This window comes from Seriola dumerili, unplaced genomic scaffold, assembly GCF_002260705.1.
Source record: "Seriola dumerili isolate Sdu_G_001 unplaced genomic scaffold, Sdu_1.0 BDQW01004927.1, whole genome shotgun sequence".
Lineage (NCBI taxonomy): Eukaryota > Metazoa > Chordata > Actinopteri > Carangiformes > Carangidae > Seriola > Seriola dumerili.
In genome coordinates this window covers 172191-244279 of record NW_019179182.1, presented here as the reverse complement: position 1 = coordinate 244279, position 72089 = coordinate 172191, and the positions used below count along the sequence as shown (strand labels likewise).

The 72089-nt window shown below is 39.8% G+C and overlaps 1 protein-coding gene across 1 annotated transcript; it reads left to right on the top strand.

Moving 5' to 3' along the window:
* The first annotated feature begins 35976 nt into the window (after nucleotides 1–35976).
* LOC111239836 (teratocarcinoma-derived growth factor 1-like) lies at nucleotides 35977–39450 on the top strand. Its single transcript, XM_022769754.1, has 5 exons — nucleotides 35977–35983; nucleotides 36047–36244; nucleotides 37666–37780; nucleotides 38287–38396; nucleotides 39350–39450. Exons 1-5 carry the CDS (start codon nucleotides 35977–35979, stop codon nucleotides 39448–39450), a joined length of 531 nt encoding a protein of 176 aa, XP_022625475.1.
* Nucleotides 39451–72089: the final 32639 nt, after the last annotated feature.

Below are 72089 nucleotides of genomic sequence, written 5' to 3'. Positions count from 1 at the left end.
TTGAACGTCTGACAGAAATTAAACCTGTTCTTGCTCATTAGTGTTTCGCAGATGTACACTACTGTCTCATTTTCACCAGTGTCAACCTGGAACATCTGGAAGTATTTTCACACTGTGTGTCAAGGATAGTCATTTTCAGTCGAGTCCATTGGTTCAGCTGTTACGGCTTTGTCATAGTTGAATGTTCAATGTAACTAGGCTGACTGTCAGGCTGGTCAAAGTACCAGGGGGACCGGTCTGTAGTACATGTCAAGCCTAAAAGGTTGTTTGTTTCACTTTCTTTGCTCAATGGGAAACCTCCTGGAACCTAACTGAGCTATGCTCTGAAAAGTTTGGGACCGTGACACTTGAGAATCCCTGAACCAATAGATGGGAATTGATCTCATCATTCTCTTCGTCCGAAGGGAAATTGTTTCATTCTGTGGAAGGATTTGCACGAAGTGGACGGCCTTCGTCTGCCAGCCGGTGAGACAAGTGGTTTGTCTCTGTTGGGTAAGTATCCGCACGGAAGTAAGTAAGTTCCCGATGTAAGGTTCTCGAAGGACCGGCCCGGTTCTCGGGTTTGACTGTATACACTGGGAGTGTTCAGCTCTACTTGCCAACACATGGACCGTAGGCTTCCATTTTATCTAGAAAATTTTATGTTTTCCGCGTAAGCGAACATTTCTGAAAAGAGAACTCGATCTCCTACATCCAAGTCCTGACGCTGTTACACGCCTGTCGTACCTTGTTTTGTTTTCGACTTGCTGTTTCGCAGCATTTGTTGTTTGCATCTTATAGCTTTCCTGAAGACGGACTTAAGAGACTGAACATACTGAGAATGCGATATTGGCTGACCACGCACACCTGCAACTTGGCCAAGCGAAAGCGAGATCGGACTGGTAAGACGAGGCTGGACGGCCGAACATGAGTTCGTATGGGCGTGAATTCCCGTCGTCTCGGTTCCTTTGTACAGTTTGTACGCGTGAACTAAAGGTTTTACAAACTCACGCCACCGAGGCTTTGTCTTGGATTCTCCAATGTACCTAGCCCCCATGCTTCAATAAGGTGAGGACAAAACTCCGTACCAACCCCCGTGGTAACCCTGTCGAGCGATTTCAATCGCACCTTATTGAAGCGCATGCTAGGTACATTGGGAGAATCAGAACAAAGCCTCGGTGGCGTGAGTTTGTAAACCTTTAGTTTCACGCGTACAACTTGTAGCAAGGACTGAGACGACGGGAATTCAACGCCATACCGAACTCATGTTCGGGCCGTCAAGCCTCGCTTTACCAGTGATCTCGCTTTCGGTTTTGCCAGTGCAGGGGTGGTCAGCACATAATCGCATTCTCAGTAATGTTCAGTCTCTTAAGTCTCGTCTTCAAGGAAGCTTATAAGATGGCACAGACAAATGCTGCGAAAAACAGGCAATTTAGTCGAAACAAACAAGGTACGACAGGCGTGTAACAGCGTCTAGACCTTGGATGTAGGAGATCGAGTTCTCGTCAGAAAATGTTTCGCTTTACGCGAAAACATAAAATTTCTGATAAATGGGAATGCTACGGTCCATGTTGTGGCAAGTAGAGCGGAACACTCCCAGGTGTATACAGTCAAAACCGAGAACCGGGAGGGGTCCTTTGAGAACCTTTACATTTCGGACTTTACTACTTCCGTGCTGGATACTTACCAACAGAGGACAACCCATCCTTGTCTTCAGCGCGGCTGGGAGACGAAGGGCCGTCCATCGTGCAAATCCTTCCACCAGATGAAAACAATTCCCTCGGACGAAGAGGAAGATGAGCATCATTCCCAATCTATTGGTTCAGGGATTCTTTCAGTGCTCAGGTCCCAACTTTCAGGCATAGCTCAGTTGGTTTTCCTAGGGGTTTCCCTTGAAGCCAAGAAAGTGACAAACAACCTTTTAGCTTGAACTTTTGTACTACAGACGTCCCTGGGTACTTGACCAGCCTGACAGTCAAGCCTAGTTACATTGAACATTAACTACTGACCAAAGCCGTAAAGCTGAAGTCCAATGGACTCGACTGAAAAGACATTCTGACACACGTGTGAAAAACTTCCAGATTGTTCAGGTGACACTGGTGAAATGAGACAGTAGTACATCTGAAACACATGAGCAAGAAACAGGTTAATTCTGTCAGACGCTCAAACACGGACTAAGGACCAACCTTAACCGATCACATACACAGACTAAGGTAGTCCATTGCTAGCTATGAGCAGTCATTCTTCGTGGCTTATCCACAGTGGTTGACACTGGCTTTGTATGAAAATACTGTAGGCTCTTCTTCCTTTAACTTCCCAGGTAGTAATACACCTTTGCCATGTCCCAGGGACGTACCATGAGCTCTAGGGGGGAGAGTGTAGCCCACGCCTTCAATAAGCCTGTGATAAAAAACTAACAGGAAAGGGAGTAAATAAGTCAGTGTTATGTTAGTTGTAAATGAGTGAGAGAGAGATAGCTTGGCATTTATAGGTTAACTCGCCGTACAGAGAGAGCAGTGCGCAGGAAACGTCACGATCAATTGGCGTTGCAGTTGCGCACAGCGCTCTGGGAGATAGTTAGATACGGAACGAGAAGCTGCAACCGCCCGCTGCATGAGAACGGCTACCTTGCGAGGAAAAATATCCAGAAGTTGGTTAAAACAGAGTGAAATAGACGGAATCCCGCGAGTCGAACCCACGAGAGTTCACGTTGATGATACAAGTTCGGTCGGTCAGTTTTTTGTGGAGATTTGATTCGGCTGAAACATTGATGTTGAAAGAGAAGACATCAGCGACACCAAGTAGTCGATATAGCGAGAGAGGATACCAATTACCAGCCACTGATAAGCCATCAGGCGTTCAGACACCGTCGGATCATCGGATCCGAAGAACCAGATGGCGAAGCCAAACGAGAATTGCGGAGCACAACTGAACTTACTCCAAAACCTGCGGTGTGGTAAGGACAGGTGAACACAAAGATTAAAGGGCCCCAACGAAATAAAAAACAGTGAGCTCATAAAAAAAAAGAAAAGACAATAAACTGAACACAACACTAATTTTATTTTCTTATTTTGCGCGCTGTTGTTATTTCATATTGCATTAAAAAAATTGTTGTCATAGGTTTTTGTGTTGAATGACTAACAATATAAATTGAAACTAATAGACGTGTGAGGGTGGTTCATGTTGTGTTCCACACTGGGCTCCAGTGAGGAAGCGTGTAACTTTTAGACTTCTGAAACTGGTCCAAACAGAACTGAAACTGAAACTAAACATTAATACTTGTGACCTCTTTAGGCAAAGAGGGGTTACATACAGGAACCATACACACAATCAGGAGACACAGTAAGAGGGATGAAGGTACAGGGGGGCCATCTGCTCACAATAGCCAGTAAAAAGCATTTGACAGGGTGGAGCAACAAATTTTTGTTCAAGGTGTTTAGGTTGGGAAATATGGCGATTAACGGTGTAAGCAGGGTTTATTGAATGGGTGAAATTTATATGTATATCAGTATGTCATCGTGAGTGTAATTAAATGTAAAGGGGTTTTTTTAACAGATAGTTTTTAGGATATGGAAGACTCAAGTAAAGGCAAGGGCTGCCTCTGTCAGCCCTGCTTTATCAGTATCGTAAACAGACCACTAGCACAAGCAATATTACAAGATCAAACAAATTTTAGGAATAAACAACCAGCACAACAGTAACAAGTAGCATAACCAGTATGCGAAATGATATAACCATCACAGTGAAATCAGGGAAATGTATTGACAGAATATTAGATCACTTCAAAACATAACAGTGCAAGCATCAGGGAAGCCAAAATCAATCATTCACAAATCAGAATTAGGAACATTAGGACATGACCAAAACAATTGTAAAATAATGGGGTTTTTGTGTAAACAACATTGTAAGAGACCCCATCGACAATGAAGATGGGACATCACTCAAGGGGCTATCCTTGTAAATAAAGAATAAAGAATAAAGAATGTGATGCAGGAAGATACTGGGAGTGTATATAGGGGGGCACGAAGGGTGAGGATAGGGACAGAGGGTGGAGGGAAGGTTATTAAGGGAAAATCCAGAACATCTTAAGATTTATGGAAGAGTAGGGGTTTTGACATTGAAAGGAAAAAGGTAATTGTAGTTAATGCTGTCTGATACTGTCAAAAATCTAATCACATTTTGCGAACGCTGTGAGCTGCCGCAATGGGCCCTAAAATTCACTGAATAGCAGCAATCTCCTCCTTTCTATGGAGGGGAAAATGGGAATATTCGAATTGCTCACAGAGTGCTAATTCTAAAAAAAAAAAAAGGAGGAGGGGGTTTTAAGGAACTAGAATTGTACATCAGTAGCAAATAAAAAGACACACTCAGTGGTCAAAATTGATTAAGATTATTCTATCTTGACTTGTGAGAAGCGCTGTCCAGTAACTCGTCCTGGAGGAGCTGGATGGCGAGCTACCTGGTCGATTATGGGAGAGAGACGCATACAATCTGTGGCGCCTTCCTCCCCGGGGATGGCCAGGAAAGCTGCATACCCGGCTTCTACAGAGGTACTTGAGGCAATGGGGCAAAATTCTGCCCACTCCATCTCTGGCCTAAGTGCAGTAATAAAAAAGCCATGTGCTGCAGTTACCTCTCCTTGACTGTCCTTTTTTTCATGTGTGGGTGAAGGGTTCTAAATCAGCGGCCCTATGAGAGCCGCTGGTTTGACCAGGGTGGTTGACGTAGTGGATGGGAGCGGGTTTTTTAACGTAATTTAGTGTGTGGAAACTGAAAACAAGAATGTTAATTATAGAAAAGAAAATGTAAGAAAACTAAAGGGAAAATTTGAACAAGCCCTTGACCCTACATGGCGTGGCCTGTTTAAAACAAAAAGAGAAGGGAAAACGGAGCCGCCCTTTCCCAAGTTTCCAGCACAAAATAAAGGACAAGGTAAATGACTTAAAGGAAACAAAAACAAGGACCTGGTACCGTGTGCTCATTCAACGTATCCAAAGGCCCCCCACAGCAGAAAAACACTGGAAAACATCATGCCGGACATGGACATCTTATACAATATTGGACATATTTTGGACACACCACTAATGGGACAAGCAAGAACAAATAAGACATGGACTACAACATAAGACACAGAAGAATATTACACCGGAATCATACTACACCAGATCAACAAGGATAAGTATTCACGGACATGTGCAGTTTGTAATCACGAACGCCAGAAGATTTGGATCACTTACTTTTTTCATGTACACAACACCCTAACCTTTTACAAAACTTAGTCAAACAATACTGCAACAACACTGTAATTACACCCACACAGGATGAACTGGAAATGGAACTGGACATTCGGGCTCACAAAAAAACGACCAAAACAGAAACATAACACCTCATAATACAATCCTCACAATAGCCAGGAAAGCCTTAATGGATGAGGAGGAACATTGCACTTTACGAACAAGAAAACCATCAAATGTCATACATTTCTTCAAAAACACAGTTCTAAACCATCTCAAAACAATATTTACAGCAGACCCAGAACAACATTCGATAAACATTTCAGTAGACATACACAGCTTGATCAGAATCACAGAAACAATACAGTCACTATTAATATATAAGGTTTTTTTTTGTAAGTCAGGACTGGTTTTTTAATGCTTTGTGTATTTTGTGTTATTTTTTGTTTATTAAGCAGAATCATAGCTTCGCGCTGGTTGTTTTATGTTTGTTTTATTTTGTTTACTTAGGCAGAACCATAGCTTCGTGCTGGTTGTTTTATATTTGTTTCATTTTATTAAGCAGAACCATAGCTCGCGCTGGTTGTCGTATTGTTCGTTTAATTTTGTTATACCAGGTAGAACCATAGCTTCGCGCTGGTTGTTTTATTCATTCATTCATTCATTTTCTACGCTTTACTATCCGCTTACAGGTCCCTCCGGTGCAGGGTTACATTGGGAACATTGGTGGTTTTTTTGCACTCAGTGTTTATTGTGGCTGTGTGTCTTTTTGTTTTGATAGGGGGAGGTGGTTTTGTACACGGAGGTCATATTTTGTTTACAACATAGGTTATGTATGTGTATGTATGTATGTGTATGTATGTTATATAATGTATGTCTGCCCTTTAAATGTTTCTGTAAATAAGAATCGTGCTATAATTTTTGATTAATAAAGATTAAAAAAAAAAAAACATGCCCGATCTCGTCGATTCGGAGCCAAGCAGGGTCGGGCCTGGTTAGTTTGGACGGGAGACCGCTGGAATACCAGGTGCTGTAAGCTTTTTCACACTCCTTGCAATCAGCAGAGGACGTGGCTGCTCCTTGCTTCAATAACCTGTTACTCTGCACCAACACTTTTGTAATTAAAATGTTAACAAGTTGACATGTTGAGAGCCAAAAAACAAGCAAACAGTGAAAAGGAAAGGCTCCTGCGCTAGACATAAAGCACATAAGCTTTCGTGCATGAAGGAATGATCATCATGTTTAAAGAGGGTATTTGTCACGTTCAACTGTTGCTCTGGCACCTCTCTGCACTTTTGGGGACAGGCAACAGATCACAAGTAAAACACACTTTTGGGTAACATTTCCACACTTTCTTCATCTATAGTGCATTATGAGCACATTCATAGTAAATTATAATGCTCATCATAATCAATCATAATGCATTACAACTACACTCATAGACACACATAAGGCTTTATGATGCACTATATCAACAGTTTATAAATCTATCTATAAATGACTTATAAATCCAAGGGCCTTATGAGTGCTCGACTGGTTATAACAACAGGCTGACTCATGGCGTACGGCGTGGAGAAAGAAAGAAGTTCGTTACGAGGGGAAGGATTTATTTTTGATCAAGATTACCCCCCCCCCCCCCACCCGAAATACTGAAAGAAAAGAAAGGCATATGTGAGGATTACGGAGAGAGCTTAAAGCCAAAGGAATCCGCTTCCAAACGTCACATCCAGCTAAGATGAAGGTGTTTTTTGAACAGTGGGCATGAAGGTGTTTTTTGACAGCGGCATACAGATCTACGAGAGCGCGGCAGAGGCGGCTAAAGACCTGAAGAAGAGAGGATTCCCTGTGGAGAATGTTAAGGAGCCTGACTCTGCAGCGCTGAAGCAGCGGAGATTGGCAACGTGGGAGAAGGCAGGTGCAGATCGCCGCAGACAGGTAGTGGACCAAGGGCGGATAAGAGAGAGACTACGGAGCTTTCAGCGTGCTCCACCTGGAGCATCTGCTGCTGGCGAGTGAAACGCCTGAGGGTAAATATCTCCACACATAGCGGCAGCCATGTGCCTCAATAGAAGTTGAACCCAGTGACTGATAATTGAAATATCATCCGGTGATGATTTGGGTCTAATTTTTTAGCCTAACCTTAACCCTTTTAACACTGGGCTTCAAAAGAAAAGTGTTATTAACCCCCATGTAAAGTGGATGACTTATCATTAGTCAGTTTACCAGGAGAATTAATACTATAATTACCCAGATTTGTTTAAGTTGAACCTTATATTTAAGAGTTAAATACAATAGTTTGCCGTTTCTACTTAAATTTACCTAAATTTGAACTATATAGCCTACCTAAGATGATAACACTTGGGCTTCTGAGCCTTTAACTTTTGTTTACTTACAAGGAGAACTTAAGAAATTCCCCAAACTCACCTATGTTGAATTTTTCTACACAGAAAGAAAATGCATTTACAAATTAATTTTCAGTCTACTAAGGAATTAGATCCTTCTTTGCTAAAAGTTTTCAGTATATCCTTTTACCTGGGAAGATAATTCCTGTGTTTTTCAACTCTCTGCCAACTTATAAAGAGAATAAATGTTATTTACTGTACTTGACAAGATGGACCTTTATACCGGTTATGGAGAAACTGACTCAAAAGAATGTCACCGGTGCACAGTATCTCCTCTGATACTGACGAGAGGCCCTTGACGGACGCGAGGATCTCCTCTCAACTTGAGGTTTTATTTGAACTTCGGACTTGGGAGTCTTTGGTTTTTGTTTTTCTGTTTTTTTGTTCACTGTTCTTGTTCGGGATATCATGGGTGATGTTACACAGGTGTACACCGGTTGAAAAGAGTATATGCATCATCAGGAATATAAGATAGTCACACTAAATGTCAATGGGCTGCATAATCCGATCAAAAGGAGTAAAATTATAGCTAAAATTAAACGAGAAAAGCTGCAGGTAGTTTTTTGGCAAGAGACTCATCTGTCTTCTTTAGAACATGAAAAATTTAAAAAACTTGGATTTCAAAATACCTATTACTCATCTCATAAATCAGGCAGTAGGAGGGGAGTGGCTATACTGATCCCCAATGCAGTAAATTTTGAATTTATTTCAGAAGTGAAAGACAAGGAAGGGAGATTTGTTTTAGTAAAGGGTAAATTAGACAATGAAGAAGTAACGTTACTTAATGTGTACGCCCCCCCCAGGGCGCAAAAAAATGTTTTTCAAGAAATTATTTGAATTGATAGTTTTGGAAACACAAGGAATTCTAATTTGTGGTGGTGATCTTAATGTCCAACTTCAACCAAAATTAGATACATCTAATCAGCGCCAAAAGAAAAGTCCAAATGCCATCTTAGTCCAGCGGATGCTTGCAGAGCTGGGTCTGATTGACGTGTGGAGAGAGTCTCAGCAAAAATACACTTTGGAGACTTAATACGAGCATTTTAAATGACAAAAACAGTGCAGAAACAGATTCATCAAGAATTTAAACATATTTACAAAAATAATGATAATGGAGAGGTGTCTCCAAATACTTTAATGGGACGCAGCAAAGGCAGTTGTTCGGGGCAAAATTATTGCCCTCACGGTTTCTCGTAAAAAGGAAAACAGAGAAGACTTGTTGAACTACAAGAGGAAACTAAGTCATTAGAAACTAGACACATGGAACAAAAGATCCTCAGATATTAACTAAAAATAAACAAAATTAAACAGGTTATAAATGGCATATATTGATGAAGAAATTGAAAAACAACTTAAATTTACCAAACAAAGGTGTTATGAGACGGGGCATAGGGCGATGAAACTACTTTCCTGGAGGATTCGAAAACAACGTGGGAAAAAATATGATTTTATAAGATTAGAAACCCAAGACACAAAAGGCAGTGAATCAGAGGACATTTAACATGCCTTTGAACTATATTATTAAAGAACTATATACCCAACCGGCCATGGCAGATATTACAACAATAGAGTCTTTTCTAAGTTCACTAGATTCACCATCTATAGAGAAAACAACAAAATAAAGAAATTATGGCTGAGATAACAGCAGAAGAACTGAATAAAGCCATTTCAAGATTGAAAGCTAATGAAGGCTCCAGGTTCAGACGGGTATCCGTCCGAGTGGTATAAAACATTCAAACCACAGATAACACCTGTCCTACTTAACTGTTTCAACATACACTGAGAAACAGAGAAAGCCCCCCAATCATGGAAGGAAGCAGTTATGCTCTATCATCCTGAAAGAAGGAAAAGATAAAAAGAATGCAGCTCATACAGACCAATATCAGTCTTGAATGTAGACTATAAATTATTTGCTTCAATCCTATCTAAGAGACTGGAATCCATTGTTCTGGAGCTGGTAGACTTAGACCAAACAGGCTTTGTATTAAACAGACAGACACAGGATAATTTAAGGAGAACACTACAGGTGGTGAGTCATATTACATCAGAAAACATCAGTGCAATGTTAGTCAGTCTAGATGCCGAAAAGGCATTTGACTCGGTGGGTTGGGAATATCTATACAGGGTACTTGCAAGATTCGGCTTCAAAGATGGTTTTATTAAATGTATTAGAGCGTTATACTTCGCTCCAACAGCCAGGATCAGGGTTAATGGGGACCTGTTGCAAACTATTCATTTGGAAAGAGGGACACGCCAAGGCTGTCCCCTGAGTCCGACCCTATTTGCATTATTTATTGAACCCCTCGCTCAAGCAATTAGAGAGGACTCTGAGATAAAGGGGACTATGATTAGAGGAGAAGAACATAAGACTTGTATGTCTGCGGATGATGTTCTGCTTTTTATTACAAGCCCAGACTCAAGCATCCCTAAATTGATGTCCCTGCTAAAAAAATATAATTTATACTCTGGATATAAGCTTAATATCCAAAAAACCCAAACCCTTACATTTAACTATATTCCCCACCCAGATATTAAAGGGAAATATAATTTTAAATGGGATTCGCCCAAAATAAAATATTTAGGAATAAACCTTACTAAAGATATGTCAAAACTTTTTGAAAATAACTACGGCCCCATTAATAAAGAGATCAAATCTGATATTTCTAGATGGACCCTCCTCCCACTGGATATGAGTAATAGAATAGAAATCATTCAAATGAATGTGTTGCCACGGCTTCTTTATCTCTTCCAGTGTCTGCCTCTAGAGGTACCCCAAAAACAATTTGATGAGTGGAATGCCTGGATCTCAAGGTTCATTTGGAACAGTAGAAGACCTAGGGTTCAGTTCAAGACTCTGCAGCTGAAAAAAGAGAAGGGAGGAAGAGCTTTACCATGTTTACAGGATTATTATTATGCTGCACAATTGAAACCCTTAGTATACTGGTGCTCTCCAAATTATGAATCTAAATGGAAATGCTTGGAAACTACACAGTTGAAAATTCCAATACAATCTATAATAGGAAATAAAAACCAAGCTGAAAGACATTATAATAGCTTGAATCAATGGACTGTATTCACTCTTAAACTATGGTTTAAAGTTTTGAGGAAGTTACAAATAGAGAAACAGGCTAGAGTCTTGAATTGGATAGCATATGATCCAGAATTTGAACCTGCTAGATTGGACGGGGGCTTTAAACAGTGGGTTAGGAGAGGTATCACGTCTTTTTGTTCCCTCATCTCAAACAGTACATTTCAGACTTATGAGTCAATTTCGGGACTGGAGAAGCAGGACTTCCATAGATACCTGCAAGTCAGAGACTATTATAATAAAAAATTACAAATCAAGGAGGAGAAGGAATACAATTTTATTTATATATTTCATGAGACATATAAAAAGACAGATAATAAAAAGTTGGTCTCAGGAATATATGGAAGTATACAAGCCTCTAAAAATCACTCTACGTTATCCATTAAACAAAAATGGGAGAAGGAGTCAGAAACACAAATTTCAGAAGAGACCTGGATAGAAATATGTGAGACACAAGCGACCACTGCAAATTCAAGATCATTAAGAGAGTTCGGCTGGAAGAATGTAGTGAGATTTTTCATAACTCCTAAATTAACAGCACTACAAAAGGGCACACAGAGCCGAGGCTTCTGCTGGAGACAATGTGGAACCTCTATGGCTAACCATTTTCATGTTTTTTGGGCCTGTCTGAAAATCGAGTTATTTTGGAGGGAGGTGTCAACCGAGATAAATAAAATAATAGGGGTGGATTTAGTTTTTTCTTTTGTTAGTTTATATCTCGGTAAAATTCCGGAAACAGTCCTATATAAGGACAGGTACTTGTTGAAGATTCTTTTGGCAAGTGGTAGGAAAGCCATAACCAGAAGGTGGTTGCAACTAGATCCCCCAACATTGGTCCAGTGGCATGGGATCATTCAAGAAATTTACTGTATGGAAAGACTTACATTTGTTTTAAGACTTCAGTTGGAGAAATGTACGGAACGCTGGGAAAAATGGATCGTGTATGCACCTTGAATAGTGTGACATTAGGCTATGATGTATGTGTATGTGTGTATGTGTAAAAGAATATTTTGATTTTAACTGTATCACCCATGATGATCTCATGTTCTTTGTATATGTAAATAAATAAAAAGTATTAAAAAAAAAAAGACTGCACTGCATTATCATCCAAAATGTAACTCACTGAGGTTCACTGTGATTGATCAGTTAAAGATGTCTAACATACAGGCTGGTTCTTATGTTGTAGAAAAAGGAAATTAAACCACTGACTCACCTGTAGAGAGTCATTGCATGTTGGAATAATTTACATCACTGTTGACCACCTTTGTTGTTATTGTGAGCTCATTACAGAAGTAAATAGATGAGAAAGCACAAAACACATTTTGAGCGCTGCTCAGTTTGCATGTTAAAATTTGAGAGGGCACAGGCACAGATTTGGAGAAGCAGAAACAGATTTGAGCGCACTCATAATCTCGGTCTTTTGGCTTCTCAGCACAAGGTCATTTGTCACCATTTCTGTTCATCTTTCACCATGCCCATTCTGAAAATGCTGTCATAATAATAACATTAATTATCATCATTATTTGTTTGAGCCATTCGTTTGTTGAATCCTACATGGCGTCAGATCAGATCACAGTAAATGCAACACCCATCAGACTCATTGGATGTCTATTTAGTAGTGACAATGACCCTCATTCATAGATGTTTTTCTAATAATAATTCTAACTTCTGTGTTTGCTTATTATTTGTTTACCTAGTTTTGAAATTCTAACAGCATAGCTTGTGAACACAACGCTGACACTCAAGTATCTGATGCCTGGAGATTCTTCACCAGCACCTTAACATGCCAGCCACACAGAAATATAAGTTACACTGGAGAAATGCAGAAAGTGACATGTTTGTTTCTGTTTTCGTTGTTCATCGCTTATGTGTGTCTCTTAGGCAACAGGATGATGTCCAAAAAAGAGGAGCAGAGGTCGTTCAGCAATGGGAGGCTGAGAGACCAATGGGAGAAGAGAGCTCAGAGCATTGCGGACCAGTGCAAACAAGAGGCTGAATGGAAAGAAAAGAGCTCCGTCAAAGTGTGAGAGTAAATTATTTTATAACCATAAGGCAACAGTTCACACAGTGAGGAAAACTTCAGCATCATACGAATTAATCTTAAAATGCAGTACGGACCTTGAAAATGTAACTGTGGCTACAGGCACCTCAAAAACTGGAGCAGAACTGGCTGGAAGACTTCAGGGTTTTGCTGTCACTCAGTCATCCAATGGCCATGATACAATGAATTATCATAACAAGAAAGATTATTTGATGGCAAGAAAACCTTCCTGGCTAGCTAACTCCACAGACTAGCTACCAATTGTTGGGGTTGGGGTTAGCAGTAGCATGACATGCACACGACTTTTCTTCATAGTGAGAATTTTTGAGGGCATTAATGCATTTATTTCAGATTCAGAATTTAGACTGTCACATACTATTTGTTTTTATTAGTGCCACGGGTGCTCAGCTCTGAGGCACTCCTCTACAGCTACAGCTATAGTGATTTTCTTTTGTTTGTTTTTTTGTTTTTGTATCTGCAGACTTTTCTCAAAGTGGAATTATCACTGGTCGATTGTTGCCAATGGAGACAAGGCGAAAGGTGAGATGTCTGACTTCAGGAAGCTCACCAGCGGCACAGATGAAACGGATAAAAACAAACCGAAAATTAAATTCAAAATCGTCCCTCCTCCTCCCAAATTTAAACCTGAGCCTCCGCTGCCCCCGCCTCCTCTCAGGAGGACAGCTTCTCCCAAACCTCGCAGGCCAAAACGCAAAGTAGAGGTGGATGTCTTCCGGCTGTGTTGGAAAGAGTCCTGGATGAGCCTGAAACCTCCAAAGTATCTTTACCTGAGAGCCAAAGAGTCCAAAATCAGTATCCCAGGATTCACAACCATAGAGCTGATTAACAACAGGAAGTACAAGTCAAAGATGTACAGATCAGAGGCTGGATTGACATGTACTACTGAATGGATTAATTCCTGCAAACAGGTACTGACACTGACACACACTCATATCTTCACATTAAACATATTAAAACCCAGATCCTGTTTTCAGAGGGTTGCAGCCATGTTTTTTACTCATGACCAAGTCACAGTTGATGTATGTTGGCTTGACAAGACGGAAGAGAAGGTGCACTTCAAAAGCATGTGGAGACACCAACAGTCATTGTAATAGTTGTTTCTAAAACCATGGGTATAAATCTAGAACAGCCTTAACTCTTCAGGAGAGACTTCCCACAAGATTTTAGAGTGAGCGCAGCCCCAAAGTAAGTTTTAAAAACGCACAATTACCGATCAAAGCGTCTCAGACTGGAGGCTCCGAAACTTACAGGAGACGTGACCAGTGGCAGCTGGTGAAAAATATTCTAGGTGGGGCTGTATGTGCCAGAAGCTTTAGGTAACTATCCCAATAAAAGAACCCAAACCAAAAGATACCATTGTTTTAGGGATATACAATAATTATTTAATTGCCCTTTAGAAATCAACAGTTTGACAGATAATGACAATGATATGAGATGTATATTAGTGAATACTCTTAATACAAAATTAAAGTTCTTGAGAGACATTTACAGGTGGATGATGATTAAAAATAACTATATACAAAGAAAAACTGCGTCATAGGAACATAAAATGTACCAATTGGAGTCTAACCAGCATTTATGTCTCACTCCCTTGAAACCTGGGGACTGTGTGCAAATACTGAGTTGTATATGTGTTTTTTTTTTGTGTGATTGAGTGAGTGAGTGAGTGTGTGTTTTATTTTGTGTGACTGAGTGAGTGAGTGAGTGAGTTTGAGAGGTTGTGTGTGTGAGTGCTCTTATTTGTACATGAACTTTGCTCTTCTGTCTTTCTGAGTAGCAAACTTCTCAGTGACTTTGGTGTTAAAGTCAGGAATGTTCTGTATCAGGTTTTTCTCCATGGAGAGCATAGCCAGTGCGTTCAGGCGGTCTTGTACCATGTGCCTAAGGAATGTTTTTATCCTCTTTAAAGTAGAGAAGCACCTCTCTCATTCTGCTGTAGTCATCGGAGTGGAGATGAGAATCTTAAGAAGACTTACAGCCTCGCTGAATGTGTCCTGGAGGTTGTTTTCCATGAAAACTTGGAAGAGAGCCAGTGCACCACTGCAAGCCTTGAACTCCTCATTTTCATACACCAGGGACAATTCTGTCTTCAGTTTGGCCTTGTCCAGTGTGGGGTAGACTTCCACAGTGGTTTCCAGCGCTGAATCCGGGAACTTTGCACTGTGTTGGGGGAACAAGTCTCCTTGCAGCAGAGTGGCACTGATGAGGTGCTTGGTGAAAGAGAACCTCTCCTTGGCATGCCTCAGAATGGTATCATATACCTATGAAATGATGCATCATTTTAAAAAAATGTCACTACACATAATAAACAGTAGAATTAAATGTTCATATCTCACCATGTAAATATCATTAGTATCTCCTTACAAGCTGACCATATAATTGTATGAAAAACAAGTAGAAGTTATTGTTAAATATCATAAATATGAAAAAACTACATCTAAACATTTCGGCGTGTTTGCTTTATTCAGTAGCTGTGTGGCGAATAGATCAAAATATTAAAACGCGTAGTCTAGCTGTTATATTTATACAGGAATTGAAGACAAACAAAGATACCGAAGGTAAAACACCTCATGTCCTGTATATAGAACAATGTTACAGCTTACCTCTGTAGCTAACCGGTGCTGCTCCTCTTGGTCTAGTGCCTTCCGTTTCTTTGTGGATGGCTGCTACACAGATGGAGGAACGGAGTCCCTGATACAAAACAGAAGATTCATAAGTCACTGCACAATTACAGCTTCAGAAACCAACATGCTGGAGATATAAAATTAGTCCAGCACTGTGTATTGTCACTACATAATACATTTCTACTAGCTCATCCCTACTGGATTCATTAGTGCCACGGGTGCTCAGCTCCGAGGCATCTATTAATATTCCTTCGGGCTTATTATTATTCTTCCGCCAAATTTTGGCGCGTAACTTGTCCCGCAGCTTTGAGAAAACCCCGGTAATATATACATCAAAATGTGCATCTTGATCCCGAAAGAGGTGCTATGACTTTTGGTGTTAAAATTCAAATTTTTCCCAAAGTTATTCCCAAAATACTGGGAATAAATAATGCATTAGGAATGCATTGGAATTTTCTTTAAAAACCCACAAAATTTCACCTTTTTTCTACAAAATTTCACCTTTTTTCTGAGTCACCCAGCTCCCTCATACCTGCACGTAGAAATGTGATTCAAACTATAAAACGGAGGAAAACTTCTGCTCTCTCCAAAACACAACAACTGTTTTTACATAACATGTAAACTTTTCAAACTATGAGCACTCAAAGGAGGAGTGGAAATCACTTTTTCTTCAAAGTTAGAGTGACAGCGTCAGTTGGCTAGAGTGCGTGAAGCAGTAAAAAATAACCTTTATTTTTATTTTTAACTCGAGCTCACGGCCAAACCATAAAAAGGAGACAAATAATTCTGTCTGAAAATATAGACATAGTTGTTGGGATTCATAAAATGTAACTTTGACAGGCAGGGTCTGCACAAAATTTAAACGGGGGTGCCGAGTCCGGCAGCAATACCTGTCTCACTCTCATTGACACCTAATGTAATCGTCTTTTTTTTTCAAAAGAATCTCACTCTGTCTTCGCACTGAGCTTACTCACTCATTTTAAGGAATATCTGAATAAAATAGAGACTGTAAGAAACTTCTGGCTTCAGTGTCTGTCACGGTGTTTTCGGTTTTTGAAAAGAAGTAACGGTTTTCTCATAATTTGCAATTGTTTTAAGCCATGTAGAAGCCAAATTCTGGGCAGATTTTCACATTGCCATGGCAACGGCAGCTCCTGACCTGTGTGCGTGTGTGCGTGCCTAGCAACCAGATAACCAACTCTCCAAGCTCCGCTAGCTTTACATTAGCCGCATGTTAGGTCTTAAATTACATTTAGTTAGGTCTTAAATATGTAAGTCCATTTACTGCTTCCTTTGTTGCTTTTCTTTTTGTTTTGTTAAATGAGTGAATGAAGTTGTGACGGTCTCCGCTGAGACAGAGGAGAGGAGAAGCTACTAGCCCTCTCTCGCTGTCACTTCTAGTCGCGTTGCTCTCCTCCCCAGTAATGTTAAATTTAGCACCGAAAAAAACATAATAGTGGTAATTTAAATAGCGGTTCATGGGATTTATTAACCCTCAGGGGTCCCTCTCTCCTTTTTTGGACATTTTCTTCACTTTTCTTTTTTGATTTGCTGATCATTTTGGCTGTGTTACAGCTGAAGGTATGGATTTCTGCAAGAAAGTGTCTTTTTTGACATATTTTTAAAATCTAATGTCAGTTACTGTTACATGTCTATTATACACTGGTAACACATTTTGTACCCTCTGGGGTTCCTCGCGTCCAAAAAAGGACACACAAAGAAAATGCTATAAAATCATCATATATCAATATTTTTTTCTGCTTTTTTTGCATACATCTCTTAAACCACTTCAGTTCTGCTCAAACCTACCAAATGTTTATTAGTTTTCAGGATTTTAACCCTTTAAATGCCAGTTTGAAGACATGTTGCCTCTTGTTTTATTAAAAAAAACAACACAGAATATGAGATATTTCCCACATAATACATGATGGAGGGATGTGACATTGTTTTATGTCAGAGTCTTTTATATCAAGACATTTCTCAAAACCAGAATATGATCAGGGTGACTTTTGAACACTGGAAATAAATCATGCACTCATCCCGGCAGTAGCCCCCGCGGCACTCAAAATTTCCCTGGAATTTTCTAGTTGTCTTTAAAATTGTGAAAAATGGCTTAGTTATTATTGTTAAAATTATGAGTTATTCTACTGTGTTTAGACATGTCATTTATCTTTGTCCTTTTCATAAACATTATATCAGTCAATGTGAAAAATGACATAGCCTACATGATAACTTGTATGCTGTTGGTGAACCTCTGAATGACTCCTTTGATGTAGTCAGAGTCGATGTTCCTCTTCTGCAGCTGGTTAAACAGCATGTCTACATGTGCCATGATCTTGTGAAAAGATGCCAGGAAAAAACAAAACATCTTCCAGCATTCTCTCAAAACCCCCCAGCCTCTCTCACAGTTGTTGCATCAAATTCACCTTTCTCTCTGATGGTCTGAAAACACTTCAGGAGGTCATCCTTGTGCTCATAAATGGTGTTAACAGCACGACTGTGAAAGTTCCACCTTGTTGTTGAAGCTCCAGGAAGTCTGCGTGCAACCACTTGATCAAAGACAGCAGTTCGCTTGGATGACCTGGAGAAAAATGCAGCAAATCCACCCAGATCTGAAAAAAAAGCGCCGACCTTGGTGATGTAGGATGTTGCCTGCTGCATTATCAGGTTCAGCTGATGAGCATAATAGTGAACGTAGTGGGCTCTCCCGTACACGTCTTGAACCTTGCGCTGCACGCCACCTGTGGCTCCTCTCAACACGGCAGCTCCGTCATAGACCTGGGCGATTAGTTTTCCCCGTTGTCCATTAGGAAGAATAGTCTTCAGCCTTTCCAACACCGCAGTGGCGACTGTGTCAGCGGTCGCGTTTGGAATAGGGCCGGGACGACGCGTCCATTTACAGTCGACGCAAAAAATATGTCGACGCAAAAACTGTGCGTCGATGCGTCGTTTGAAAACAAACAATAGCGGCAGCAAGTAGCGGCAGTATCGATACCATCGAGTCAGTTGACTCTTATCAATGTAGAATAGTGATGGGTCGGTCGCGAACGAGAGCCGGATTAGAGCCGGCTCTTTGAAGTGAACGACGGGAGCCGGCTCCCGATCGAGAGCGATTTTTTTTTTTTTTTTAATTGTCTTTTAAAGCCGCATTGGTCAACGTGTGGCTGTGGCAGCGTCTGTGTGACTACACTGAGCAGGAGGGGGGAGGGGAGGGGTTACAGACACTCGCATTTTGTGTTTTGTTTTTCACTGTACATGGTTGCACATTTTCATTTATATTTTGTTAAGTGATGTTTAGTTGATTTTGTGTTTTTTCACAAATTAAAATGGGTCTTTTTTATTTAAAATTTATTACGTATATTTTAAGTTATGTTACGTTTATTAATAAAGCCATATACATACTATACATATGTTATATTTTATGTTTTTTTACATTAGTTATTCATTTTACACATAATTTGGTAATAAATGAATTTAAGTAACAAAAAATCTGAGGAGCCGGCTCTTTTTAGTGAGCCGAGCCAAAAGAGCCGGCTCTCCACAAAGAGCCGGTGTTCCCATCATTAATGTAGAACACGAAGTCGTAGTTCAAAGATATGGGACTATTTTTCCGTAAAAGGAGGCCATTCTGTCGTTTGTCGGCTGTGTAAAATGGAGATGGCTTATCATAAAAGCACGACGGCGATGCACAGAACACTGCTGCTGTTTATATTTTATTGATTTTATGATGATAACATTTTCTTGATTCTTGCACAACAAGAAAGTATTTTATTTCATTTTATTTTTTGTTAAACGCTACCTCTGACGTCAGATTGCACTATTGTTTTCATTACTTGAATTTTATTTTGGAATATGGTAATTTTTGGTGAAAACAATAGAAATATGTTGGAATGAAGAAATTTGTGTTTTTTCATTGAGATACATAAATTAGCATATGTAAATTGCTATATAAGTCAAATAATGGGAAAATAATCGATAATCGAATCGATTCAAAATCGAATCGAAAAAATTAATCATTAGATTAATCGATGCATCGAAAAAATAATCGCTAGATTAATCGATTACAAAAATAATCGTTTTCCCCAGCCCTAGTTTGGAAGCTGCAATCCTGTGTCTTTCATCCAGCTGCTCAGCTATGCTAGTCCTGCCTAGCATGGCTAGCTTGATGGCATTGTTCATGTGCACCTTCGAGCATTCATGTTTTTTAATCCGCTGATAAATGTTTTAGGTCTCTAACTCCTGTTACAGTCCATGTAGTATCTGTCCCCGGCATTTTAAAAAGTAAACACGGGAAGCAGAATACTGCATTTGCAAAACTACATCCAGTTAGCCGGGAGCGTGTCTATGTTCCCACAGCCCTATGTTCCCACAGCCCTATATTCCCCTTTTATACCCTTTCAGAACGCTTTGCATCCACGTTCCACGGCGTCTTCACATTTATCCACCTCAGCAATCGTTTTTGTAAAGCATCGTTTTCAGTTACGGAATTCACCATTCTAATGTGGACGGAAGGGCTAACCGGATAAATATTACCCGGGTTAGTGTGGACATGGGCTTATGGGAACATATAAGAGGAAAATAGGGCCTAATTTTCAAAACATTCTTAGAAATGTGGGAACATAGGGCTGTGGGAACATAGGGCTGTGGGAACATAGGGCTGACCCCAGTTAGCCAAGCCTTCCTGTCATACCAGTTCAGAGAGAAGCTCCTCTGGTACATTTTACCTTTCTCCTCCTGTGTCTGCTGTGTTAAATTCAGACTGGGCTTCTCAGGTCCAAGTTCTTTAACGCAAAGTTTTGCCCCGAAAGTTCCCCTTTCGAAGGGGTTTAGCAAGAGAGATTTTACAAAATTTACGGGTAGCTGAAGCCCTGTGTGTTCTTGTTCTTGTCTACTTGACGCTGCCAACTCGTTTTCTCGCACTTGTTTCTGGTTGCTAGGATACTTATAGGCGATATTTTCAACACCCCAAGTTCATCAAATTTGACGACGCTAATTGGCTAAATTACCCGTTGCTATGTGTTTTTTTGTCTCAGCAACAGTCTACCATTGGCTGAGCTGTTGCAGTGCTGGGGCGACTTTTCTAGAGCCCCAGGAGAGAGGGGAAATGACCATGGACACAAATTACCCCCTAAATAATGGATCATATTATATATATGGCTCGTTCTTGATAATTCAAAAGACATTTATTTGTAGAATAAGCAGTTATTATTTATTTTAAACGATTATTTTGGAAAAAATAAAAAAAAATAAAAATCACTTTCCATCAGGGAGGGCTGCGCCTAGCGCCCCCTATTGGCCAGCCGCCACTGGACGTGACAGATCCGTTTACCATCTCTCACGCTGCACTGCGTGTGTGCTCTGTGATGACATCACTCTTTGCAGTTGTGCGTCTCTTCAGTCCTTTTCCTCATTTTTCATGAACTAAGAAAAACAGCCCTGTTTTCAGTTTTGTGACGATGCATCTTCCAGCTAACATAATTAGCTTGAGAAGTAGGAGACCATGAAGGACCACTAAATCCTCCCTTTATCTGAAAAACTCTGAACCCCAAGCAGTTTCTGGGCGTTTTTACCACATTTTTCACTGCAATATAAACTCCTGTACCTCAATTGAAACAGCACAACCATGGCTAGAAGTAGAGAGCCCAAAATGTCTTTTGTGTAGCATAACACATTTATAGTGCCATAAATTACTAAAAATAAATAAAACGAAATATGTTGTTCTTTGATAGTTTATATGGAAATTCTTTAAAAAAAAATCTAGGCGATATATATAACCTTATTTCAAGTGCACTTAAGTGTTAGGAATGAAGGAAAAATAATTTGAGGGCTCCATATGTTGTACATACTGAACTATTGACATGTTTATAACTGTAAAAACCAGGCGACTTCAACTATTTACATATAATTCAAAGCAACTATATACAACACTTCTACTACAGGCATGCAGGGAAACCATAGTCATGCCAGTCTGCATCAGTTCCTGTCTAATATCAGGCACAGTGCAGCACCACCACACTTGCTGCACTTAGGAGTTAGACAGATATTATAGAGATAAAATATGGTAATGGACTATGATAAATTATTGACATATTTCAGACTCGCGACTGCAACGTCTTTCCCATCCTGAAAATCCCCTGAGTCTCTTAAAAACCTGTCAGAAGCTATTACAATATTTATAAATATAACCCAGACACATATTATAGAGATACAGCAGCTAAAATTTTTTTTTTTTAAAAAAAAGGTCTGAAATAGGACGATATAAGCCCTAGTTACACGTTCTTGATGGCTCGGAATTCTCGTCTGAGTTGCTTGAAATCCGCTCATTTTCTTCGTCCTCACAGCTAAAACTATCTTCCAGTAACTTACTAACATCTGTCTTCAGTCTATGTCCTTTTTGTGTCATGATAAATGTGTTTTAGAACTCAAACCTTTTACGTTTCATGTGTCTCCCCTTCCCCATTCACCCACGCTCTTCAGTTTAATACATCCATGGTTTGTAAAGAAAAGCTGGTAACTTCCGTCCGTTATTGTGACGTGCCAACGTGTCGGTCAGCTGACATCGACGTCATCATGCCTGCGGGGAGCAGTGTAGATTTATCAGTTTTTTTTTTAGATTATTTAGCCAGAGGGAGCCGTTTATTTTGGGGAATTTCTAAAAATAAGTCATGGTGACTAGAGCGAAGAAAGATTGCGATCTGAAGCCACATTTTTGACGGGGGCGTATGTCCCTCATGGTGAGTTCAAGGGACCATAGGAAAGTTTCGATTCCCTCACTCTTTACAGCTTCTGGTTATGATAAATTATTATTTTTATTTATTTTTCAAAGAAAGGTGGTTTTTCGATGCCGTGCACGGCTGTGGGGTTCAGGGATTTAAGAGATACAGCAACAATTTCTTTTACAAAAAGGAAATTGCATTGTGGGACAATAATGTCTCATATTCAGTATATAAGCATATTCAGTCTGCACACCACTGACAATAACCAGTGTGAGCCTCCTACAGGTTAAATAGGCTACTACATGCATAGTAATGAAAGTATTCTCTAGTATAGAACTGGAACACAAACTAGATGTTGAGTTTCCAGAGTGATTTTGAGTTTGAACATCCGAAGCAAAAAGCAGCAGTAGCTTTCATTCATCCATTGAGGAAGACAAAGGGTTTGTGTTGATATTTGTGTGAAGAGAAGAGCTGCCCCTTGTCTCAACCACGGGAAACAACATCTGTCGCAAACTAATTCATCCATGACCTCACCAGACCAGAAGAGAAGACACACAACTATGAGATAGATACAAAGTGACCAGTTAAGATTTTGTAAACCATCTTTTGTTGTCATTGTTCTTTTTCCAGGTGAAGAGTCCAGGCTATTCGGAGCTCTCTGAGGAGAAACAGTTCCAGTGGGAGATTTTGTTTGATAAAGAAGTAGTTTGCAAAGCTAAATTAGCAGAATATTCTCTTCCTGTCTGGGCCGGTACATGGAAGATCATGAACTTTGCCTTCAGACAGCAGAAAAAGAACTGGGATTGTATCTGGCCTGATTACCCACAAAATCTCAGCGACAAGTCTGATGAAGTACAACAATTAAAGGAGCAGGTGGGGATCATCATGATTACAGTTACTGTTTTCTTGTTGTTTTTTGCTCTTTCAGTTTTTCCACTTAGAATCAAATTAAGACAGAAATGCTAACACAAGCTGTGTGTGTAAGTCAGTGGCCAGATGCTACATGCAACCAGGACTGTAATTGAAAATGTACGTTGTGATCGACAAACAGGATGAGCTTTTGGGCTGGGAGGACTCATGGAAACTGTCTGGGACAGAACTTGAAGCAGAAGACATCGCACATGATGAGACACCAACCGCAAGCTTCTTAAGCACTGACAGCACAGTGATGATGAGGATAAATGATGTGTTCCTGCCTGACTGGAGCATCTCCTGGGTGCTTTCTGCAGCTCCTCTAGAGGAAGACAAAGAGCGCAAAAGAAACTGGAGCTCCTGCTGGGGATACAGGCAGCAGATCAGGTGGGGTGCTGCTGAGTGTCCTATGGCTGATGCTATATACACAATACAATAAAGTTTTCTTTGGCACTTAATCCCATGCCCCTACTGAGGATGTAAATCTTACAAACATATAGCTTCATTTTTTAAAAGAGGCTCATTCATTTCTATCAAATGTTACTCAAACAGTTGGAAATGGTGAATTTGTTCAAGACTGTTTTCAGTGAATTAATCTCTATTTTGAGCTCTATTGCACAGAGGAATCAATATATCAGGGTCTCGATACATACACACTTGTTAATAGGATATTGTTGGTTTTGGTTGCAGAGAGCAACACAAAAGTAACCAAAGATTCTCAAACATTAACTAACCATCATATGACATGATCAGCATCATGATCATGTACAATGCTGCAGTGATTAACTGCTCAAACAAAGTTCTTCCTTGCTCCTCCTGTGCTTAGATTAGAAGTGCCTCTCCCCATCCCCAAACTTTAGTATCACAGTACTTATTTTGTGTAATTTAATTAACAAAATTGTGCAAATGGTGCAGTGGTTAGCACTGTCCCCTCACAGCATGAAGATTCTTGGGCCTGGGGCCTTTCTGTGTGGACTTTGCATGTTCTCCCTGTGCTTGCAACAGTATGCTAAGGGCACTCCGGCTTCCTCCCACAGTCCAAAGAGTTGCTGGTTAGGTTAATTGGCGACTCTTAAATACCCTTAGGTGTGAATGTGAGCGTGACATGTCAGCCCTGTGATAGACTGGCACCCGATGTCAGCTGGGATCTGCTCCAGCCCCACTGTGACCCTATAAGGATATGCAGTATAACTAATGTGCACAACATATTATAAACTCTCTTCTTGAAAAGTTTCCATTTAATAAGCCGGTGTTTCAGTCATAGATGTTCTTCTGTGCTTCAACACTTCTGTGAAATAACTGCATTGTTTTTATGAATACTTTTTGGCAGGATTGTGTGTCATTGCACTGTGTGAGACAAAATGTCAAAATGCTGCATCACAAGATTACATTTGTTGCACAAAATGTGTCATGAGAATACAATTTATGTTCATGTTAATGTTAACAATAATTCAAATATTGAAATTACTGACATAAATTAGTTGCAAGAAATGAATTCCATGATACAAATGTCAACTCAGGTATTATACAGAACATTTATTATAGTGCTACAGAGCTTTGTGGAGCTAGAATACAACTAGATTTCAGAGACGAGACCTTAACACATAATGCTTGTTAAAACATGAACATTTTTCTGATAAGTATCCTTATCAGAACAACTGAAAACTAAACTTGTTTGTGCTTTCTGTGCTACACTTGTCTTGTTACATACAGTACACTGTGATACTGATATGTCTGTAATAAGCCTATATCGAAAGTCATCACATTGTTTTGTGACTGCCACACATCAGTACCATTACAAATCAGTGCTGATGTTTCATCTCTATGGTTAAGGTTTGGCACAAACACTACTTGGTTAGGGAGAGAACAGATAGTGGATTGGCCCATATCCAATTTAAGCAACATATTGTCATCATAGCATTTTAGGAAATGTTCTACTGTTTATCAAACTGATCTGATCAAACTAATACGCAAACTATATCCACAGATGGCGCAAGGCTTCACTGGTGGCCCATCATGAACACAGTGACATGATGATGAGGAGACGTAGAAGCGCAAATCTCCTCCTCACATCACAGCTGGACGACAAGATCATAGACAGTACAGAGTGGACGGATGCCTGGAGGACTCCAAGAGGATGGATGCAACCAGAGGAGGAAGAAGAAGAAACAGAAGTGGAGGAGGATATGGATGACATAGGAGAAGAGGAGGATGAAGGAGTAGATGAAGAGGAGGAGGAGAATGAGGAGGGAGATGTTGATGAAAATGAGAAGCACAAAGAAGTAGACAAGGAAACGAAGGACAAAGACAAAGAAATTAATGACGATGAAGGGGATGAAGCAGTAGAAGAGGAGGAGGAGGAGGATGACATAGGAGAGGAGGAAGATGAAGGAGTAGATGAAGAGGAGGAGGAGAATGAGGAGGAAGATGTTGATGAAAATGAGGAGCACAAAGAAGTAGACAAGGAAGAGAAGGACAAAGACAAAGAAATGAATGACGGAGGAGATGAAGCAGTAGAAGAGGAGGAGGAGGAGGATGAAGCAGTTAATGAGAAGGCCATGGAAATGCATGAAAGGAAAGAGGAAGAAGAGGAGGAAGAGGAGGACAAAGAAATTGATGAGGAGAAAGACAAAACAGTACATGAAGATAAGGAGGAAGAGGAGAAGGAAGATGAAGAAATAAACGAGAAGGATGAAGACAATGACGTGCATAAGGAGGAGGGATGTAACGATGAAGGCAAGGAGGACGCGGGTGTAGAGGAAGAGAAGTACACGGACCAACAAGTACACAAGCAGGAGGACAAAAACAAAAATAGTGAGGAGGATGAAGAAGATGAAGAGGAGGAGGACAGAGAAGCTGAGCAGGAGGAGAATAAAGAGGTAAAGGAGGAGGAGGAAAAAATGACAAATGAAAAGGAAAATGAGGAGGAAAAGGAAGAGGAAGAAATGGCAAATGAAAAGGAAGAGGAGGAGGAGGAAGAAATGGTACATAAAAAGGAAGAGGAGCAGGAGGATGGAGAAAATGAGGAAAAGAAAAAAGATCTAGACAAGCAGGTGGTGGACAAAGAAGCAGATGAAGAGGATGAGGATGATGAAGAAGTAAATGAGGAGGATGAATATGGGGAACTAGACAAAGAAAAGGAAGAGAAAGATAAGGAAGAGAAGAGTGAAGTACACAAGGAGGAGGACGAAGAAGACGAACAAAAGGAAGAAGAAGATGTAGACGAGGAGGAGGACAAAGAAGTAAATGAAAGGGAGGATAAAGAAAATGAGGTGAAAAATGAAGAATATGAAAAGGATAAAGATGGAGATAATGTTGCTGAAGAAGAGGAGGAGGAAGGAGAAGACAAGGATGAAATGGACAGAGACCAGGAGAAAGACGTAGAAGATGAAGAAGAGCACAGTAAAGAAGTGGATGTTGAGGAGGATGACACTAATGAGAAGGACAAAGAGGAAGAACACAAGAAAGAGAAGGACAACAATGAGGAGGAGGAGGAGGAGGAGGATGAAGTCAATGATAAGGACAAAGAAGAAGTACACAAAAAAGAGGACAACAATGAGGAGGAGGAGGATGAAGTGGAAGATGAGGAAGAGGAGACTGAGAACGATGAAATGGCCACCGCAGGGGATGAAGACAACCATGAGAAAGTGGACAAGCAGGAGAACAGTGAGGAGGAGGAGGAGGAGGAGGATGAAGTTGAAGACGAGGAGAAAGAGACTAAGGCCCTTGAGAAAGTGGACAGGAAGGAGGAGGACAACAATGAGGAGGAGGATGAAGTCAAGAATGAGGAGGAGGAGACTAAGGATGATGAGAAAGTGGACAGGAAAGAGGAGGAAAACCATGAGGAGGAGGAGGATGAAGTTGACAATGAGAAGGAGGAGACTGAGGATGGTGAGAAAGTGGACAGGAAGGAGGAGGACAACAATGAGGAGGAGGATGAAGTCAAGAATGAGGAGGAGGAGACTGAGGATGGTGAGAAAGTGGACAGGAAAGAGGAGGAAAACAATGAGGAGGAGGAGGATGAAGTTGACAATGAGAAGGAGGAGACTGAGGATGGTGAGAAAGTGGACAGGAAGGAGGAGGACAACAATGAGGAGGAGGATGAAGTCAAGAATGAGGAGGAGGAGATTGAGGATGGTGAGAAAGTGGACAGGAAAGAGGAGGAAAACAATGAGGAGGAGGAGGATGAAGTTGACAATGAGAAGGAGGAGACTGAGGATGGTGAGAAAGTGGACAGGAAGGAGGAGGACAACAATGAGGAGGAGGATGAAGTCAAGAATGAGGAGGAGGAGACTGAGGATGGTGAGAAAGTGGACAGGAAGGAGGAGGACAACAATAAGGAGGAGGAGGATGAAGTCGACAATGAGAAGGAGGAGACTGAAGATGGTGAGAAAGTGGACAGGAAGGAGGAGGACAACAATGAGGAGGAGGATGATGAAGTTGAAGACGAGGAGGAGGAGACTAAGGACCATGAGAAAGTCCACAGGAAGGAGGACAACAAAGTAGAAGAAGGAAAGGAGGAAAAGACATCACGTAAACTAGTCAAACGCAAACCCGATGTCCCGCTCCACCTGCAGTTCCATAAACTGAACACCTCCTTCTCCTCCTGGAAGCAGTCATGGATGGTGGCAGTTGCTCACAAAGCAGGAGATGAGAATGAAGAGGAGGTTGAGGAGGACAAGGAAAAGGAGGAGTGGCAGGCTTGGAAAGAGTCATGGAGGATTTGTCGCTGGAAGAAACCGGACGAGGACGAGGTGATGTGTTTCTCCACCAAGCACCGGAGTCAGAGATACATGGGACTGACACTTGAAGAAAATGGTATGACAAAAAGGGAATGGACTCTCAGCTGGAAGATGACCAAGACTGCAGCAAAGGAAGAAAACACTGAAGAAGAAGATGAAGACGAAGAGGATGACATTAATTTAAGATTATGAGTTGTGAAGTAGGGCAGTGACATTTTGAGAATGTAGAAACACAGCAAAGTTGGAGGGGCTGGTTTCAAACCTCAATACTGAGGTATTGAATGTGTTAAAATGTGTTCATGGCAATCAGTATCAAAGTATCTAAACTATACCAATGTACCATGGCAGACACTGACTGTCTGCTCAGATTCACTTGTTCATACTTTTATCAGCTACTTCTTCATTTCAATCTAAATTTTACAATTTGTATAGTTTAGTAGGGCCAGCAGCATTTCTGAAAGTCTCCTTTTTTGAGGCTTGAAAACTCCGGAGTCATGTGGATGGGAGGAAGAAAAGTAGGAAAAGCGATGCATCTTAAAACGAAAATGGAGTAGTGTGTTCACATGAAAACTGACACAAACCAGTTCAATCCTTGGCTCGTTTCCCATCTGCACACACCTGGCTAATCATGGTGTAAAATGGGTATGAATGTTGGATCATTACAGAAATGTTCAGAAACAGACCCTTCCCCAGTCTCATGTTGGAAAGGTGTTGGGAGGGTTTCCAAAGTTATCGACCAAGTATAAAGCCTGCTTAAGTACAGCGTGATAAAACGAAGGGTAAGTGCAGACTATGGGATTTTTGGAGTTAGTGTGCTTGTACATCACCATGAGAACAGTCTTGTTTCTTGTGCTTAAGGTGCTGAGATCTTGGAACGTAGCAACACAGCTCAAAATAGATCCAAGGAAAATGATTGGTCAAATAATCAGGCAGGATAGAAACAGATCCCCAGATAAGTCAAACTTATTTTGAAGAGGAAAAGGGGGCTGATAATATAATTATGAATCAAACTTTTTTTGTGAATATCACAGCTTACAGTATCTACTGTACTGTGGTTTTCCTGTGCACTGAGGGACTGGAACTGACTGAACATGTTGAACATGTTACTTCCACATAAAATGGCGTCTAATATCAGTTTATGTACAACCTGTATGATTGTCTGACCGCTCATGTGTATTGCCTAACTGCACCTGTTTTTAGTGATGGTGCTGTTTTCTGAAATCTCAGCAATAGAACCTTTTTGGTGTTGATACATAAAGCGAGGTACTGAGTCACATCAGATATTGAACATTTTAAAACAATACCCAACTCAAGAAGTTAGTCATCCTTGCCATCTATTCTCCTGCTTTAGTATAATGCTGCAAAGACACAAAACTTTTTTTCATTTTGTCATAAACAAAAGGTGACATCTCATGATTTCTGCTTGAAGGCAGTAATACTTATAAAACCATTTAATTAACCTGAACTGTTATAAGAAAATAATGCCACTATTGTCGCTATGTGGACAGCTGGGAGTCCATTGTGTTTCTTGTACCATTGTAGCCAATTTCCTTGACCTCTGTCACAACATGGTAATAATGTTAGCTAACTAACTTCAATTGCTAGAAAGCTACATAAGTTCCAACCAATATCACTTCATTGTCATTTTGAACAGTCTTGCCAACTAATTAATTTGATACAAAGACAGTCAGCATGTTGAGGTAGTTACAGTCTGGGAATATGAAGAATCTCAAGTGACGTGATGCTGAAGATGAATGTGTCACTATATGTAGAACGTGTCAAGTGAGAAAATTTTTGGTGGTGTAGACGCACAATTCAGTCTTAACAGTTTGTATAATGATGAGCATATTTACAGCATTGTTTAAATATGAAATATTAAACTGCAACTTTTATTAAAGTTATGAACCATAAATGTATCAAACAAACTAATCTGTGTATGCTGTGTATGTGACAAATCTTTATTATATTTAGCATTAGAGTACCATGTAGCAACAAATATTTAACATTAATTACAGATAGTTGTGGATAGTTCAGGATCTGAACACACAGCAGCTCAAGAGTACCAAGTAGCAACAAATATTTAACAATAATTACAGATAGTTGTGGATGGTTCAGGATCTGAACACACAGCAGCCCAAATCTTCAGCCAGCAGTAGATGGTGTGACAGTTTGATAGAAATAAACAATGAAAAATGTTGATGAGGTCATTTATATGACTATATCAATCAGAAACCATTAATCTCATGCCATAAATGGTCACATCATATATTAAAATGTGACAAAGCAGCATTTGCGCTGTTATGTATTTTTAGACTAAAACATGAAAAAAGAAAGTTGAAGAGGAAGCAATAACTCAGTTAAAATGCTGTAATGAAGGCAAAAGTAGAGTTATAACCAACCAGTCTGATGTGCAGAGAAGTATGTGTGGTTATTCTGTCACTGCCTGGCGTCATTTGGATCTGAGCCATGTGTAATGTCATTGCACTCTGGTCTGGCAAATCATAGGGTGCAGATTTATCAACATATGTGTCCTGCTGCCTTCAGGTGCTACAGGAATTTATTGAACTGAAGGAGGAGCTTTTAAAGCTGTGGAGAACAGATAATGTAAGAATCAGATTAATTTATAGATAAATAGGAATTTAACAACTCTCCTGTTTTAACCACAATAAATATTGATTTTGATGCCATGTTAAACAAACACATCTACTGGTTGGAGAGTGTTTAGTTAAAACAGTTTGAAGCATTATTTTGTCATTGCTGCACATTTACTTTACCCTTGCTGATAAAATCACCAGACTGGCCTCAAAGAGATGTTTCACCAGAAACGACATTGTTAATTTACCACCAAAATGCCAACAACTCTTCAACTTTTTGTGCTGCCTCATTTGAATGAACCTCCTACCTGTTTGCTGCTCTCTGCGCCTTGCTCTGTCTCTCTCTCTGTCTCTCTCAGTACGAGGGTAAACAAAAGTCACGTGACTTCTTTCTGGTTACAAGTATTCACTTCTCTGACTGCTGAGCAACAATGGATAATTGCTATTATTGGTGCCATTATCCAAGACATACTCAATGTATAAAGAAAGGGGTAGCAGTAGCAGTGAGGGTGCGGACATACACTGTCTTTCATGCTTGTTATATTGCCACTGGTCAAGTTGACTATTCATAACACAGGCCAAAACAACCCTCAGGCCACCAGGAAATGTCCTGGTGCTCCTGAGAGCACAATGAGGGCAATCTGACATCCACTTTCCATTAACCTGCTTGCATTGAATTATAATTATTGAATTTCAAATAGTCCCTTAAGCCTTACACTGGGAACACACTGCCTGCATTGCATGAGCATGGCGGCTGCCATTGTTGAGCTGCTGTGAAGAATCACGAGTGTGTGTTCACACCAGCTGAGTCTCTACTGCTGCAGCTCTATCTCTCTACATAGAGTTTATGGGTTACTGGAATGTTGAATTTCTTTTCATTATTAATTAATTAATTTATTTTTGACAGAAAATAAATGCAGAAAGGTTGCAATGGTTAAAATATATACTTACAGTATATTTTTTCATGTTTGTGACACATTCACATTCAACCGAGACATAGAAACTATAATGGACACCCTCCATTATAGTTTCTTTATATGTGAGACACCGTGTGTCTGCTTTAACCCTTTAACATATGCAATAAAAACCAACATGTTCCACAGCTGCAATGCACATGCCACACATCCAGTGTGTTCCTGGCTTTACTGAACAAGGGTATCGCATCACTGTAACACATTACTAACACTGCTTGTCATTACAGTGGGGTTGATAAGGTTAGTACCATCGTGCCTATATAGTGACCCAAACATCTCAGGCAACCTTTACTGCAGCCGGAGACACCTCACAGAAGCAGAGGGCAGATGGGTAAATTGTTCCATAGCTCTGTCTAACACCACAAATTGTTTTTAACACTTCTGTTTGTGCGTGGATTAAACTAACAAAAAACAAGCTAATTAGAGGTGTTGGCACTGTTCTCCATACTGAAGCTAATGGGTAGATAAAATCTAGACTGAAAAACAGTGAGCTGAGTTTTATGTTGAATGTGTTTCATAAATCAGCCACCAGAGGAAGACACTGAGTCCCTGTGACTCTCTGATGCCGTCAGTGCTTCTGAGACACTGTGCCTCTGGTACAGATAGACTGGCAGGGCTTGGTGCAATAAAAACATATTAAACACAATTTTGGATAACAGTGGACTTGGCATGGAGGCATTCACTATAGGCTGTAGCTTCATATACCCTTTTCACACCAAAATGAGTCGCTATTAAACCCACTAAAAAGGCAGCTGACTGCTTTAACACTGCCAGCCGAGTTTGCCTGAGAGGACACACACACCTGCAGGGAGTAATGTCATCAGAGCACTCACACACAGACACAGGGTGAAACTGGGAGATGCATGCCATCTGCCATGCAGACTGGTAAAACCAATCCTTCATGTCACATCTCCCCCGGGTTGGTGCTCCTGTAAATTTCTGAAACTTTGTATGAGATGCTTCGATCAGTGATTTGTGTCTTTTTGAAACTTATCTCGTACTTTGCTCACTCTTCTTCCCTGAGTGCACTGTAGCCGCTGTGTTTCTGGTGCACTGTGCTGGACCGGTGACAGGTGTGTTTACAGTGTCTATGCTCTGAAAGATGTTACAGCACAGAAAAGAGCAAAAGTTAATGTGTTCACCCGGGTGTTGTGTTTACATCACTGCTGAGAGATGATACCTACTGCAGTCATTTGACCTCGGAATAAATGCTGATTGTTATGTTAGCGGATCTTCGTTTCATTTTTTTGACCAGTGTAAAAGGGGCTATAGACAATATACAGAGCCTGTTGGCAGAATTAATAAAGAGTGAAAACATAGCCAGGCTTGTCCTTTAAAGTTACTTATTGTACCATTTCACATGTATACTGACTGACAAAAGACAGAGGATTTTTACCAGGATTAAATGTCAGAAAAACTGAGCTCAAATGTATTTGGCTAAGGTGTATATAAACGTCCATCTGTATTTCTGTCTGTAAAGGCATTATGGGAAATGATCATTGGTCGCTCTTTCTGTAAAGTCCATTAAAAGGTTTCTTCTTTCTTCTGAGACAGTTTCTTAGAAATGTGTTTGTCTGATGTAATCAGGGTAATTTAGTTTTTCAGATTCATCTCTAATCCAAATGTTTTTCAAACTAGGAAAAGAGGACTGACCCTAAAGGCGGAGCTTAGTGTGCTGTGGCCATAACACCACTGCCAGCACCAGTCAGGAGAAAGTCTTTTCACTCGATGTCTTTGCATCATCATGTAATGATTAGGTTCTGCCTCCCTTCATGTATCTTCTCTTCCCCTCTGACTTTTGAAGCAGTCTCTGAGCTTTCACTTGCAGATTTCCTGTTGTGTGCTCAGATCAGGTTTTCCCTCCTGCTGCTGACTCTCCTGCTGTGTATTAGCATGAGACCAGACTGCATTGTGATGCTGGACAGATTACAAAATACCCATTTCCACCTCTGATTGTCCCAGTGTGGTCAAAGCAGAGACAGATTAACAGACCTGGGCGTGGGAGGGAGGGGTTTAGTCCTGGTTTACCCCAAAAACTGAAGTTAAAAGATACAGATAAACCAAAACAGGAATGTACAGATTCATTTATTTTTGTGTTTCCTGGTGTCACACAGATGTCACCACATATAATGTATATATCACGCCAGCAGTCTACAAATGTCTGCACATTCACTGACTTTTGTGTGGCAATTGGCAACGATTTTATTAAAAATAAAATGGAAAAGCACAAAAGTGAAAGGATTTGTATGAAAAAGTTGGAGGACAAGGAAATAAAAATAAAAATGGAAGGAGTGATTCATAACCTGAAGACGCAGGAAATCTTATCTAGCAATAATAACTGGGTCAAATAAAATTTAATATGTAATATATTCCTTTGAAGAGGTTCTAGGTACTAGGTTCTAGTACATCTTATTTGAAAGGAGCATCTGTTTCAAGGAAACAAGTGCTTTTAAATTCAACACAACTACAATTACAAAGTTGTTTCCAGGACAAATCCTATAATAAATAATAATAAATGATGATGAAACCACAGACCTGTGGAATAAATGTAAAGCCATGACATTTCATCTTTCAACATAAAGGTTTAAATGCTGTTTCAAATCCCTTGTTAACAGAAATAAAATTCTGATCGAGAAGTGATAAATCCTCTATTGATTATGTATTTGTTTTGTTCACCTAAAACAGTTCAATCAAAAATATACTGAGTCTAAAATACTGAAATCAACTTATAAAATATTTACTGGGTTTTGAACTGCATGTATCCCAGGTCGCTGACTGCCCCAAAGTCCTAGAAAAAAAAATAGTGAAACATTATCTGTGTTTAGCTAGAACTCTGCCAATATAGAAATTGTGGTTCTTCTTATTCTTCTTATTTTCAACTTTAACTTGACTTTTTTTGCTTTTATAATTTGTATGTTTGTGTTGCATGTCCAAGAAATAAAGGTAGCGTAAGGGAAAAAGAGGGAAATGGACTTTGTCACATTTCACATATTCTAATGTGTTCTATCGAAAGCTCAGTGACAGATACAACATATTGTACTGTATGTTTACTTGGAGGCTCAACAAAAAGATGACTGACATACATTTCTTCACAGAAGGGGGAACATGTTTCCCTAAAGGTGGATTTCCTTTAGCTGCAGGGTCATTAACATCTGAAAGCAGGACTGGATGGGTGAGTAAGGTTAACATACATGTGTATGAGGGAGTCAGTGACAGAGACGGAGAGAGGAGGATGGGGGGTGAGAAACAGGGAGAAAAGATGGATGAGGAGAGGAACAGATTAAATTTCTTTTGAGTTAGCTTTTTCTGTCAATAAAATCCTACTAACACATGGTTACTATTCAGTGAAAAGTGTTTATCTCCAAATGTGGTCATTTTGATTTTTTTTAGATAATCTAAATGTGTGTGAATGTGTGAAAATTGTCTTCTGAAGGAAAATGAAAAAGGCCGATGGATTATCTGAAAACTACTACTATACATGTTTTCATATGGAAAGAGAAGTTTCTTTCTAATTTAATTTATTGAAATTTTATTTTTCATTGTATTTTAAACACTTTCCACTGTTGAATCCATCCAAATATTTCAAGACTGACGAAAACAGAGCGATCAAGAGTAGGCGGTTTCTGGAGCCCCTCCCCCTGCAAGAGAGTCACCTGGAGAAAAGAAAGCTCATATCTGTAGGGAACAGGCAGCAGAGGTAGTCAGTTTAACACTGAGAGGACCAGAGGGGGATTAACTGGGTTCATGTGAATTCTGTTTTTCAGATCTCCCTGTAACAAACCTTGTAACCTTTAGGCCTCTTTGTTTTTTAAAAAACTGCTACTGGGGAAAAGAAATAACTTAGGGACAATTTGACTTTTGGGAACATCGGAGCTTTGGGAATCTTGCTCTGGATGTTTTTGTCCGCTGTTAATCTTTCTTCATCCTGCTGACCTTTTCTCCGAGTGTTTTTGTGAGTGTGAGTTTCAGCTGTGGACAGAGCTCCATTGAGTGTTGTGGATCTTTTCGGTCTCTCCGGTAAAATGAGTTGGATGCAGCTGCTCAGGTGAGTCTGCAGACAAAATAAAACCTTCTTTTAGACGATGTTGTTGTGGCGTGAATATTTTGTAGACGAATATTTTGTTAGTTTTTTTTTAACTTGAACGTTAGTAAAGTTTGGTTTTGTGTTTTGCAGGAGTGTGTTCTGTGCAGTGATCTGTCTCCACGGTGCTGCTGCTCTGCCGACCTCAGGTCAGTTTATTACATCTACATACAAACGTCTTTCTCTGTGTTTGGCGCACAAACACACTCAGTGGGCATCAAATGGGCTAGAATCCAAAATTTTCATTCCAGGTCTGAGGGTATGTGAATATTTTTAACATCACGTGAATGTGAATCTATCCATGACTTTATTTATTTCTAGGCTGTGACAGATGTTTAGATATAGATAGATAGATGTACAGAAAACAACAACAAACTAAATATCTATAAAAACTGAATTTAAAGAACAATGCCAATATTTTATTTGCTTTTATTAGCACCTTATCTCTATTTTTTTGCTGAGAAATGGAAACAAATATCGCAAAATCAAAGTTTTGGATATATATTTCTTCTTCTTCAATAGTTGGTTTCCCTGTATGATTGATCACAGAGAACACAAATCTGTAGTCATGTTATGTCTCCACCCTCAGTATAGAACTTATTTCCAGGATAAAGACTAACGTGCATTTTAATTTTCAGGCTGTGAGGGAGCTGAGTGCAACAGAGGCCTGCCCTCTTCTTCATCTTCTACTTCTCCTCCTTCTTCTTTGGTGGTGAAATCCCAGCAGCCTTCCCAGGACTTTCTGGGTCAGTTTACCCATGTGAGCTTACCAAACAGTGGGGACCGTAAACACCGCGACGCCAGTGCCGTCCTGCCTTTCATCGGCCTCACAGGCAGTAAGTTCACACTTTACTACTGTATGTTCAGATGGAGGTGATGAACTCCAGAAACCAACAATGTCTCACTTCACCCAGAACACTGCAGCTCATCACAGGTTTCTGTCTGAGACTGAGCCATTTCCAAATGCTATGAAGAATATTTCCAACAATAATCAACCTGTTTCAAGAAAGTTTGGACATCAGTGTCTGTGTGAAGACATAAAGATCATGAGTGGGTTAAAAAGTAGGAGTAGATACTACTGTTGGAGACCAGCTTGTAGACAACCCCCTTCACGTAGAGCAGCTCTGAGGCCTGCTGCTGTTAAAACAGGCCCCTGCCTTTATAATGAAGAAAAGTGAAACTAGAATTTAGAAACTGTCTTTAACATTTCCTGTGGATAAATTTAAACATTTCACTACACTAGCAATTTTTTTCCTCTTATTGACATCATCACATACAAGAATCTAATATAGCAGACTTGATAAATGACCCATAAAAACTGCGACATAAAATGGTTTAGATGAAATGATCAAATACAGAAATAAAAGAAAGAAATCCTATTCAACAAAACATTTAGAAAAGGGTTTTGTATTTAACTTTAATGAGGAGTCTGTGGATGTTTCAAGTGATCGTCACATTAGTTTTAGTGTTCTTTCGTTATTTTCAGATGTTTGTTTTCACTCTCAGTGTGTGTTTGCTGATGTGAAGCAGAGGCTGGCAGGAATGTGCTGCCAGATAGAGAGTCTGGTTTATCTCACAGATACAGATCCAGGGAGACAGAGGCTCACTCTTAAGCCTTAGATAGCAAACTAATATCCAATCAGGAATTTGATCTTCTCCTGTAAAATGAATGTGCTCTGATATATTGGAATGAAGAAATGAGGTGTTGTGTCAGAAGCTTGTTCGTGCTCAACCGGAGGAGATGGAGAGAAACTCAGAAACTTAAACTACAGTAACTGACTGGGAGTTAAAGTCATCTCTATTTCTCGAACTGAAAACTAAGGCCCTGTTCAGACTTGGTATTAACATCTGTCTCGGGTGATTTGGTCACAAGTGGACAGCTCTACGTGCATGTGTGAACTTGTCTAAGACGCACTGAGGATGCACTTGAGATCCGATCACTAAGACCACATTCAGAGGTGGTCTAGAATAAACCCCATAAGAAACCCTCATAAACATCTGACACCTTTGATCCCACTGCTATTGGCTAATTGTGATCTAATCTTACCAAAATTATTTCATGTTTGAAATGTAAAAGCCTCCGTTTGGGTTGGATACAAAAGGCACAGTGGTTTAAAATGGTTTTGGTGAGTTTGGGATAGTGAAAATTTTCAACTGTGTGAGAGTAAAGGATTGTTTTATCATACAAACTGGTATACAGATGTTTTCAGGTGTTGTTGGATGCAGCTCTAATGTCAGTCTTTGTTTTTTCTTGCAGGTGCTGAGCAGAGTCGAAGCTGCTGTAAGAATGGAGGGACATGCATCCTGGGCAGCTTCTGTGCCTGTCCTCCATTCTTCACTGGAAGGAGCTGTGAGTATGACCAGCGCATCAGGTAAGCAGCAAGAAAATGACACAGCAACACTTGGCTGCTCACTGGACGGCAAATACATCCTGAAATCAAAGCTATCATTAAGTCAGTCATCTACCTCAAACTCATGAATCAGAGCAACTTGCTCTTATTGTATCCTCACCTTATTTAGGCCTTTCTTTCTTATATGAAAGTAATCCTGCTGATTGTTGTCTGTGTCCATGGTTACAGTGCTAACAGGAACTGCCTGTAATCATTTACCAAAATGTTAAAAATATACAGGCTAGGTAAAAAACAGCGCTAAGCTAACTGACATCAGCCAAAGCATGATGGGAACAAAATGTCCCTTCAACATTCTTCATATACTGTATTGTTATGAGAGATCCTCCATCCACCCAGAGTATACAGTCCTGTTTCCAGGAATGAGTGAGTGAAAGAAACTCCATGAACAGCTGGTCACCAGGGACAGAAGAGAGGAAACTTTTATTAATCGTAGGTTTGTTATTTGCATGTTCTCCATCTCTGTGCAGGAGCTGTGGTGTGATTCCTCATGGTGAGTGGGTTCAGAAAGGATGCTCCTACTGTCGCTGTGGTTACGGTGTCCTGCACTGCTTCCCCCATGTCTTCCATAAAGACTGTGGTAAGACACATTTTACACACCAGACACACGTGGCCTGTCCTGGCTGATACTGTGAAACTTGCTCCAGAGAGATAATCCATCAGAGTCAACGATAGGGGCCAGTTAGAGTTGAGTTATTATTCAGTAAAGGGGTTGTGAGCAGAAGTATTTCCATGGGAGTTGGTATTTTTCCATCTGTTCATTCACCAGCTGAGGTGTTTTTTTTTTTTAGAAGAATAGAAGGCAGCTTTGTTCAACCAAGTTGTGGACGAGCTGTTAATACCTGACAGTCAGACAGACAAACTGCGTTGTTTCATCCTTAAAACAAAAATATCTTCCCAGGTGTTCATTGTGGACTCCCACTGTGTGTGAATACAGCTCTGAACGACCACCACCCCCGCCTATTCATTTGCAATTCAAGACTTTTATTCTAAAATGCAAAGCAATGTTAGAACCATTAACTCCTGCACAAAGTCACCACAACAAAGACACAGAGGAACATCACAATAACACATTTAAATGTAAAGATACATTTTTCTCTCTATTTCTCTCTATATCCACACTCATCTGCTATTTTTCTTATCCACAATCACAGAGTGAGTCAATAATGTAAAACGTCAGCTTGCCCACAGATGTGCCCATGTCTCCACATTGTTATATCTCACATTGTTGCTTTACAGTGAAAACCATGTATCTGGTGAAATTAACAAATACAAGTTATGGTACAGCAGCAAAAAGTCAAACAGTACAATAGATTAATCGTAAAGATAAATAATCATAGGAAACTGAAAAAAAACACACTACTACTACTTATGAAGCATGGAAACTTAAATATAAAATATTAAATAGTGAATTTTTTTTATCAATACCTGAAATATCACAAATAAGTTTCAGAGAAAATCAGGGAGTTATGACGAATAATTCACTGTAGTGTGAATCCAGTTCTTCACTGTTCTTCTGTCGCTGCTTTCCAGATGACTCGGGGGAGGTGCACTGGTATCACTCATCAGCTGTCAGGACAGTTCAGAACAAGTGCTTCCTCATCGCAACACTGCTTCTGCTCCTCTTCCTCTGATGGTTAAAAAAACAGTGCAACACTGAGCTGTGGACTGCAAGATCTCTCAAGCTGGTTAGTTGAAAATCAGGAGTTGCTGCTTCCTGAGAGAAAACATGTTACTTTCAGCTTCCTTGAAACTGATATTCTAGATTTTAAACTCTGTATTCAGAGTGTTGTGGTTTATGGGGACCTTCTTCTACACGAAACTCAGCTTTCCATTGATGCATCCTGTTTCAAACTCCAAAAGCTTTGAGGATAACCCAGCAAAATGTGTGGAGATGTTATTGAGGACTGAGGCTGAATGTGCTTAAACCATTGGATCAATTTTAAAATTTTTCAGGATATAATTCAGCTGGTACATTTTATAGTTTATAGTGCATTTCCTTTTGTTTCAACAAATGTTAAGAAATTATTAAGTATGTAAATATCTTGAAAATACTGTCAATAACTCCACTGACAGATTTTAACACTTTAGGATTCAGTATTGAATAACTTGACAAAGCAGAAAATATAGTGTTGATTATAATAAAAACCAGATTAAAATAGAAGTGATCAAAGCTTAGTATTTATCTGTTTTTCCCCATTTAAAACTTGTCAGCTTTGCACATAAATTGATGCTCAGTCTCTTTTAAAACCTTGACAGAGTGTGTGTCATCGATTCTAGAAACGTTTCCTTCCAGTGGAAGGTTGTCTGTGTGTCTATGATTTCTTGAAGAACACAATGTGTGTGAAGGAAGTTGTACATAAGATTTTAATGAAAAAATATGTTTTTTGTAATTTTAGGATCTGTAACTGAATATCAGCTGCTTTTTTTCTTTGTTAAAGAAGATGCACATTTTATTGTTTTTAACTTTGCGTCTTCTGTCTGTTTGCACAAACTGAGCTGATTTGACATTTTGTCCATTGAATATAAACATATATGCATTATATGTTTATTAAAGATTTATTGTTCCATGTTGCATGAGTTTTGTGGTTGTGTTGTTTCTGACAATATGACACTGAAAGTAACATGAAAGTATGAAATATATGAAAAAAAATAACACTTCCATTAGCAAATTATGTTTCCAAGGAAACCTGAAAAACAAATTTATTCATTTTCAAATGGACTCTTTGTTGTCTTCAAACTATGAGTGTGTGTTTGTGTGTGTGTGTGCTATCTGTAGGTATTTCAGAGGGAGCTGTTCTATGTCTCTTATCTCTAGAGTTTATTGATGAGGTTTGAATTGATTATCAGCTACTCTTTTATCTTAAACAAACACTTCAGCTGTTGTTCTGCAGTAGGTTGGCCTGCCAGCTGAAACAGCTCAGGTTCAAAATGATCAGGCAGAAAAAAAATAGAAAAATATATTATCATAAATTATCCTTAAAGGTAAATTCTGGGTTGATTAGAACTTTTCATCTAATGTTTGTAGTTTTGTCCAGTATTTCTATCAATGATAATGACACTGCACTGTTGAATCCTGGAACACAGGTGTCTCTAAAACAGCTCAAGAGAGGAGAAGCTGATCAGACAAGTTGAAATGATGGACACACTTAGAAAAATCAGATCCAAGTTGTAATACACTGGAAGTGATACAAATAGTCATGTAGTTAAGTCCAGCGGTTCCCAATCCACAGATCAGGCCCCTCCACCTCCAAGGGCAGAAGAAAATCAAAAATGTTGATTTTTGCAAAATACCGTATCATCTCTTTGAGCATCAACCAGTTATTGAAATAAGTTTAAAAGTGTTAACATCTCATTAGGGTTGCCACCTTATTTAAAAATAAGGGATGACCCCCACCCTGCAAAGATTTTTTGAGAATTTTAAAATGCCAATATACATTCTTGCTTATAACCCCAAATTACAGAAATATCAAGGGTAACAAAAAAAGTAGCCTAATGATGATTCACAATTAGTATTGGACCAGAAAGGCAGGGAGAGAGGATTACATGCAGCAAAGGACCTTGGGGCGGTCTGGAACCCACACCACTGCGGTTTGGGTTAAGCCTTAATAACGTGCCAGGTAAACCACCAGAGTGTGTATTGCTGTCTTCTGCATTTTTCACAGCACACAGAGCTTGTCAGTCTATTGCTAGTTGATTAACTTCTCCAATCCACTTATAGACTACAACTGGTTTGGTTTTACTTGACATTACATTATTTACAGCACTTTGAGGACATAACATTAATGAAAATACGGGACAAATTGTGTCCTGAATTAACTCAATAGAGGATGCAGAATTTTGCGGAAAGTGTGGAATATTCCGTATTATATGGGACGGGTGCCACCCGTCCCATATAATACATCTCATACACATCTGAAATGTATGGTGGCCCTGAGAGTGCAATGCACTGCAACTTAAGAAAACACACGCAAATAAACAAACGCGCTGCAAATACAACACAACAGAAGTGTTTCCAGGGGACACTAAACAGTGATGAACCTGACTGGGACTTGCTGTTCAACACCCAACTGTGAAAAGTATTGAATAACAAGTGCATCCTAGGAGGTTCATCACGTTTTTCTTTTGAGGTTATTTTTTGCCTTAAAGGTTTAATGTGTAAGATCTGGCCAGATCTGACCAGAATTTTAGTTTAAAATGTTCAGAGAATGACCTAACACTATCAATAGTATGTGAAGGAGCCACAGTGTATTTCGGAGATATCTATGCTAACCAACTAGCTGAGTCCCACACCTTGTAATACCACTTTATGACACTAGATGCTTTGTGAGTCATTGTAGCATCCAGTCTGATCTCAGTCCCATGAAGGAGAGCTTCCTCCAGAGCTTGAAGTTACACTACAGCTCCCAACAAAAAAAAAAAGCTGCCCACTAGCATCACAGAAACATAGAGAAGTGCTGAAGTGCCTAGAAAGCAAGGACCGCTCTGACGAGAAACTATGTTCAACGGCAAAGAAAAGAAGAAAACACGAGTAAACCTTGGTGTGGCTTCCCACAGCTGGAGACAGCTCCAGGCAAGTAAAGAGATGTGGCTTGATGCAGACCTTGCAACTTATAGACTGGTGAGTAACATCTAATGTTGGTCTGTACCGAAAAGTATTATTAGTGAAAATGACAAACTGTACTTCAAAACAAACAAACTTCAAGTGGTATGAATGTATGATTGATGATGTCAACAGACGTTTTAGTGATTTAGTAGAATTAAGCCTGTTCCAGCAGCTGTTGTCCAGCTAGATGCGTCAGTAACTTTTCTTTTACAAGTAAGACAAAGAGAGTGTTTGATCCAGAACCTGCGGGTTCAGGAGCCACTGCCTAATACTGTATTTATTTTAGCATATTCATATCTATTTTTACTATTTATTATACACACACAACAGACCTAACATGTTGGAATATAAAGAACTTGTATGATCTAAACAAATTGTCTTATCACGTTTGTCTGTATCAGGACCAGAATTCCAGTCCAGTCATCCCCAGTCAGGGCCGAGCACCTCAATCATCAACAACCACATTACAGTAATACCTTGGAGTATTATCCCTGCAGATAACAGATATTGTCTATACTGTGAACTTTTGCACATCCTGCTCAGCAGGAGTTTTGTCAACACTTTTGTACATAGTTTTGTGTATCTATGTATATTTATCTTTTTGACTGCTGCAGTATTTTACCTTTTTATTGTTATTTCCTGTTAATGTTTATTGCATACTGCACCAAACAGCAAGCCAAATATCTTGTAAGTAAAAAACTACCTGTCAATAAACCTTATTTTCTGATTCTGCCTTTGTGATGATGTCATCATCCCTTCCTCATGCTGTTGTAGCCTGACACCCATCTGTTATGCAGTATCCCCTTGCCTTCATATTTCTATAGGTAATAAAAACATACGGTTTGTATTAGATAGCTAGATAGATAGCTAGCTAGCTAAATAGATAGATAGATATTTTATTTATCCCCTAGGGGAAGTTCATGTGTCCATTAGATCATTGTTGATAATAATAATAACAATAATAATAATAATAATAATAATAATAACAGTTGATAATAAATAAACAATAATTAGATTAGTCCACTTCCTTTGGCTGAGGTGTTGTATAGCCTGATGGCAGTGGGAACAAAGGATCTCCTGAACCTCTCTGTTCTGCAGCTCAGTGAGATGAGATGTAGTCATTTATCTCAGCTGGTTGTCCTACTTTAGGTACTGGAGCAAGACATGATGTTTTCCACAGCACCGGGACCCTCCCTCTTTGTATGCTTATTTTAAAGATCCTCTGGAGAGGCTCAGCCAGCTAGGCTGCACAGTCCTTTAACAGCCTTGGACACACACCATCCGGGCCTTTTGCTTTTCCAGGATGCAGCCTGCCTCATTACAAAGGGTTTGTAGGAAGGCTGAAGAAAAAACAGATTATGATCTGATCTGCCAAGTGGTGGTAGAGCTGAAGCAGTGACGTTTGCATACAACGGATCAACTGTCTTATTTTCCCTTGTGGGAAAGTCAACATACTGAGTAAAGGCCTTTATTCTTCCAGCTTGCTCTGGCGTCTCTGTCCGTGCGTACTGCAGTGAAGCCGGATAAATCCACACAGCGGTTGGTCAGTGTTGTCCTTGAAACACATGAGACTACACTCATGATATGCTTGCTGGGTCTTCACAAGTGCCTCCAGTTCATCTTCAACTTGTTAGCCAGGGAGTTGACATTTCCCATGAGGATCGATGAAGAAAAGGCTTATATCTCCATCTCCTAGCCTTTCGCTTAGCCCCAGCTCTGCATCCACGGAATGGCTTCTTCAGCTCAGCCGGTATGGGATGTTTAACTCCATATTGGGTAAACTTTAAAGCCAGGAGTTCTTCCTTTGTGTACATTATTTTCTCCACCGTCAGACGAAACAATGACGTAGAATAAAAAACATCAATGGACAAAAAATATACTAATATATACAAATATATTGCAAAAAACTACAAGCCACTTGTTGCCAGCGCATCATTTAAGAAAATGTTCAAGTACTCATAATTTGTTTCAGTGCTATCAACAATTTTAACTATGAACAATAAACGCATATATAAATAATAAATTATAAGCAACATGGGGAAAACAACAACATGATTAACTGGACAGGGTCCAAGAGGTGAAATGCTGCCCCTATGTAGATCGAGGAAGTAGCACGATCTTACACATTACACCTTTTATTCTGATAGGGAGAGAGGGCCATGGGTTGGACTCAAACCTGGGCAGCTGCAGTTACGGCTTCATGGTAACCCCCACCTTCGTGTCTGCTGGAAACACTTCCGTCTTGTTGCTGGACTGAATTTGCATGTGTTTGTGTCTTTGAATGTGTTTTCTTAAGTTAGAGAGGGTTGAGCTCTCATAGCCACTGTAGAAATGTGACAGGGAGCCCAGACAATTTTAAGGAGGGTGTCACAAGCCAGAAAGGTTGGGAATCACTAGGCTACTCTTCGAATCTTCTGTCGATCGATCTATCTATCTATCTGTCTGTCTGTCTATTTATCTATCTATCTATCTATCTATCCATCCATCCATCCATCCATCCATCCATCCATCCATCCATCCATCCAATAGGTGTACCTAAGTAAATCTGCTTCCATCGTTGTTAGCTGCATTTTGTCAGCCTCAGTTTTATATTAGGGTAAAACAAAGCACAAGCCATGCTACAGAAGAGAGGAAAAAGGAATAAAGTGGAGTAAGAGGAGAAGTGTGGATGGATATCAGTGCTTTTGTCAAGCAGCAGAGGGTTTTCTTAGTTTCATCCCACAGTAATCAGGCTGTAATCTTGCCTTTGTTGTTATTATCCACAGGCTAATAACTTGCGTAATTCTGGCATTCTGATTGGACAGATAACTTCCTCTTGTTAAAATCTTAAAGCAGTTCCTACTGTTCTGTCTCCCAGCTGATGAAGATTAAAACCTCTCTGCTCAGCGTCATCATGTCTGCTGGTTCCTGAATCTTCTGTTTGTTGATTTCCTAAAAATGTTAAAGGGATTGGCGGAGATTAACTGAACTGCAGGTGGAGACGGAGGAGCTTCAGGAGTCTGTCCGGAGAGGGAGCAGCATAAGTCTGTACAGAGGAGGAGCAGCAGGAAATTGGAGCAGATTTAAAGGGATTAACCACAATGTGAATGACAGGAGGAATGTGAAATGATTTTATCCTACATTTCCTCATCTCTCTGTGACTTTAGTGATATTCTTATTCTCACATGCTTCTTTGCTGAACTATTAGCACCGCTGACTATAGAGAGAAAAGAAAGCAGACATGGAAACAACTAAATGTCAGACTGCACATGACGTCAAACTCAAACTCCATCTGATGCAGTTCAGAAAAGTGTAACACATTTTAGGGTCAGTGTTGAGTACAACAAAGAGGGTAGAAGAAAGCATCAAGAGACAAACATAATGAGGAATAAACTGCTTTGTACTTTGTTTTTGTTATAATATTTTTCTTTTTGTAAATAAAAATTTATGGATTTATGGATGGCAGAAGTATGCAAAGCACAAGTGATGTGTTTTAAAAGTAAAACATAGTAGTGTGGGCGTAGCCAGAGAGATATCTGCCATTAACACACACATATTTGTATTTCTGTACTTGTATACTCAGTGAGGTTGCTATAAGCATACCATGGCCTCTACCCTAACCTCAGTCTAAACCTAATTCTAATCTTCACCCTAAAACCAGGTTTGAACCCTCAGACATCTTCACTGTCCAAAAAAGTGGTCTTAACCTGGTCATTAATGAAGAGCTAGAACAAACACACATTTCACAGTTCATTCAGGGCTATAGGTTTGGTTTCAGAGGTCAGGTGAAAATCTGCCTATATACAGTATATTTGTTAAAAATATGTTATCATACATTAAACCAATCCACTGAATTACAAATTAAAATGCTGTTTTCAACCTCTGTATTGTTAATGGGGTCCGTGTACCTTCCGTTCATTCTATTTCCGATTTTGAAACGCAAATTTTTACGCTTTTCAGTCTGTGACCTGGAAATAAAATAATTGGCGGATTGATCCACCTTGCAGGAAGCGCAGGAAGCAGTGCGGTAGCCTAGCTTAACTAACTTCAGCGTGGTGTAGGTCTGACAACCTGTATTTTGTCAGTGCGGTAACAATTCATCGTGCACAATGGACTCGAGTTATATCCTTTTTAAAGGAAACAAAAGGCTATCACTTAAGGAGGACGACATGATTGGAGATAAAATCGCCAGAATATTCCAGGTAGCTAACATTTTTTTCGTTTGCTTGGAGAACATGCAAAACACGCAAATTTCTTGAATGTCTTGTAATGTTAGCCTGTAAAAGAGTCAATGCATCTTTGCATTGACTTTTGAATATTGTGATGACGAATGTCATTTTCCGGATTAACCTTAACAGGACCCATTTTCTAGAGGTTAAAGGAAAGTAACAAATATACAGTACATCCAGAACCAACTTGTCTTTATTTGACATTTTCATGTATATTGTTGCGTAATGTTTATCAGATAGAGCAATGCATCCTGAAAAGGTACAAAGTTATAGTTTACCACGTTGTCTAATAAAACTGAAATATCAGGGTACTCCTCAGCAAAATGTTGTTCTGCTGATATTTTGTCCTCCTCAGTTGAGAAGGGGTCAGTTCCAAAGCAGTGAAGAGCCAACATCCTGCTGGTACATGTCTGCTGCTTAGGAGGCATGTGGCAACAACTCCTCTCCTAGTTTTTTTGGACATCCTCCTTCTGCCAAACGATTGGGTGTTCCTTTGCCTGTGAAGCAAAGCATAGGTCACAAAATGTCAGCTACTGTTTGAATTCACTGTCAACTTTACAATAAAGAAAAAGTTCACAAAAAAGGACTGGATTGTGTGATACATGTTTTTTTATGTAACTCACCTGGGATTCTGTGTGCATTCCATGCAAGTACAGCTCTTGTTATGCCAATCTTGCACAGCTCAGCAGTAAGGTTAGATGTACAGTATCTGGTGACGTTGTCGTCTATGTTGAGGACTTCCTGATCCTGCAGCTGCACGAGGGCCTCCTTTAATGGGTAATTTACTCGGTTGTTGATCTCTACCCACATTCGTTCTACCATATGATTCTGTAGACAAGAAAAGGGTAGACTTTTTTTAAACTTAAAAAAAGGTGGATAATATAAAACCAACACTCAAAAAAATAAAAAAAAATCCCCACTCAATGTAGTCTGCAAAATCAACATGGTGAGAGGAAACAGGATTATATCAGATGTAAAAAGTTAACACACAATATGAAGAGAGTTGATTGGGAGCCCAAGGAACAGGATGATTGATGTGTAGGGGTACCTACAAGCACCCCCACTCAAGGGTGCATCTGGTTAAGGTTAAGTGATATATTCTGTTTAAAAAATGTGTTAAATAGCTATACAGTATATTCCTAAAACAATCATTACTAGAGTTTGTTATTTTGCTGTTCAGTATGAAACATCTGAGTAACATCTCCAAAGCATAGTCTCATTTCGGGCATAAACAAGGCACATTTTGTACATTAAGGTGACCGTTATCTCACCTTTGTAGACTGAGTTTGCAGATATGGTTGCCTTTGCAAGTTGCGTCTGTGGTTAGACAGCATCTCCTGTATGTAGAGGGACAAGTAAAATTCCCGGCCCTGGTCCACCCTAACCTGGTCCCACATCCCATATTCAAGAACTGCTGATCTATAAAATAGTGAAACATGACTCAATCAAATGTTAACTCATAAAATGTTAAGTCAACAGAAGCCTGCAGATGACTATAGATGTGATTTATTGTTCTCAAATTTGTAGTGGAACTGTGTGAGGCTTCAGGCTATGTCCCTATTTGTCAGGTTTTGCAAGGTAAGTAGGACTCAAATGCAGCCAACGCATGGGGGACGGTGCAGGCAGGTTTATTTAACCACACGTGAACGTGACATGAACAGACAACGTGAACAGACGTGAACAAAACCGGAAGACAACAGACGAACCAACACAGACAAAGGGGAGCACAAAGACTATATAGACACAGGAGGCAAGGTGATTGCACACAGGTGAAACACATTAGGGCGAGGCAGACAATTACTACACAAAAACAAGACCAAGACATGACGCAAAAACAGACAAACAAGGAACCAAATTACAAAATAAAACAGGAAGTGCAAGAATTTCCAAAACAAAACTAACAAAAAGTGTCTGCCATAACAAAACATGACACTATTGTACACTATTCACAATAAGTTAGGGATATTGTTATTTACATGAGTGCTTTTCCTATTTGGTCTGAATTTTAATGAAATAAGTAAAAGTTCCCTTTGATATTACTAATAATGAATGAGAAGAAACACCATTGTCATTAGTTTAATATTTATTACCCCAAAAATGTAAGAAATCCACTGAGTCTCTCACAATATCCCTAACTTATTGTGAGTAGTGTATTTTCCAGCAAAAAATCAAAGAGAGCAAGAGTAAAATGGAAAAATATAAAAATAAATCATATAAGAAAATGCAAAGAAAAAAAACATGATTTTGTCTTTTTTTTCTTTTTACTTAGTATGTAATATAATGACTAAAGTTTCCATGGACTTTTTCACAAACAATCACAACAGAGTTGCATAAAAAGGATTCAGAAATCAGAGAAAGGGCCAAAAAAAGGTTGAGAAGCACTGTACTAACCTGTAAACGTCTTCATAGATTGTGAGGTTATTTTTGACAGGCATGGTTGCGTGGGCAACGACCTTACTGCTGTACCCATCTATTGCAAGAAAATGTGTCACCCCGAACATGACTAATTTCTCGTTCTGGTCGATGTGGACTTTGTGTCCCATGTATGCAGCACTGTAGGGGACGGGGTTAAGGTTACGTTCGCCCTTTGGGGGAAAAAGTAAGTAAAAGTCAGTTAGTAAAATACATTATACCATATACCACAACATTAAAGGCTTGCAAAAGATACTTACACGTTTGTGCATTTCGTGGTAGGGACAATGAATTGTTCTCAAAATCTTCCCCACCCGGCGTTCACCAGCAACCACTCCTATTGCAGACAGGTACCCGGTCATCATCTTTCGGCCATATGTTGACCCTGTCTGATGAATCAACATAAGCCATGACATGTAGGCCTAGTCTACATGAAATATAAAATATAAATCAGAGGTGGGTAGAGTAGCCAAAAATTGTACTCAAGTAAGATTATTGTTACTTCAGAATAATATGACTCAATTAGAAGTAAAAAATAGTCATCAAATACTTGAGTAAGAGTAAAAACGTACTTGGTGAAAAAACTACTCAAGTACTGAGTAACTGTTGAGAAATGTTTGATTTATTTGTGAAGACATTTAATGAGACAAAAATACAAAATTATAATCTTCAGGCAAATTCAAGTACTTGCAATCAATAAAATAATAGAATAAATAAAAATGAAAAATAAATTAAATATTTACAAAATAAATTACAGCACAAGAACCACAAATTTCCAAATTTGATTGGTGAAACACAGTCACGTGGTAGAGCCTTTGGTGGAAGTCCCTCTCTCTGACAAAATAAAACAGAATAAATAATAGTGATGCATAGAATACTGAATGGGTAAAAAAGAAAAGTAACTAGCTCAGTGTAGCCTAATGTAGTACAGTAAGAGTACATTCTTCTTCACAAATATACTCAAGTATGGAGATTATGTAAAACTACTCCAAAGCACAATTTATCCAAAAACCTAATCAAGTAAATGTAACAGAGTATATGTAACTCGTTACTACCCACCTCTGTAAATCGAAGAAAACCAAAATAACTTACCTGATTTATTGCCCTGCTGATAGCAACCTCTAATTTTGTGTCGGATACATGTCCCCTCCTGGAAATGTTGTGATGTGCACAAAATCTCCTGACACTCATTTCAGAAAATCCTTGCTGCACACCTAATTGTAATAAATTTGTGGAAATGTCCCGTGTGAGAGATTTTGCGCTATCATTTCTCTTATTAAATTTCTATAAGGCTCGAGAGACACCATCTCGTCTAGTCTTAAAACTCCTGCCAACCGAATCTGCTACTGTTGTGCTAAAGACGTGCTAATCGCGGAAAAAAGGCAAAAATACTGCTTCTGGACATTGTACTAATACAGATGTTAAAAAATCCCCGCATTTTTGCATTTTGGGTTAACATAGATTGGATTGTTCGTGTTTATCTTGGAATATAAAAATCAATAATAGGAAAACAACACAAAATCCAATTTTATGGCTATATTTTAATGGAAAACGGCTCTTTTTTTTTTTTTTTTTAAACCTGCTACATATATTGAAAAAAGAAAAATGCCTTTTTTTTTGTTTTCTGATTTGCGTTTCAAAATCGGAAATAGAATGAACGGAAGGTACATGGACCTTAATGCATTACTCCTAAATAATTTTTAGTTTCCTTCATAGAGACTTCCAATAGATAATGTTGCTTTTACATCTATCCTGCGGACCTCAGTGCTCTACCGCACCTTTTATTCAGTCCTGAGTTATGTCTGCAGGTATTCCTTTAAGGCTGCATTGGCCCAACTAACTTCACCAGTTACGAAGGAGGGCTTTTATGATGATGAAGCAAAGCTCTGGCAAAAAAAAAAACAACAGCATAGCTCTCACTGCTGCTTCTAAAGCTCATTGTAAGCTCATTGCTCTGAGCACATGGTAATAACTGAAGATGACTAAGATGATCATATCAACATTTTTATCACCTCATGTGGACTAAATAGACAGTAAGAGGACAAAGACTCAGGGAGGCTTCAGTTAAAAAATCAACCTGAAACAGTAAAAGTGAGTGGGGCACAAATAAGATTTTGAAAAGTGAGGAGCAAATGTCATCCCCTGTTCCCAGTGGAAATGACTCCCTTGACTCCTTGTATAACTGTCAGTCTTTCCTTCAGCTCGACACAGTGGAGTGCATGAAAGAGATTTTGGAAAGGTATAATAATACGCTGAAGCTCTCTACCAGCACCCACACAACAGAAAAAAATATGGATTAATTGTGAATACAATCACATTTTGTCAGGAAAATGATCAAATAACTCAGGAATACCGTCTGAAAATTCACAAGAGTAGGATATTTATTCTTGCAGCAAGGGAACAAGTTGCACACAAAGAGCTTGCAATGCAAATGTTCAAAGAATACAAAGTTCACACAGGATTTATAACATATCAGAGTGGCCTCATATCCTTGCTGATATGAGACACACTCAATAGAGACTTGTTTTATACCTTATCATAAGAAATGTGTGGCTGAGTAGCTGGGAAGAACAGAGAAGGTCAGTCCATACCTCTCTGATGATTCCTGTCTTGAAAACAAACACAACTTTATAATATGAAAAGTTCACTTCATGATGTATACAGTTCTTCTTTAGGAAAATTATGTTTATCTAGTATCACAATGAGAATTCTTCAAATGAGAATTCTTACTATATACACACAGGTGAATTAGGTATATCCGTATTTTCCACACACTACTATTCTTCACAGATTTTCATAGTGTACTTCATGGTTCGTTCACCCAGGCATGTTTTTATACAATATTTTTATTATCCTTATCAGTTGGTATTTATTGGTACATCATAGTTTTTGTTATGGCAGTATCAATTAGGCTTTGGATAAGTCCTCGTAGACATGGTATGCAGCAACAACCGCAGAGAGAAAGAAGAGCTGCTGCAACTGCAATAGAGACTAGAAAAGAAGATATTAATCCACTTCACCTCCCAAACCAATTCTCCATCATTCTGGTAAAGGGGTTATCTACACCAGCATTTTCTGCCAGCTCCTGTGAGAGAGCTGTCAGGCCTTGGATGGCTCTAGTAATGCTTCCATCAGGGGCTGTATTGTTTGGAATAAAGGTACAACACATATCACTGAACATCTTACAAACACCTCCTTTCTCAGCTAGGAGCATTCTCTAGGGCCATTCTGTTCTGCCATGCCATCAGGCTTGTTTTCTCTAATTGTTCAGCTATACCTTTAAACCCATCTCGTGTAGTTCACAAACTGTTGTTGGTTAAAATAAATGTAATTTAACCAATCTACATTTTTATTAATTGTAGCCCACCAAAAGAACAATGATTCAAATCCTGCGGCGACCTGATTTCGAGCTTTGTATTCGTCAGGTACCCCACAAGGCATCCCGATCTCATCGACATACACATGTGTATCAAACAACCCGAGAGGATTTGTTGTGCGTTTTACTCTATGTGATTTGAACATTCCTTTTGATGCTATGGATCGGTCAAGGGCAATACATAGAATGGCATAACCAATTGGATCAGAGTACATTTCCCTTTACAGTCATAAGGTAACGTTGACCTCAGTGTTTTTCCTCCACAGAACCACCACACATCAGCGCGAGGAGTGGACTGGTCCTTTAACCAGTCGTCCTGAATGCCTGTGCCGTTAGTTGATAGTGTAACGTTGCACCACGACAGCTCCCCCACATCCTGCCCCAATCCTCTTTGGTCGATACAGGTATAATTACCTGCATACAGGCTGAAGTAAGGCAGTCGGGTTTCTGCAGTCGGAGGGAACAGATAGTGGTAGAAGGTGGTACAATCTTTGGGAGGGTTAGGAGAGTTGAATAGCATGAGGATACACTGAAATCCATCAGGATCATTGTTTTGATTTAAGGGAAATGGAACTGTGCCTAACCCAGGCCTGGCTGCTGCACATGCTAGACAATTAGTTGTATTTGGTTTATTGTTTTGTGCTGTATAAATTAACCATCGAAGCCATTCATTTGTGTCAATAAACCCTGTCTCAATAGCTACTTTATCCATTATAGTTGCATTAGTGAGATCTAGGTAAGTCACAATAGGCCCTTTCCTTAGTTGCTCTGGAATACTGGTGGAACTTACATTAGTCTGGCTTGAGGGTGTGGTAACGTTTTCCTGCTTTTTATTTACTTTTATGATGAACTGACCAAGTGGGTCGGTGCCTGATTCGTAGGCTCCTAGAACATATAATCTGCTATAACTCACTTGTGGATCTTTTAGGGTTATCAGTAACGGATTACAATCATTTTTTTTTGCAATTTGTTGAGGATTGTCCTTTAATAAGTGTCAGTCGACCTATAAGTGTTTTTTGTCCACTTGAGGCCTTCTGTGGTTTGTAACCCCAGTTATATGGGCTAGAACTGCAGATGACATAATTCCAATAACCACACCACTGATCATATGTAAAGCCTGTTTGATAAGTTTTGCAGATGTATTTGTCTGACCACTTATGGGCTTCTTGGTTTTGTCCACAATATATGACAGAACAGAGATCAAACTTTGCTGTACTACTTTGTCCCTCAGTAAAGGTTAGTGTTAATGGTGTCTTACTACCTCTCAGTGATCTCTTCCCTACTTTGATTTCCTCTTCAGCTGGGTTTCTGTTGGTGGTTGTATCAGTACATAACTCAACTCAACAGAAAAATTACTAATAAGACTATGGCTAATGCTAGGAATAACACAGTAAATATAGTGAGCAGTTTAATGCTAGAATCTTTGTTTTCATTCCACGCTATTAATGCTATCCCTTTTAGTGTTTGACAAATGGGTATATAATTTAAATTGATTATTTGTTCATTTGTCATCAGGATCTCTGATCTACTGATGGTTTCTTCACTGGTTTGAGACTATGACCCTGTTGGTTTCACTCCCCTTTGTAGCCAGACTATCCCATGGAGATGCTGAGGTCAGTGCTCTGGGTCTCACCTGAGTATTTCTCCGGAGAAGATAACTGATGTGCTTTCTTACAGTGTGAGAGATGGATCCAGGAGCCTCTTTCTGTGATCTTTACTGCTGTTGGCGTGGTCAGAAGAACTTGGAATGGTCCTTCCCACCTTGGGCTGGACCAGGTCTTCTTTTTAATGACTTTGACAAACACCCAGTCCCCTGGAACAATGATAGATATTTGTTGTTCAGGCTCCTGTGTTGGAACAGAGTTAGCAGATTGAACACTTTTGTTAGTCAATATTTTCTTCATATAATCAGCTAATGTCTCTTCTACTGCTTCATCAGTTTGAGTGAATGGTTTCAACTGTGGGATCACATAGGGTCTCCCATACATCATTTCAAATGGTGTAAGACCTGTGCTTGTTGGTGTTACATGTATATTCAACATTACTAGTGGTAAACAAACAATTCTTTCCTGTTTCCTCCATAGTTTTCCTCAGTTTGGACTTTATAGTTCCATTAAATCTTTCCACTAATCCTGCTGATTGGGGGTGGTATGCAGAATGATTTTTTAGTTCTATATTTAGATTCTTCGCTATTACAGTGATGATATTGTTGACAAAATGTGTTCCATTATCACTATAAATTCTTTCAGGAATACCGAATCGTGGTATTATTTCTTTAACCAAAGCTTTTGCAACTGTTAGTACGTCTGGGTGTGCGCAGGAAAATATTTCTACCCATTTTGTGTGCATATCGATTATTACTAGGTAGTATTTCTTTCCTTCACATTTGTTAAGTTCAATAAAATCTATACAGATGTGTTGGAATGGATACTCAGGTTATGGAATTTGTCCTTTTCTAGGTCTTAGATTACCTTGTGGATTATGTTTTATGCAGATTTCACACATTGAACAAAATTTTTTAGAGTAATTTGTAAACCTGTATGCTGTAAATGTTTGCTTTATTGTATGTACCATCCATCCTGTTGAGACATGACATTCTCCATGGCTCAATAATGCAGCATACCTGAACAAATTACGTGGAAGTATAGGTTTGCCTTGTGGTCATACATAGATACCTCTGTTGTTTTGTTTTGCTCCTTTCTTTTGCCACATGTTCTGCATATAACAAAATCTGGCTTCCCTTTGGGGGCTGGAATTTTGCTAAATTTGTGGACATGATCTGAGAGAATATCGTTGGACTTTCACAATATCCCTGAGGAATTCGGGTATAAGTGTATCTTTTCATTTTGTAGGTAAATGCAAACCAAAACTGGCTGTCTTTATGAACTGGAATAGAGAAAAATGCATTACTGATGTCGCAGACGGTGAAATATTTATTTTCTGGTTTCAATTCATTTAACAGTGTATGTGGATTTGGCACTGTTGGTGCCCTAGGTACCACAGCTTTATTTACTGCCTGTAGATCTTGTACCATCCTCCATCCAGTATAGGGTGCTGATTTCTTAACAGGGAATAGTGGTGTGTTGCATGGAGAGTCAGGACATTCAATTATGACTCCTGCCTTGATTAGGTCATTAATGATAGGTTCTATCCCTGCTTCAGCTTCAGGTTTTAATGGATATTGCCTTTGATGTGGTCTAAATGATGATTTCGGTGTTATGGAGACTGGTGCTACCCCTTTAATTAATCCCATATCTGATGTCCCTTGTGACCATTATTTGGATGGAATTTCTTTTAACAGCTGTTCTTCCTTTTCTGTTAACACATATATTTCTCATGCTCTTGTTTTTGATTCATTTAAGTGTGTTTTAGGTCTGGCATTGGTTACCCAGTTCAGTTTTTGGCTGTATACTCTCAGACTGGGGGAGTATTGGATATTTTTACTTACATCTTCCCAATCTGAGGTTTCTTCACACATTGTTACAAATGTCCCTACATCTTGCCAATGTGCTCTTTGAGGGTTGATACAAAGATCAACTGGTAAATCAAGAGCTTTGCCTTCACTTGGGGCATCAACTCACCCCCAAACTGTGGTCTTTTTTTGTTTCACCACTAGCAGTCACCAAAGTTTAACATGTTCAAATTCATTAACCCCAAGGCTATATTTATGATTATATGTATGATTATTTATATTATGAATATTATTTCAAATGTTTTTTATTAAGTTGTTTACAGGAGGATCCATATCTATAATTGGGTGAGTAAATGACATGGATTTAAAATTAGAAATTAGATTTGTGTTTCAAAAACTAATTTCCTGTTTGCAATACCAGATCAAGAAATTTGGGATTGGGTCGAGAACTCTTTTTGGGACTATTAAAAAACAAACAAAACCAAAACCAAAGCGAACAGCTATAGTAATACTATTCTGCAATTTGGGGGAAAGTCAATAAATTATAGGACTGCAAGTAAATTTTGGATGTCCCATAATATAACCCTTATCCAAATATTGGATTGTTGCAGGTGTTCCATAACAAATATTGGGATCATATTGGATCAAAAAAAATCAGGGAGTGAACACAATGTCAAGAATTACAAACATGTTGATATTGGAAAAGTGAATAATGTGCTGCAAGAGGTTTAAGATGTTCCTGTGGATCTTTAAATACTATTTGCTCTTTGTGTGAAGGAATCTGTCGCAACTGATTTGAGCTCTGTTATTCATGAAGCAGGAAATCCAAAATGTTGAGTGTTTGATACTAAACTCATAGATTTTGGCCACAGAATCATTTCAACAAGTAAAACCGGTGCAATACTTGTTTATTATTATTATCCAAGTTTATTAGCGTACACACACATACATGCTACTGTCAGCTGTTTTAATCCAAGTAGGGAATGTTGATCAGCCTTTTGAATGGATTTGAATAAAAGTCATAGGTATGTGTGTGTGTGTGTGTGTGTGTGTGTGTGTATGTGTGTGTATGTGTGTTTGTGTGTGTGTGACAGGATATCAAAGTTTTGTAATGCCTTCCATCAGACATCTGACTCACCTGTCAAGGGTTTTTGTTAGCAGCCGCAAGAAGAGGGGACACATTACTGTAAACTAAAATAGCAAAACTGACAAAGTAAGTAAACTAAATGTGTGCACCTCAAATAGATAACTGTATCATCAAATATTGCGAATGAAACTGTATGTTATATCAAACCTTCTTCATATAAATACTTAGTTGTGTGCCAAAGTGCAAATCAAATCGCTTAAATATCATTTGTTCCAGCCTCCATCAAGCTGCTGAACTCTAATGCTAAACCTTAATGGAATAGAGCAAAGTGTAATAAATATAATACCGAGGCTCTTTAGCACTTTTTTTGCATTTTTATTCTTTTTATGTCATTGTGGTGTTGTGTTGTGTTGTCAGTGTGAAATGTATATTTTTCCTCGTGTTTTTGGGATGCTTTGTGTGAAGCAACTGTCTCGCTTTGTGTCAAATTGTTTGTGTTTCTGTGATGTTTTTATCCTATTTCAGGCACACACACACACACACACACACACACACACACACACACACACACACACACACACACACACACACACACACACACACACACACAAACACACACACACACTTGAGAGCTAAATTGAAAAGCAAGAAAAAACAAACAAAGACAGACGTAAATAGATAGATATTGAATTATATACCAAATATAATAAGATATATATACCTGACATATTTTTCTTTCTTATCTTTCTTTTTTCAGCTGAAGTGACACAGTGAAAGACTTGAGTGAGTGATAGAATTACACCATTGGTAGGCCGAGGACTGTTGGACTGTTGTGTTGGACTTTTCCCATTAGTCACTGCTCTTTCAAAATAATTTGAATTATTATTTTCTTCTATATCACCTTTTGATTTATTTGTACTTAACCCTCATCTTTCACTACACTGAATCATAAACATCTTAATTGTGATTTAGTTGCATATGAGCAGGTAATGCAAGATTTGATAGGAAAACAAATCAAATACAAATACAATTTAAATTCATATTAAATGTCATATGGATGACAATACTTTTCTCTCAAAACATATTTGCTTTTTCCAGTTAGCTGTGTATATAAACAGAATTTCTAGGACACAGGGTGGGTTCCCATGTTCTGTCAATACTCATCTCCTAAGTCTCCTGAGTAGTTTTATTTGGTCCAGCAACTTTATCCATGCACATAACATAACAAAGGACAACAAACCCTTTTATAACTGGATGTACAACCCTGTCTTCTAGAGACTGCATTTATGTACAATTAATTCACACTTTTTTTGTCACTTTTTAACGCAAGGCCCTGTAGTTTTTCAACCTGGAGAGGTAATGTATTCTTTAAATCACTGAAGCATTAACAGTACCAGAGTTGCCAGGAGGTGTAGGGGTGGATAGCGGTACAAAGCACACAACTGTCACACCAGAGACCATTACAGAAAAAGTTCACTCTGACTTAAAACCATAATGTAATCTCACCCCATTTACAACAGCAAACACAGCAGAAAACATTGGGAATCAAAGGGATATTACCCTGCACATTTAAAAATTCATGTGATATAATGGCGACTTGTCCAGGGTGTGCCCAGCCTCATGCAATGTCAGCTGGAAATGGCTCCAGCCCCCCCACGACCCTGTAAGGATAAGCGGTATGGATGGATGGACATTGAAAAAATATGCTACAGGGACGCAGTGCACTAAAAAAGTGACACCAAGGGTTCTTGAACAAGTGTCCATACAGGACGAGTTTGGACTTATATCCACACTACTACGTTTCTGTTTTAAAACGCATCTCTTTTCATTTTCACCTCCCATTCACACATGTTCAAACACCAAAAATGGAGACTTATGGAAATGCAAATGGACCAATTTCTTTTTTTCTTTTCTTTTTAATGTTTTTATTGGTTTTATTCAAGAGAAGTTAACAGTTCAACATAAAGAGACTGTGCACGAAAAACATATACAAAAATAGACATGGTAACAATAAGAAAAACAACAACAAGCAAAAAAACAAAAAAACAAACAAAAAAAAACCAGACAATTACATATTGCAGTTGCGTAAAATGAAAAAGATTAGTACATTATGATGAGCTGTGTGGCAAATGTGTACATGATGTGAAGTGGTAGAAGTCCATTACATCTGGGGTGCATTAAGAAACAAGGGGAATTAAAGCTTATTTTTAATGTAGTCCATGAATGGCTTCCAAATTTTCTCAAAGTTATCTGAGGATCCACATACTGTGTATCTCAACTTTTCAAGTTTAAGAAGCTGTAAGATTTCCCTCAGCCACTGAGTCCAGCTCGGTGGCTGAGGGTTTTTCCAATTGAGGAGGATCAGTTTCCGCGCCAGCAAAGTGACGAATTTTGTAATTTTCAGATTGTTTCCAGTAAGATTTTTATTGTTTTCTCTCACTACCCCAAAAATGGCTATTATAGGATCTGGCTGTACCACCATTTTGAAAACTTCTGATAGTGTGTTGAAAATCGAGCTCCAGTAGGTGTGTAAGTAAGGACAAAGCCAGAAAGAGTGTGCCAGAGAGCCTGGTGAGAGCCCGCATCTATCACACAATGGGTCCACACTCGGGAACATTCTTGAGAGTCTAACCTTGGAGAAGTGAAGGCAATGCAGTATCTTAAATTGGATGAGGCCATGTCGGGCACGTATTGAGGCTGTGTGCACTCCCTCTTGGGCTCTTTTCCATTGCTCTGCTGTCAGGACCACCCCCAAATCACCCTCCCATGCAGACTTTATAAGTTCTAATGATAGGTTTTGTTGATTGGATAAGAGATTATAAAGGAAGGAAATAGTGCCCCTCTTTGAGGGTTTGAAGGAAAATAAGGTTTCCAAAGGGGACTCCTCAGACTGATTGGGATAGGAGGGTGTGTTTGTTTTAACATAACTACGAATCTGAAAGAATTTAAAAAGGTGTGACTGTGGTAAATTAAATTTCCTCTGCAATTGTGAAAAGGTGGGAAATATTTTATCTATGAATAGAGCCTTCATATTGATTATGCCATTACGTTTCCAAATATCAAAAGAATCATCCATAACAGACGGGGAGAAAAGGTGGCTTGGATGGCCAGACCATATTTTCAGGGATTGGGTTACAATGGGGTTATTCCTAACACAGTGCAATGATAAAGGCATTGGAGGAAACAAGAGATCAGTCAAAGATGTCAAACCACAGGAATTATGTTCCATCTGTACCAAAAATGGATTCTCGTCCTGCTTATCAAACTGAACCCAAAATGAGAGAGTGCGGATATTACACGACAAATAATAAAGCTGAAAATTAGGTAGTCCCATCCCTCCATCCGATTTTGGTCGCTGTATATAAGCTTTCCTAATTCTAGGTCTCTTCTTATTCCATATGAAATTAGAAATGATTTTGTCAAGGGTCATGAAAAAGGACCTCCGTATTACTATTGGGATAGTTTGAAATAAAAACAGAAATTTTTATAGCATTGGTTCTACCTGCCAGAGTGGTATGAAGATGGGACCACCTCTCCAGATCTTGAATAGTGCGTTCAAGCAGCGGTTTGAAGTTTGCAGCAAACAGACCAGCTATACTTCTTGTCACCACCACACCCAAATGTCTAAAAGAATTTGTCGTAATTTTGAAAGGAAAGTGAGAATATGAGAGACTCTGTGCAGACTTATTAATAAGGAAAAGCTAACTTTTAGAGTAATTTAGTTTATAGCCAGAAACCTCCCCATATTCCTTTAAAATAGACATGATGTTTGGAATAGATCTGTGTGGATTTGTTACATATAAAAGCAAGTTGTCTTCATATAAGGACACTCTGTTTTCAGTCCCTCCTCTGTGAATCCCATCATAACTCTTTAGAGAACGCAAGGCAATAGCCAGAGGTTCAATGAAGAGAGCAAACAGAAGCAGGGACAAGGGGCAACCCTGCCTTGTTCCTCGACGCAGGGGAAAATAGCAGGACCTAAAAGAGTTGGTTAACACAGAAGCAAGGGGACACTGATACAGTAGCTCCACCCAGGTTATAAATTTGTCACCAAAGCCAAACCTTCCAAGGACAGCAAAAAGGAAGTCCCGCTCAACCCGGTCGAAGGCCTTCTCAGCATCCAGGGAAAGAAGGACCTCTGGTCGCTGAGGGGCCGGGCCGGGGGAATATAGGTCATTGTAGAGCCTGCGGAGGTTTGAAAACAAGAAGCGATTTTTAATAAACCCAGTCTGATCTGGCAATACAATTGATGGGAGAACCCCTTCCAGTCGAGTGGCAAGCATCTTGGCTAGTAATTTGGTGTCTACGTTTAAAAGGCTAATGGGTCGATAGGATCCTGGTTTCTTAGGGTCTTTGCCTTCCTTTAATAATACTGATATGGATGCCTGGTAAAAGTTTCCGCGCCAGCAAAGTCTGTCTCACAGACTGGTTCAAAGGGTTCAAAAGGTTCTAAAGGTTCCAAATCTTCATCCGTTATTTCAGCACGCATGAAGGCTGCTGCAGACAAAGCTGCTCTGCAGGCCAGAGCTGAAGCTCTCAAAAGGAAACATGAACTGAAAATGGAGAAGCATCAGCTGGGTTTAAAAATGGAATCCCTGGACTTGGAAGCAGATATTGCTGCAGCTGATGCGAGGCTAAAGGTTCTGGAGAAATTTGAAGATGATGAAGCATCAAAATCTGGAAAAGAAATGGAACAAATAAATGCTTTTGACAAAACAGAAGGAAGCCTAACACAACTGGAGTTTGCACAGATAGGAACCATACATAAAACACTCAAACACACAAAAAATGATACACACTCAGTACCCACCACTAACTGGAATCACAAAAAGGTCTGAGCAACCACCAAGGGCTACAACAAACACTCAAACACCTAGAGTTGTTGTATCTGATGGACCACATAGACAAGGCGAATCCACTCCCAGAAGTGAGATAGCTTAGAGCATCGATCCCACAAATTATACAAAGACAGACAGACTTGGCGGATCTGTTAGTGATACAGCATAAAGAATCTAAACTCCCAAGAAGGGAGATTCCGGTGTTCAACGGTGATCGTCTCACTTTCAGGCCATTTATGAAGGCTTTTAAGCACAACATTGAGGACAAAACCAACAGTAACGAGGGTCGACTGTACTTCCTGGAACAGTATACTGTCGGACAGCCAAAAGAACCAGTTCAAAGCTGCCTTCACATGAACGCCACAACTGGTTACGAGGAAGCAAAGCACCTACTTAAATATCACTTCGGCGATGATTTCAAAGTCACATCCGCATATGTTCAAAAGGTCTTAAAGGGGACATATAATGCAAAATGCACTTTTCCATGGTTCTCTATCAGTAATATGTGTCCCCGGCCTGTCTACAGACCCCCCAAACATGAGAAAAGTCCATCCTCTCCATCTTTTGCTTTCTCCACCTTTCAGGAAATGTGTACTCAGACAGGCGAATTGGAGATTTTCCCTTGATGTCGTCAAGAAGGGAGATGCCACCTCCCCCCGGGTGGGTGACACGCCCCGAGCTAGGTGTGTGTTCCGCCCTCTGAGTCTGCCTTGCAGCTGCTATCGTTTATTCCTTCGCATCACCGGCTCCGGTAAACTGTGTCGAAGGTACGAGCGAAGCACGCTAGTTGCTCGGTTGTTGACTGTACAAACCAACACAGAAGTCTTTACACCCCCTATGTCTGAGGATCTGAAGACCCAGTGGATGTTTTATTTTATTTTTGATGGAAATGTACCGTGAAATGGTTAGCCCGCAACAACTGTAAGTGCATTGCAAGTGTTGTAGCGGGCTAACCATTTCACGTCGGACTGCTTTCTCAACGAGGGCCAGTACAATGCGGGATTTGCTACATTCTGAAGATAAAGCATGGATCAGCACCGACTGTCCGAGACTCAACTTCAAACTTGGGAGCTGTAAGTTTTACAATTTTATGTTGCTTTACTGTATGTACACACTGTTGCGTGTGTTGTTAGCAAGGCAGCTAATGTGGCTAACGTTTTGCCTTGTCCACACAGCCGGGTATAATCCTGCTGCTTGGTATCGCTGTGTGACGTTGATTAGAGCCACCCTACTAACTTTATTACACTTGAAAGGCATTTTAGCTGTCTACAAGTTAAGCCAGTAAAATTCAGACTAAACAGGCTTTGCAGCGATTAGCATAGGCGTCTGGGCTTGTTTGTTAGTGCTGTGAAAGTTAGTATTGAGAGTCATGCCTTATGATGTCCGTTTTAACGTTTATATCATGTTTACAGATACAGTGTCTGTGGGGAATATCTAGATAAGCACAGAGTTACAGGGAATATGTGAAAGGGGATAGTCTGTAATACACATTTCTTGCGTTTTGCACATGTAGTGAGCTATTTGCAGCATTTACAAGCTATTGACAAAGCAATTTACACATAATTGAGTGCATTTGTTGTTATCATTTTTGCACTGCTTGCAGCTGTTGCCATAACTACACATTTGAGGAGATGTTGGTGTAACCTCTTCTTCCTCTGTTCAGGCCAGTACATCAAGTGCATCTATACAGCTTCCTGCAACAAGGGATGTTGCATGCCAGACTGACCCACTGGAGACACGTACTGTAGGCACACAGTTATCCTTGAGGACTCTTCAGCCTCATATCAGAAGTACAGGTCTGTAGCCATCTGAAGTGCATCTACTTTTGATAAACCTAACAGTCATTTATCAGTCTTGGAAGGCTGTGCAGGTAAATGAAGCTGTGGTTACTTAGAACTTGTGAGAGTGTGTAGGCTAAGGTTTCTGTCACAGTAACATCTTTGATTTTCTCTTTACTGTACCTCAGACTCTACTGGCTGCCATGTACTACAATGAAAATGCTGACCAACCACAAGCCCAAACAAAAGAAGGTGAACCACTGTTCAAGCTTCACTTTCCAAAGGCATAGAGGGAGAATGCAGAGCTACACCAGTAGTATAGAGAGCGACATTCTATAAGTGTTATTATATTATTTTATTTTTCAACCAAAAAATGTTTGTACACATGTATTAAGTACTGCTACGTATAATGTTATGACAGTTCCACCAACAACAAAATACAGTAAGAGCGAATAACGGCACTCAAAGGGTTCACATAGTCCATTAATCAGATGACTCACAGACTCATTCAATTCCGCTTTTTTAAAAATATCAACAAAAATATAAAAACAAAAAACACAACACAATTAAATTGGTCTAAGTTAAACATCTCTCTTGTGGTTTAACAAAAACGAGAATGTGGTGGACCTCATATTTGAAAATGTTTTTGTTGACCTGGGACCATACACACTCCATTACTCCATTTGTGGTGTGTTATTACCATTGTAAAATTATGTGTACTGAAGTACAACAAGACTGCCTAACATCTTTTATTTAGATTGAAACCATATGTTTTTACAAAGAAGCAAAACGTACTGGTGTATTCCTCTCAACCGTAAAGTACCATAGTCAGCGCGGTACATGTTGCAGGCATTCTGGAGGGAGTACACATTGAGGCAGAGCGGCTCCAACCCAGGACGGTGTACCATACATGGTAATTCTTCCTCGATCTCCCACAGCCGTCTGGTAACCTACAGTGAATTACAAATGGTAAATGATATGGTATTATAAATGTAATCGAAACAAATTACCGATTAGTTTGTCTAGTGAGAATGCTACCTGTGGTATCTCCTAGCAGAAAGATATTCTCAGCTTCTGTGGGCATGGTTGCACAGTTTCCACAGGAGCACCTATCCAAAATATAGAGAAAAATGGTAACATTCACCAGAATATAAAGCTTATGAAATTCAAAAACTGACAGTGGAGCTAAGGTGGGTAAGAAGTAAGTTTGGCTACATATCAAGCGCATGTAACATAAGTAATTTATAACATGTCACTTATTGCATATAATGTGGAGCTTGACAACAGTGTAGTGTAGAAAACTGCACAGTTTAGTCTTTGACTAAAGAATGTTGCTGTCAGACATGTTTATGCTGATTTACAGCTGTCATTGTAATGCACAAAATAAATTTACTACATAAAGGAAGATGTCATGATGAGCATCTCTTCTCAAAACGTGGATAAAAATTAATAAAATAAAAATGATTTACTTTGTCAGCATCTATTAAAATGTCTGACTAACCTTGACATTGAACACCTGTAGCAGTCCACATACAACAAACATTTTCATAGACTGTAAAAGTATATCTAAGGAGGCATGACAGATAACTACATTACACAATTCACAATAGTGCTTATTTACCAAAAGAGCTCCAGTAATGAAGAGACAGTAACAGTTAGCATTAGCTACCTAGCTACATGTTAGTAATTGTGTGCCAGCACACATCAACAAACTGAAAATGTAAAGTCAAAATACACAAAATTGGTTACCAACCATTCAGAAACGTCCTGCTGCAGTTGTAGAGCTTGAACTTCTTCAGCAGCCTCTCCCTCTGGGGCAGATTCTGGATAAAAGTCGTGTGGTTGAACCAAAACGCTTCCGACGCCAGGTCGCCGGTCACGCTCACCGTAAACATTACAGCATGGCGCTAGAAGCCCAAGCCGCATTACCTTCCGGAGAGGGGCGTGGTCAGGCACAGCTCATTTGCATTTAAAACTACAGACACAGAAACAGCCTGTTCTGAACAAGGCTGAAAAAGAGGGGTTTACAGGTATGCTGAAATATAGGATCGGAGTGGATTTTTTTTGCAAGAAACTTCAAAGACATGTTTTTGGGACGTCAGAGACTTATTTAAACTTGTTGAAAAGGAGCATAATATGTCCCCTTTAAACTGGAACCAAATACGTACAGATGATGGAAAGGCACTTCATAGCTACGCCCTCTATCTAAGAGGCTGTGGTAATGCAGTTCAGGACCTTCCATACATGTCAGAGCTGGACTCACCATCTAACATGAAAAGACTTTCCAAACTCCCATTTAAACTTTGAGAGAAATGGCGGTCTGTTGTATGTGACATCACTGAAACAACACAGCAGAGACCTAAATTCCATGACCTTATTCTGTTTATTGAAAAACAGGCCAGAATCATTCAAGATCCTGTCTTTGGGGATATCCAGGACTCTGCTGGAAGCATAAATGGGAGAAAATCTAAAAAGGACTTACCATATATGAGAACAAGCAGCAAGAAAAGCTTTGCTACAACGGTCGTTCCCAAGGCAGAAACCAACATGAACATCAATGCATGGAAAAGGGGAGAAAGGCCAGACGGCATCCGGATGGCCATAGATGCTTTTGTCAAGCCTTGTACTTTCTGTAAAGGAGATCATGTAATGGAAACATGTGAAGCAATAACAAAGATTCCCCACAAGGAGAAAGTTGAGCTGCTAAAGAAAAATGGACTCTGCTTTGCCTGCTTGGTCAAAGGTCATATGAGTAAAGAATGCAAGAAACGTCTCACGTGTCGTGCCTGTGAGAAGAGACACCCCACTGTCTTGCATATAGAGAACTTTACTCCAGGAATTACCAAATCAGCAGCTAAGCAGAATTCAGACACCAGGAGCAATTGCATTTCTAAAGTTTCATCAGCAGCACAAATTGCTATGATGTCATCAGCAGCACAAACAGGGGATAGAACCACAGACTACAAGTTAGCAGTGGTACCTGTAAAGATGAAGACACATAAAGGGAGCTGTTTAATAGAAACCTATGCGTTTCTAGACCCCGGAAGCAATGCTACTTTTGTCACGGAGAAACCAATGGAACAGTTGTCTGTCAGAGGAAAGAAAACAGAGATTCTACTCCGAACGATGGGTCATGAAAAACCTGTAAAAACCCATGCTATGAGAGGACTGGAAGTATGCAGCCTGGATGGTAACAGCTTCATAGAGCTTCCTGAGGTCTTCACACAAAATGCCATTCCTGTCAGTGAAGAGAACATTCCTACAGATATAGACATAAAAGGATGGCCTTACCTAAAGGATGTCCACTTAAGATCCATCAAGGCAGAAGTAGGCCTATTGATCGGTGTAAATGTTCCAAAGGCTATGGAGCCACTGAGAGTGATCAATAGCCAAGATGAGGGGCCCTACGCAGTCCTAACACGCCTAGGTTGGACTATAAATGGACCTCTCAGCAGTACTGCACCTATGGATGAGAATGGTCAAGCTGGAAGAGCTCCTTATACATCAATATAACCAGAACTTCTCAGAGTTGGCCTACAATGAGAAACAAGAACAGTCATTTGAAGACAAGAAATTCTTGCATGTGATGAACAGCTCAGTCAAAAGAAAAGATGGCCACTGTGAAATACGACTTCCGTTCCGTCGGGATGACATCAGCCTGCCAAACAACAGGAAGGTGGCGGAACAAAGCACTAAGTCTTGCCCGCAGATTCCAGAAAGACGAAGTCTTTCGGAAAGACTATATTGGCTTCATGAGTGATGTCTTGAGGAAAGGGCATGCAGAAAGAGTGCCAGAGGAACAACTTCCCCAGATAGATGGAAGATTGTGGTACATCCCTCACCATGGTGTCTATCACAAAAGAAAAAAGACAATCCGGGTGGTGTTCGATTGTACCTCTTCATTTCAAGGAACTTCACTGAACTCTGAGCTGCTGCAGGGTCCTGACCTTACAACCACCTTGTTGGGTGTACTCCTCAGATTCCGACAGAATCCAGTAGCAGTGATGGGAGATATCAAAGGAATGTTCCATCAAGTAAAGATACCTACACATGATGTGAACTTCCTCAGATTCCTGTGGTGGCCAGACGGCGACACCAACCAACCGCTAGAAGAGTACCGGATGACGGTGCATCTCTTTGGAGCATTCTCATCCCCGAGCTGTGCACAATTTTGCACTAAAGCGGACAGCTGATGATAATGAAGGAAAATGTAGCACTGAAGTTCTCAACACCATTCATCACAACTTTTATGTAGACGACTGTCTCAAATCTGTCCCAAATGAGAGCCAAGCAATCTCTCTGGTGAAAGAGCTCAGATCAGTATGCGCCACAGGTGGATTTAAGCTCACCAAATGGACCAGTAACAGTCGCGCAGTCCTTGCCTCGGTTCCAGCTGAAGATAGAGCAAAAGAGGTCAAAGATATAGACCTTGACAAAGACAAACTGCCCATAGAAAGAGCTCTTGGCATGCGATGGGACACTGAGTCAGACATCTTCTTCTTATCGATCACCCCAAAACAACCATCAGTCACCCATAGAAGCATTTTGTCTGTGTTAAACTCAGTATATGATCCTCTAGGGTTCCTAGCACCAGTTATGCTGACCGGGAAAGGAATACTGCAGGACCTGTGCAAGCTAAACTGTGGATGGGATGAACCGATACCAACTGCTTACACAGATAAGTGGAAGGAGTGGCTGAAAGATCTTAACCTGATTTCCATCCTAAGAATCAGGAGATGTCTTAGGCCACCAGATTTTGAAGCCACTGGGGCACAGATGCATCACTTCTGCGATGCAAGCGAGCGAGGTTATGGGACAGTCAGCTATCTGAGACTGACTAGTGATAAAGGATTACCTCACATTGCCTTTATGATTGGGAAGGCAAGAGTAGCACCTTTAAAGGTGGTGACAATCCCAAGGCTGGAGCTTGCCAGTGCAGTCCTTGCTGCTAGGATAGACAGGATGCTGAAGAGAGAGCCTGAGCTAACCCTCGGAGACTTAGTTTTTTGGACTGACAGCACCACAGTCTTAAAATACATCCAAAATGCCTGCAGAAAGTTTCAGACCTACGTGGCTAACAGAGTGTCTACTATTCGGGATCTGACACACAAATCCCAATGGCGCCACATAAAGACTGGAATCAGTCCCACAGACAGTGCATCAAGAGACATGAAAGCTGAGACTTTCCTTCAAGAAGCACACTGGCTGAGAGGGCCAGATTTCCTGATGCAACCTGAAACAGACTGGCCAGTGATCCAAGTACCACCCACACTGTCCGACAAAGACCCAGAGGTCAAGAAGGTGACTGTGGCTTTCACTACAAGTGCGCTGCAGAATCAAAGTCCGCTGACTCGTTTTATTGAGCACTTTTCATCATGGGACAAATTGATTCGATCAGCAGCCTGGCTCCTAAAATTCAAAGAAACTCTGAGACAATTGAACTTAAAAAAGAAAATTAGTGAGTCAGACCCACAGCTGTCTGTGGAGGATCTAGCCAAGACTGAGCAATCACTTGTGTCCTATGTCCAACAACAATCCTTTCAAGATGAGGTGACCTCTCTACAAAAGGGCTTACCCATAAAGAGAAACAGTAGGATCTATAGACTAGATCCCATCTTTCAACATGGAATCCTGAGAGTTGGAGGCAGACTAAGTAAACTGGCAATGCCAGAGGAAATTAAACATCCAGCCATTTTGCCCAAGGACAACCACCTATCAAAGCTACTCCTACACCATACCCACGCCTTGGTGGGTCATTGTGGAAGAAATCAAATGATAGCAAAACTCAGAGCAAAATACTGGATCATAAGAGCAAACTCTGCTGCGAGAAAGATAACATGGGACTGTGTACTCTGCAGGAGATGGCATGGCACAGCAATGACACAAAAAATGTCTGACCTACCTCTACACAGGATAACACCTGACTTGCCACCCTTTACCCACACTGGACTAGACTACTTTGGTCCAATAGAAGTCAAGCATGGCCGCAGCAAAGTAAAAAGGTATGGAGCCTTGTTTACATGCCTCGCAAGTAGAGCCATACACTTAGAGATGGCCTACTCAATGGATACAGACGCCTGCATTTCTGCACTCCGTTGATTTATCTGCAGACGAGGCCAAGTGAAGGAGATTGTTTCTGACAACAGTACAAATTTCGTTGGGACAGAACAGGAGCTTCGAGAAGCACTTACTCACCTTAACCTAAGTAAAATCCAGCATTTGATTCACGCTGAAAGTATCAAATGGACATTCAATCCACCCTATGGTCCTCATCATGGATGCGTATGGGAGCGGCTCATCCGAATAATTAAAAAGATCCACTATTCTATCACAAGGGAACAGACCCTGGATGACGAGAGTCTCCAAACAGCTTTATGTGAGGTAGAGGCGATCATGAACGACCGGCCCATCACAGTCTTATCTCAGGATGTGAAAGATCCGGAGCCTCTAACACCCAACCACCTGCTCCAAATAAAGTAAATGCCTACTCTTCCACCTGGACTCTTCGACAAAAGTGATACCTATTCCAGAAGAAGATGGAACCAGACCCAATACATAGCTGATCTCTTCTGGAAACACTGGACACCGCTGGAGTACCTCCCATTGCTACAAGAGAGGCAGAAATGGAATAAGGTTAAAAAGAATCTAAAACATGGAGACATAGTGCTGATTATCGATGAAAGCTCACCACGCAACTCCTGGCCATGGGCAGAATCACAGAAATCTTCCCCAACAAAAAAGGACATGTAGGTTGGGTCAAGATCAGGACACAAAATGGCACCTTGGAAAGGCCTATTACTAAGCTGTGCCTTCTACAAGACATGACCTGAGGAGACAGGTCTGACCTATACCCTTTTTTTTATATTTTGACCCCTGAAAGGACTTTAGTTGAACCTTTTCCCTCTCTTTTTTCTCTTTTTTCAAACGAGGATCTGCGTTGATCTTTTTGGTTGAATTTTTATGAACTTATTTCACAAATGGACTATTGGAATTAACTGGATTATTTATTTATTTATTTATTTATTTTGACTTATTTTTGAAATTCTATGGACAATCATGAATATTGCCACAAAGGACTCTTGAGTCTATGTTTCATTGTATGAATGTATGAATTGCCCTATACCGGTCAATTAGGGGCTGGAGTGTTGAAGCCAATACACTGATTTGTGTTTTACCTACCTATACCATATCATATTTATCATATTCATGTGAGTCATTTATAATCATGCTGACACCTACATATCAAATCATGATGAAATACTGCTGTTTATGTTGACGTGATATTGCTGAAGTGATTATGATGATGCAATGATGATGTCAGGGGGTGTTAACTCTATATGTAGACGTCACCTGGGCACAGGTAGGGGGGTGTGTTTGGCTAGAGAGCGGAAGGGCAAACTATTTTTCAACTTGATTGTGGGAGCGGTCAGTAAATCGATGCGCATTCACTCTTTCGTAGTGTCACAATAATACTATCTTTTATTGCATAACAGCAACAGCAAAATGAATAAAGATCATCTTAAACAGAAAACTCACTTTATGTCGAAATGCGGTTGAAAAATAGTTTGCCCTTCCGCTCTCTAGCCAAACACACCCCCCTACCTGTGCCCAGGTGACGTCTACATATAGAGTTAACACCCCCTGACATCATCATTGCATCATCATAATCACTTCAGCAATATCACGTCAACATAAACAGCAGTATTTCATCATGATTTGATATGTAGGTGGCAGCATGATTATAAATGACTCACATGAATATGATAAATATGATATGGTATAGGTAGGTAAAACACAAATCAGTGTATTGGCTTCAACACATGCCCCATGTACATAATTGCTCATGTATGTATGCGTTTTCAGGTGTGATAGCCTGGACAGAGATAGTTTTTGTTTGAAGACGCGGTTTTAAATGAAAACATATTAGTGTGAACATAACCTGCGACTGCAGTAACATACAAGTGATTCAGTAAAATGATCACAATTTATTAGTTTTCCACCAAAATATCTGATCTTGCAGTACAAGATCCACTTTTAGTGACTACAGCATTGTGTTTAGACTCTCACAGCACTGATACACTTCGTCAGGGAAAGATCATGGTCTTGTTTAATACATAATCAAGTTCACAGTGACCTCAGATACAATGTGTTTATTTACATTTAACCAAAACCACCATCTTTCACTGACCTTAACCAAAGAGATTTTGCTGTCTAAACCACAGAGTTGCGTTTCATATGTAGAACCTCATTCATTCAAAACAAAAACTAAAGGTAATTACGTTTGTCACCACAATGTAATTGGGAAAAGAATTTAGTGATATATACATGTAATTTCTAGGAAACATGGTACGTACCAGAAGGTCAATAATGAATATTGTGCTAAATCCTGACGTATCTCTGTCAAAGTTCCTCTCTCTCTCTCCTTATCTCTACCTCTCTCTCTCTCTCCCTCTCTTACGCACACACACACACACACACACACACACACACACACACACACACACACACACACACACACACACACATACTTGAGAGCCACATAGCACGGTACATAAA

Bases quoted from the DNA above. Each gene is read 5' to 3' on its own strand.
- LOC111239836 (XM_022769754.1), top strand. The intron at 36,245-37,665 runs GTAAGTTCACAC...TTTTTCTTGCAG, and splicing joins TTTCATCGGCCTCACAGGCA to GTGCTGAGCAGAGTCGAAGC. The intron at 37,781-38,286 runs GTAAGCAGCAAG...ATCTCTGTGCAG, and splicing joins GAGTATGACCAGCGCATCAG to GAGCTGTGGTGTGATTCCTC.